Below are 72,089 nucleotides of genomic sequence, written 5' to 3'. Positions count from 1 at the left end.
GACTTTCTGGTGGAGCGTAGAAGGAATAGCTTTTGCATCATGAATCCAAGGTCGGCCAAGGAGACAGCTGTATGTTGGAGTAATGTCCATTATTTGAAATTCGACATTAAAGATAGTGGGTCCGATTTGGATTGGAAGACTGACTCCTCCCACCACTTCTCTTTTAGAGCCGTCGAAAGCTCGAACGATCATTTTGCTTGGGCGCATTTGGACTCCCTTGATTGCCACTTGCTTGAGCGTTCTTTTTGGCATCACATTCAAGGAAGATCCATTATCTACCAAGACTTTAGCGATGTGATACTCCTTGCACTTTATAGAGATGTGCAAGGGCTTGTTGTGGTTTGATCCCTCGGTGGGGATTTCTTCATCGATGAAGGTGAGGTGATCATTAGCCGTGATATGACTAACAATCCCCTCAAACTTGTCTTGGGAGATAGTGTGCGACACGTATGCCTCGTTCAAGACTTTCAACAGAGCTTGCCGATGCGGTTCGGAGCATAGGATCAACGACAACAGAGTAATCTTTGCTGGCGTCTTATGAAGTTGATCCATGATGGAATACTCGCTCTGTCGGATATATTTTAACAGCTTGTCTGTCTCCTCCTCGGATTCCTTATTTTCCTCGGTTTTTTCCTCTTTTTCTTTCCCTTTATTCTTGGGAGTTTTGTCATGAAGATCTTCGGGAGTGTAGATCCTGCCACTCCTAGTCATGCCCCCAAGTCCAGCGATGTTGGAGATATCGCTGTCGGCAGAAGAGTGGATGTCGTATATCCACGGCACAGCCTTATTTGATTCGTAAGGGAAAGGTCTTGGAGCGGTGATCCTTAATGGTGTTGGACCTTCCCCTTTGTTTGTCTTGATTACCAACAACGGAGTTGATGTGCGCTCGATTGGCACGGTTGTTGGCTTACACTTGATAACGAACGGCGTGCGATCCATTCTTTGAACATACGCATCGACTAATCCTTTCTTTTTATTAGTGTTTATTACTGGAATACTAGGAGAGATGTATGAAATGAATAACTCCTAGATCCCTCCATGATCTATATGCATGATATGAGATGATGGTGGTGGATATGCATGCATAGTGTTTATTCAACTAAACATTATCATGTTTTTAGGATGTTCCTAAGATGATGCATGATATTGCTTGGTTTGGATAAATAACCCTTTTTTCTTTTTTTCTTTTTTTTTTTTTTTTTTTTTTTTTTTTTTAGGTATTTTTATTTATTATATTTTTTTTGTATTTTTGGGTGAAAAGGGAAACTACCTATATGAATGTGATGAAGGTAGATGTTAACACCATGCAATGGAAGATCCTTATTCCTATTTATTTTTATTTTAAAAGAATAGGAATGTTGTATGTTTAAAGAAATGCAATGTATGCTCAAACAATTTCACATAAACAATGCACAAACAATTCACTCATCCACGAACAGTCACGAGCGAATCACGAGGTGGGGGTATCCTGCAGAAAAGTGCATATTCAAGGTGGATCTAACTGTTCTCACCGGTCTGAGGCCCCCAAGGTGCCCCCATTATAGGGACCCAATTCCTCTCGTCGTAAGTCGATGGAAAGTTCCAACGCACTGTCGGACTCAAGTTCATGGTTATCACCTTGAGTGATGTTTTTCCGACAACGGTCTCGTAGGCTCCTATAGACCCATTCAACCGGCCGTACTAACATCCACTCCCTATGGATTACCACTCATGCCCCCGGGTATAGAGGGAACTGTTGTGTGCAAAGGTTTGTGTGCAATTTATTTCAAACAATTGCGGAAATTTAAACAAACAACAGTTATTTAAAGCCAAATATATAAAGCATGTTATCATACAAGCAAGGGGTAATGAAGTAATTTTTACTATTATTTGTTAAAAACAATCTGTCACTAAATGGGACTGACTCTCAAAGCTTCCCCAGTGGAGTCGCCATCTGTCGCCACCGGCCCGAAACGGGCTTTCGGCATTCGCGAAGGATGGTTGGACTCGTTTATTTGTTTAAAAATAGTGGATTGCTAGAATGACTTATTCTCAAACTGAGACCTCGTCAAACGAGCAATTTTATTAAAAGGCTCACTAATCCATATTAATCCCAAGCGGGACCCTCCATGGATTAGAGGTTTTCATAAAAGGAGGGTTCGTGGAGTCGCCACCAATGTTTTACTCAAAACATTGGAAAAAGGGATAAGGCAATTGATTTAAAAATCAACTTTGGCCACTACAACCAGAGTTGGGTAAGGGAGTCGGTTACGCGTGGGGAAGGTGTTAGCACCCCACAGCGCCCCTTTCGGGTTCCCTATGACAGATTATTTTCTAAAATAACAGCGTAAAATTACTAAATTACCCCTATTTATTCTAAACAATTATGAATTGACTATCTACATGATGACAGTTTAAATATGCACACAGAAAGCAGTAAAAGGAAGGATTTAAGAAGAAACCTCTTGAAGCGTGCTTTTATATATTGAGTAAAACTGGGAAGCTTTTTGGCGTTCCCTCGCTCTACAAGCTCGCTCGCTCCTTCCTAAAAACTTTTGACTATGGAAATCCGGAGGATTTCCCTTCGACTAGGTTCGAATCTCCAAGCTAAGTGCTCGGAATTCCAGAACTTCGTCGGATCGACTCCCAGAGAGATTTCTAGGGCAGAACACTGCTCAAAAACCCCAGAATACTCAAGGAGGGAGTCAAAACTCTGTTAAAAAGTGTCCAATGACGTCCAATTGACGTCATATTTATAGGGAATAGGCGCAATACGGCCTACAGGGGCAATACGGCCGTATTGAAATTTTTGAACTTCAATACGGTCGTATTGAAGTTCAATACGGTCGTATTGAAGTTCAGAAATTTCAATACGCCCGTATTGAGTTCGCTGCGGTCGTATTGAAGTGTCAATACGGTCGTACTGACTTCAGTATGGCCGTATTGAAGCTTCAATACGGCCGTATTGAGTTCAGTACGGCCGTATTGGGCTTTTTCCCTCCACTTCTTTATTTTGAGCTATTCTAAGACCTCTGGACCTACAGAGAACCCTCCTAGGGCCTTCGAGGAGTCCTTCTGGCTGATTATCCTTCAGTCTTCGAGAGTCTTCAAGCTTTATTTCCGACCCGGACAATTTTAGGGGTCTACAGCGTCCACCATAAGAACTACAACAGACGTTGGTTCCTAAGTCTTCTAAGTTTCATCCTGATGTTTCTCCTCACCAAGGTTTTCTCTCAAGGTGATGCCAAACGCATCCTTCTAATGTTGTTAGCCCAAAATCTATTTGACAGAGGTTTTGGTTATCGTCTTTGTCATTTATTATCTTATTCTCTGAGGGGTTTAAAGTCTAAAAGGCTTGATAGACCTTCTAATCCAATAGAATCTTATTCAGAAGATCCACATAGGGGATGAAATTTCTTTAAGACTTCATGTTATGGTGCCAATACTACATTAAAATATTTGGCAGTTTAAAAGGCTTATTGGTCAGCAAGTGGAACAACAAAAACTTAAGGAAGTTAAGAGATGTTAACCATTGACCCAATTTTTTGTAGTATATGTCTTTGTCGAGAATTTGCTTAAATATCTTTGCTTCCTTGGTGAGCTTGTTATAGATGAGATCTCCTTCACTATCTACAACCATCAAGGTAGAGAAGACAATCTCCTAGCCACTAACATCTTCTTCCCACCTTTTTTAACACATGTGCTCCAAGTGTTCACACCCAATGGCCATTGCAATATGTGGAAGAAAATATGCACAAATATTTTGATGATGCCAAAGTGATTATAAAGCATTGAAGAAGAATCAAGGTTGAGCTAAAGCAAGTTGATGCAAGAACAAGATCTCAATTGGTACATAGATAAGTCTTGTCAACTTAGCTAAGTATGTAAAAGAATCTTTTGAAATTGCAAGTATGCTTGGCCTTGAGAATAAGTTTTCAAAAATCTCAAATTAATCTCTTTAAATTTAAACAAGTTTTAAATCTTTTAAAAGTAAGTAAAAATGTTTTCAAAAGACTTAACAAAAGCTTTAAAGAATAGTTCAAATCATTTCTTAAAAGAGATTTGTGAAAGAAATTTTTTAGATGAAGTTTTCTACATAAAAGTTTTTGAAACAATAAAAATATGTTCTGGTAATCCATTACCAGACCATGTAATCCATTACCAGAACAGGAAATTTCAAAGTTCAAATTCTGAATACAAAATGTGTTCTGGTAATCGATTACCCGACCCTTGTAATCGATTACCAGAAGATAAAACTTCAAAATTTGAATTTAAATTATACAACGTTTCAATCATTTTGAACTTTAACCGTTGTAATCGATTACCAAGTCTTGTAATCGATTACCAGAGCCTATTTTCTGAAAAATTATAGAAAGTTACAACTCTTCATGAAAAGACATAACCTAAGAAACAATTGTCTATAAATACCTATAATTTTTCAGAGAAAGGTGACGAACTCTATTGTGAAAATCATTTACAAAAACTACTTGGCCAAAAATCATTTGCAAACAATTATCTAAAGAGTTCATCAAGTTCTTAGAAAGTGTAATATCTACTCTTTAAAGAGAGTCATTCTGTAATACCCTGTTGATCTGTTGATCTGTAGGAGAAAGGGTTTTTATCCTTGTTAGTGTTTGAATCTCAACACAAGGAAAGGGAGTTCTGAGGTGTTGGAGGATTCAATTCTTGTAAGGTTTACAAGAGTAGTGGAAATCTCAAGTGGGAGACTTGAGGACTGGATGTAGGCAGGATTGGCCGAACCAATATAAAATCAAGTTTGCAATTCTTCTTTCCCTACACTTTTAATTTTTTGTTATTAATTATAATTGTGTAGTTCGCATCATCATTCATTCCTTCAAATTTGTCTAAGGAAATAAATTGATAAAGAAGTAATTGGAAAAAAAATTTATAAGAGGAAATTTAGTAAACTTAAATCACCCCCCTCCTCTTAAGTTAATTGAGACTAAGGGACTAACACAATAGTTGAAACATCAATGAGAACTTCAATGCCTAGAACTTTCCCTAAAATCCATGTTTAGTGGAAGGTGGCCACCCTATAAAACTTGTGGATGAATTCTAGGTATATTACCTTTTTTAAGTTGAAGTAAACCATAATCCAACGAACCTTGATGCTCTTGAGTACAAGGACTTTGGTGTCGTTCAGGTATGAAACATTGAAATAGTACTTGATATGCAAACTTGCTTTGTCCTTCATCTCTAGGGTATGATGTTGCTTTGCCAAGAGAAACTCTTGCCGAGACACTGCTGGAGATCTTAAGGTTGAGAGGTTGAAGATAAATGTTTTAGAAAGAAGATTTGGGGTTCCAGTGTTTGGAGAATGCGAATAGTTTAGGTTTGGATAAGTTAAGAAACAGTTAAGTTTTCTCAAGGCCAAAAATGTTCATTTTGGTTTTGCTGACATAGAGGAGAGAGAATTAGGGAATCTTGTAGGGTTTTAAATGTGATTCAAGAGAACTTAATGTAGGTTTTACTATTCTACAAGATTTGAGGCTTTTGATTGGACTCGTCAATCATCAAAGCATTCAAATCATTAGAAATAAATATGTGAAAAAATGTAGTGCATTCTTAAATGTTCATGTATTGGATGAACATGGTATAACTTCATGGTGAATGGATGTTACTATTCATCTTACTAGATGATGAGTCCTTGGGTGCATATTAAATTTAACCATTCCTTTTTAAAGTCCAGACTAAGCATTTTTCTTAGTTGGACTTGTAACACCCCAGTTTTTATACCATTTATTGAGGGTAATGTGGTAATTTTTAGGGTAATTTAGTAGCCTAGAACGTGTCATTCCCAAATTGGAACAGGTCGTTCCCAAATTGGAACGGGTCGTTCCAAACTACTAAAAAGACCCATTTTTGGTAGCCTAGAACGGGTCGTTCCAAAACTGGAACGGTCCGTTCCAGATCACCAAAATGGCCTATAACCCTAAATTGGAATGTGGTGTTCCAAATATAGACGTTATGGGTTAAATGCAACCCTAGAACGGGCCGTTCTGGTTTGAGAACGGGTCGTTCTGGTGGTGAATTATACACATGCCGTCAGAGTCCAGAACGGACCGTTCTGGATTTGAAACGGGTCGTTCCAGCGATGCTTGATGCCTATAAATAGAGTGCTCTGGCACTCCCAAAAAACACACCTTTCATTTCTGACTCTTTTTCTTCTTTCCTCTCTTCTCTTCTTTTGCACTCTTCGAAGACCGAGGGGAACCCAGCGGAGGAGATCAACCAGATCCTTAGTTTCAGCTATTGTTTATCCAGGTACGGGAGAAAAGGGGATTATTTATATGTAGAGTTACATGAGGGAATTGGGTAGAGGAAGAACCCTTAGGATTATGAGTAATTTTATAATTATTTCTGTTTGGAGAATTATTGGTCTTATGTGATTCTGTATGTATTTAGGACTATGAATATATGATTAATTTGTAAAAATGATGCTCTGGGAGAGAGAATGAAATTATAAAAAAGTGTCTGTAAGTTAGGTTTTGGAAAAATTGGATTATTTCTGTTTGAGGAATTGATGATCCCATTAGATTCTGAATGTGTTGAGGATTAGAAATATATATTTAATTTGTAAGAATGATAATCTGAGAGAGAGAACGAAACTATAGAAAAGTGCCTGTGAGTTAAGTTTTGGAATAATTGGGGGTTTTACCGTTTATGTTAAGATTATATTAAATTGGTAATTCCATTGATTATTATATTAATTTATGAATTTTATTGTTATATTACTTGATAAGAATTGATGATCTAGATGTGAATTGCTTGAGGGGTGTGTAAACCCTTATTTTGTTGGACTTATCTGTTGTGTATGTGATATGGAATTGAGTTATGAGATGAGATGCTGTATGGATGTAAATATGATTGTGATTGTGGTTCCTGAGATGTGAAGATGCATGATTGATAGAGTTATGATATATAGAAATGCTTGTAAATATTTCATTATGTAATAAGATTACATTGTTGTGTGTTTGTATGTGTTTTACATATAGATGTTTTCTTTTCTCACCGTACAAATTGTGGATGTTTTAGGTGAGGAAGATTTGGCTACGAGTGGCATCTAGAATGTCAATAGTTGAATTGTGGGTATGCTCTGATATTGTGACATTGGGGCAGAGGATTTTTAGGACATAGATTTTTATATGGATTTGGAATTGTAAATATTATTTTGAAAACAATTTGTAAACTCTTAAATTTTACCTTCCAAGTTTTATTTCCAGTTATTTTGGTTATTGAAGAAAGAACAATTATGAAGTTTTATGTGAACCCTTTTACCAACTTTGAAAGTTTATTTTTCTTAATTTAATTACATTATTACGATGTATGTGTTGGGGTAGTAAGGGTGTCACAAGACTAACCTATCCTCAACAAGGGGTTTTGTGAACAGATCAACAAATTAGTCCTCGGAGTTTATAAACTTAATGTTTATTACACCCTTCTAAACATAATCTTTTATGAAGTGATGTTTAATTTCAATACTTTTTCCCTAGAGTGCATTATGGGATAATTGGAAAAACTTATGGTTGAAATATTATCACAAAAGATAGGAATGTCACTCTCAAATATTGTAGTCCTTAAGTTGATGTTTAATCCATAACAACTATGAGCAACAAGACAATGCTTAGATGTATTCAATTTCACACATTGATAGTGCAATCATCCCTTGTTTTTTGCTTATGCAAAAGACTAAGTTGCGTCCAATGAAGTGACAACCTCTACTAGTGTTTTTTCTTGCAATGTAATCTGCAGCATAATCATTATCCTAATAACCTACTCAATAATAATCCTTACTTTTCTCAAAATCAAAGACTAAGATTAGTAATGCCTCTCAAATATCTAAAAATATGCTTAACATTTGTTAAATGTACCTCATTTGGATCATATTGAAATCAGGCACATTAAACAACATTATACATGATATCTAGTTTGGATGAAGTAAGGTAGAAAAGGGATCCTATCATTCCTATATGTGGTTTGATCCATATTTTTTGTGTCTTTGTCCATTCTAAGAGAAAATGGATGCATTGATTTGCTCATTAGCTAAGCATGATCCATTTTGAACTTCTTTAAAAGCTTCTTCTATACTTCAACTATGGATGTTTATGCATTTTTCATCTAGTTGTATCTGAAGTCTAAGGAAGAACATAAGCTCACCCATCATACTCATCTCAAACTCGTCTTGCATGATATTAGAAAACTCCTTGCATAGTTCTTTGTTAGTATCACTGAATATGATGTTATCCATATAAATTTAAACAATAATAAATTGTGATTTAAAGTCCATGCAAAACAAAGTCATATTGACTCTCCCTCTTACAAAGCCATTTTCTAAAAGAAATGAGCTTAATTTTTCATACAAAGCACAAGGTGCTTGCTTAAGCCCATATAAAGAGCCTTATTAAGTTTTAAAATAAATAAGGGGAAATTTTTCATTTTCAAAACCTAGAGGTTGTTCTACAGAAACTTCCTCACTTAGGACATCATTTCAAAAGGCACTCTTAACATCCATTTGATACAACTTCATATTACTAAAGGTAGCAAAGAACAATAAGATCTTTATGGCTTCTAAATGAGCAAAAGAACAAAGATTTTAGTGAAATCAATACCTTCTTATTGTGAGTAATAACCTTTGGTTACAGGCCTAGCCTTACTTCTCACAACTTTACCCAATTCATCCAACTTATTCCTATTGACCCACTTAGTTCCTATAACCAACTTGTCTTGTGAGAGAGGCGCAAGCTTCCAGATGATGCTCTCTTAAAATTGATCTAGCTTTTCTTGATGTCTTGGACCCATCCTTCATCCAGCAAAGCTTTGTCCATAGTTTTTGGTTCTACTTGAAAGATTAGGGCTATTTGAGCTTGCTCTTTGAAGGAACTTCTAGTCCTTGCTTTGTCCTTCACATCACCAATCACTTGATTGTGTGGGTGATGCATCTTCATCTACTAGTTTCGTCAACATAACTCAAGCTTTTCTTCGTCCACCAAAGTTTTTGTTGGCTTGTTGGATGATGATGTTTTCTTTGAATCATCAATCTACAAAACATCAAAAGATTCCTCTAACTTTGATAATTCCTTACTAGGCTTATTGTCATTGAACCTTACATAGATGGCTTCTTCTATGACTAGGGTCCTAGAGTTATAAAATTTATATGCCTTGGATGTTTCTGAATAGCCTAATAATATTTTAATGTCACACTTAGAATCAAACTTTTCCAAGTTATCCATAATGTTCAAAATGAAACATTAACATTCAAAAGGGTGGAAATAAGATTTCAGTTTGCATCCTTTCCACAATTTATGAGGAGTCTTGTTTAATATTAGTCTTATATAAATTGAGTAAATTATACTCCACTTCCTTGAGAGATTTGAATATTATACTGTCTTCCCCTCTTATGTTAAAAATTACAATTCTTTCCCTCGACAAATTTCAATAAATGACACTTTACCCATTTTTTAAATTTTCTATTAAAGTTTCATTAATTGTTGTTGAAATTATTATTTTTTATTACCAAAACACCCTCTACACTAACATTCTTTAGAGATGTAAATATCACACCACCCTCTTTTAACAAATTCAAATATGTTACACTTTCACAATTTATCTCTTGATTTACATATTTAATTATTATTTTAAAAATTATTATGAATTTGCTAAAATTAATTATTCTTACAAAATATTTTCTATTATCATCTTTAAAAAATATTTTTAAAGTTATGTATCAAAATAAAAATAATATATTTATATAAGTAAAATAAAACTGATATTATTAAATTGATGTAGTTAATGTATTTTTTTATAAATATTTAAATAGAATAGTATTTTCATTATATAGTATTAATTATATGTATTAAAGATTATATCTAAGTATTAAAAAATTATTTAATTGATGTTATTAATACAATATTTTAATAATATTTAAATAAATTATTATTTTATGATAATGAATTATTTCATATATTTAATTAATTTAATGCTAAAATATGGATATTAAATAATTTTTAAATAAATATATTTATATTAAAAAGTATATTATTAAATAAAATATAATTATTACAAAATTTAATACTTATACATATAAGTTAATTAATATTATATATATTGATATATCTATAAAAGTGTATATATAATTTATTTTATAGTCTATATTATATTTATTATTTTAATAATTAATTTAGATTTAATTATATATTTTATTTTTTTAATCAAGTGAATGATTGATGATGAACTAAAAGTATTTTAAAATATATTTTAATTAAAATTATATTTTTATTATGCATATTTAAATTAAAAGTATAATATTATGAATAATTAAATTAAAAGTATTTCTTAAAATTTTATAGTGATTATTTTTTAGCGATGTTAAGTTAATATGATGAGAGAGTGATAATATGGTATGTATATTTATAATGGATAAAAGTGTAATTCATTTTATATTTTAACATATAGGAGATGAATAGTGTAATACTCACATCTCTTAAGAGAAGAGAGTGTAATTTATATTAATGACTTTAAGTTAAATAGACTAAATTATATATTATAACATAAGAGAGAAGGACAATGTAATACTCTTATAGGACAATGTAATTTACTCATAAATTCTATATTACAAATAATAGGCCATATTCAATGCTTCTTCCATGACGGTTGAATTATTGCTCAACATGGTTCTAATCATTTCTTGCTATGACCCTATCCTTTCTCTCAACCACACCATTTTTTTGTGGCATTCATGGTGTAGAGAAGTTGTAGAAAATTTCATTCTCCTCACAAAACCTCTGTAAACTTTTGTTTTTGAATTCACTCCCATTGTCACTTCTAATAAATGTAATGGATATGCCTTTTTTCTCATTTTCTTTCTTTTATAGAAAACATAAAAGACCTTCAAAGACTCATCCTTGTAGTTTAAGAACAAAACCCATCTCCATATAGTATAATAGTCCATTATGACTAGTTTGTATCTCTTACCACTGAATAGACATAGTTTTGGTCAGACCAAATAAGGTAATGTGCAAGAGCTCTAAAGGTATTGAAGTAAAAACAATGTTTTTATGTTCAAAAGAGGTTTTCACTTGTTTAATATTTTGGAATGCTTTGCATAGCTCACTAGAGTGGTATGCAAGATTTGGAAGTCATCTTACGAGGTTATGCTTTTTTAGCTTTGAGATTAATCTCAAGCTTGCATGTCTAAGTTTATGGTGCCACATCTAGTGGTTTTCAATTGAATCTAGAAATTTTATATTTTGACTTGTCAGTTCATCCAAGTAAATCTTATAAAAATTATTTTCTTTGCTCGAAGTGAAGAGATGTGTTTTGTGATTGTTTTTGACTATACACATATCCTTATTAAATGACACATCATATCTAGTATCACATTGATAGTGCATAATTGATACATATTTTAGTGTGTTACGTTAGACTTATTTTGTATTTATAAGTGTCTTAAATTAATAAATTGATTGACATTTGTTTTAGTAGACTATTTTGAATTTAATGATAAATTGTAGTTAATTTTCATAATTTTTGTCCATTTTAACATGTTGTCTTGCACAGATTAGATCTTGAACTTTCAAAATTGGAATCAAATGTTCTTAGTGTCCTTGGAAAGCTAAAACAAAGCTTTACAACTTCTTTGCTAGCGTGTTTCACCCAATTTGAGCATCTTAGGGTCCCAAAATGCACCAGAATGTTACGTCTCTGCAATTTATATTGGATTTTCTTTAAGAACTTATTGTAGAAATAACTTGGCCTTATTATTCGGTGTTTAGTGGGTCGGGCCTTGTAATTAATTTGATTAGTGTCACTAATTTGATCTATTAGTAAGTTTTAAGAGGCTTGCTTCACACACTTTCTTTCATTTTTTTAGATATAGAGTTTCTTCGCTTGCAAATTTCTTATCTTGCAAATTTTTCTAAATTTTCTCTCTCTTTCTCTTTCTCTCTCTCCCTTTTACAATTTTATCTTTTATATTCTTGGTTGATTTTTCTGGTTAATTCGCTTATCAATTCAAGGTTTTGTAAATTATGGTAAAACTTGAGTTCTAGTCTAATTTTTTTCGTACGAATTTTTCATCTTCTATTTTTTTTTCTAGATCTAATTTCATGATTTGTGATTATAAATTGTGTTTTTAAATCTATATTTGAATTACATTAGGATTGATTAATCCAATCTAGACGAGAATTAAGTAATTGATTAATTGTCTAAATTAACACGTTCAATGTTCTTGAATTTCTAGAAATTAAGATATGCAATTACTAATTTTGTTCTTGTGAAATTCTTATGTCTAGATTTAGATCTACAATCAAATGATATTCATGTTGATGAGAAGATGTTTGGATTATTATTTTATGTTTGAATTATTAAATTTTTTCTGTAAAGATTGAAATCTTGAATTTGTGTCATTTCTAATTAAAATTCTTTCAATTTCCTATCACTTTTATCATATGTATTTTTTTCTCCCAAATTTAAAACCTACATCTTTAGTCCCAAAATATCAAATTATTATTTGTCTCTAAACAAAAATGGAGTTACAAACGATGCTTACATGGATAACGGACGACAAATCAGTAAATCAAATTGAGACCTAATAGTAAAATTTGAGTTAACTTGAATTACATGCGACATTTATTGACATGTAATATATTATATCTAGCAGACAAAAAAGCCTATAATTCATTATCCATATAAGCAACTTTTGTAACATCATTTGAGTTCAATTCAAGGGAAAACAATAATTTTTTATATTTTAAAACTAAAATTACAAGTTTTAAATTTGAAAAAAAAAAAATATATATATATATATATATTCCAAATTTGGAGGACTAAATTCATAATTAAGCCACTGTAAAAATATTGAACTATAATTGTATTATAAATCATATGATAAAAGTTAATAAAGTTTGATCTAAAGAGTAAAATTTAGTTAGGAGTTAAAATTTGTTTGGATAAACTTCTCCAAAAATATTTTTAGGAGAGATAATTATTAAGAAAAAAATGAAATAAACTTTTTCATAAGTTAAAAGTAACTTATGCACAAACTAATTTATACAATATTTCTTTTATTAGCTTTTATAAAATCTTAATTCTAACTTACATATAAATCAATTTTAACATATAGAAAAACTTATTTCAATTTTTTCCCTACTTATTTTTCAATGTTTTCAAAGAAGTTTAAAATAAAAAATAAAAACAACCTTTAGTTATAAAAAAAGTAGAAATAGAAATTTTAAAGTGTAGCATTAAGGAACAATATAGCTAAGAAATTTCAACATAAAATATTTCGTTTCCATACTAAACAATTCAACCACTTGGTAGGCAAAAGGAAAAGAAAAACTAACCTCTTAATAGTGATTGATTAAAGTGAGTAAAATGTGAAGCTGATGAGTCTAAAATTGATAAGTAACATTTATGTTTAAAACTTAAACACGATGTTTGTATTACAATTCTTGAAAGCTGGATGGAGAACTAAGGCCGAACAGGATGTACTGCAATGATTGATTACCTAACCTTAGTATTAAGAATAATGAAAAGGTAAAGATGAAGAAACTATAAAATATTTTGTAAAAGTAAGCTAGTTTGTCTTTATAGATAAAATTAATTTACTAAGATATATCAAGTTCCTTATTTCTAGTTTCCTTAGGTAATGGACTTTAATTTAAAAATCTTGTAGCATCTCGACTTATATAAATAAAATAAAATTAAGTTTTTAATTAAATAAAAGAATTTGGGAAATTAATGGGTGTTGAAATTGGATTTTTATAATAAAATGTAGAGAAAAAATAGACACTAGAAGAGAGGGTTAAATAATGTATATTAAAAATCTGCACATTTGCAATTCAGTGAAATAGTATCTACAACAGATGAAGTGTTAGCAAGAATAATCAATAAACACAATCAGCTTTTATATTGGTTCACCTCAACCACCGAGGCTACACCCAACTCTCAATCCAACCAGATTGAGTTCCACTAATTTTCAACAAAGTCATAAATATTCTTTTACCAAACCACTTATGGCTTAACATGAGTGTTCTTTGACTGACCTCTTTAACTAACTATCCAAGTATTCTTTTTACAAATAAGTCTCTCCAGACTTAATCTCAAGTATTCTTTTACAAATAAATTTTTCCAGGTTCTGCCCTATAACAATGGTTATAAAGGTATTATAAGGTTGTTATTGTCATATTCTTTAGACATGATTGCAACCAAAGTTTAAGCACAAGGGATCTTTTGAAGAAGATTTTCTATGTGCGTGGTTTTCTTTTGAGTTGTAAGTGTTCTCTGTCTTCTCTATTTTTCTCGAATTATAGAGCTTCTTATATAGTAGTTTCAAAAGAGATAACTATTGTAACTTTTTAAGTATGACTCACAAAGTTGCTTTATCTTACTCCTTCGTTTGATTTAGAGAGAGAGAGGAAGTATTCATTGGTATATTAAATGCTACAATAAATTCCTTTCACCCAAATGTACTCCTTATCTTTGATAGATCAAGTTACTTATCAAAATAGAGCGGCAAAGTGGGAACAACAAGAAGCAGGGACAGTGTGCAACTAGGATACAATGCTTTTAGTACGTTTTTTTCGTGAGATCTGAGATCTTTGTCCTTTGTTCTTATTTTTTACATGCTTTTATACACTTTTAACAGAATGTGAGTTCCAAGACAATGACTTTTGATTTGTTAAGATATAAATATAAAGCATTTATTTTGAAAAATTAAACGTGTCAGTTACAATACATAATAGTTTTTAAGAACATAACGAACATTTGTATGCTTCTTTTGATTTATTTCATTTTACATACGTTACTTCATCTTACTTAATCTGAAATAGTAACTTTTTGAAAACATTTTCTTGCTGAAAAGAGTAGTATTTGTTATTATTAAAACTAACAAAAAATGAAGAATCTAATGATTGTCTTTTGACTTCGCATAAAAGGATTTTTATAAAATAATATTTTAATGGAATAAAATCTATTTTCTAAAAGTTGCTGAACTTTCATCCTCGTAACTATAATATGCTTTTTTATTTTTATGTAAAGAGTCTATTAGGTTAAACCTAATTACTCTTGTTAGTTGTGCCATCTTAAAACCCTGTTAGAAAATTATGAACCTTGAGAGGAATCTTGAAGGGATCATACTACTAAGCTTAGTTTGGATATAAAAAGGATTATGGTTGAAGGGTTGGCTCTAGACCACCTAGTATAATCATCGATTATTACTAGACCATATCTCCTTTTCTAACACGCATCACATAAAAGATCTGACTAGAATACAAGTTATAAGATGATGCTCATATAGCTTTGAGATACGTCTCAAGCTTTCATGTCCAAGCTTCTTATGTCATATCTAGTGACCATATGTCATAGATACTAGGTAGCTTACATTTTGATTTGTAAAATCACTTGTATTATTGGTGCTCCAAGTAGAACATAAGATTGATCAAACAATATTCTTAACTAAACATTTACCCATGTTTCATCATATTTTCTATCACACATTTGACTAATGCTAAGCAAATTGTGTTTTAGACCTTCAACAAACAACACATTATCAACAGAAGGGAAATGATGTTTACCAATAATACCAATCTTAACTATTTTGCCACTCTGGTTACCTCCAAAGGTAACTCATTTGTCATTCTTGGGTCTAAGGTCTTTGAGCATAGACCTTTCACTTGTCATGTAATGTAAGCAACCATCCATTGTCCAAGTACCATATAGAGATGCTTTTCATGCAGTCAGACACATGCAACAATTAGGGACCCAAATGGACTTGGATCCATTCTTATCGATTATGAAGGCTTTAGGTTCTTTTAGTATTTTTGGTCATATTTGTCCTTAGATCGTCCAGTAGGATGTCGATGCTTAAAAGAAGCTTTGTTAACCTTCTATTCCAAATAACTAAGTCCAAGTTTGCTATGAGAATCTTTATTGTATTCAAGGATCTCTTTTGTATTTAAGAATTTTGTTTATATGGTTAAATCTCATAACAGACATTGAGATCTTTTCTCTCAAGGTTTGCCCTTTCACTTCGTCAATAGGTCTATCTTTAAGACTCTTCTTAGGCTTTGCAGCTTTCAACTTCTTGTTCTCATCTAAAAGGTTTTCTTATTCTTGTTGTAAAAGTTCATAATCTTTTGTGAATTTGAAAATCTCTTTTCCAAGTGACGAGTTCTATTGGTAGTAGTTAACGACGGTATAAGTAATCGTAGAGTGGAGACAAGAAAAACTTCAAAGTTTAAAAATATGATTCAAGTCAATTATGACAATCATCCATGACAACAAGTTGAAGGTAAAATTTGAAAATTTTAATTGATGCAAACATCATTGGAATAATGACTCAAATTTCTAATTTTAATTCTCTTAGATATTGTTTAGATATAAAAGATATTATCTTTTCTTCAAGATATTGTTTAGAATTGAAAATATGATATTTATTTTAGAGATTTGTTTCCTCTTATAATATTAGGATGCAAAGTTGATAAATAGACTCTTAAGATGTGAAAACTCACCTAACTTATAGAAGGAATCACCACCTTAAATGAGAGAGAGGAGTCATGTGAGATGTTATCCTAAATGTAAGCATGAGAGTTTGAATCACATTAAATAAATTTGAGATAATGGATATTCATTTAATATTTTTGTGGATAAAGGCATGAGAAACTAAATCACATTAAATAAATGTGTAGTATTTCTTTATTTTTATGATTTTTTTTTTGTGTTATTTCATCATTGTGTATAAAGAGGAATTTTTGTTCCCCAAATTCCGTTCCTTGCTTATCATAGTCTTAGCCTAACACAAAGGATTTGAGTATAATTGTCATCTCTACTGATTCAACTAACCCAAAAAAAAATATCTTAATTTTCAGGATTTTGAGAGAGATCATATAACAGTAGAGACCTCAAATGCAAAAATAAAAAAAATAAAAAATAAATTGTTTTTACCAAGAAAAACTACATGACAAGGAGGATAGATAAGAATTGTTTGCCCCGCAAAACTTCCTCAGTAGTCCTACTTTTCTCTTTTCTTAGGGCATTGAATTTATAAAAATCAAAATTATCCACTCAATACATACTCGGGGAGGGGAGGAGAGAGGATATGTAAAAGATGGAAGCAAATCAAAAGAGCTCAAAGATATGACAAGGTTATCCAATCTCCATGATGTTTACAACACATGTAAAATGATTTTAAAATTACTTCTAAAATACCGCATGGGTAGAAATATATCGTAAATATTTTTGTGTTCCAATTATGCGCCTCTCAAAGATGTTGAAGGAACTGTAATTATTGTAATCAAAAACAATTTTAATATATGTAATTTAAAACTATAACTAGAAGATTTGCTCAAATCTAAAGAAGAAAAAAAATACCATCTGCTTGCTTTTATGCTTTTAATGTCTGTAGCAGTGTCCATAATCAAAAGCAATTCTTGGCGCCTTAAACATCTGCCCTGTAGTTCTCCGGTTTATACCACAATGAGAAATCAATTCCATTGCTTTTTAATTTCTCTGTTGCAGGTCCAATTCTCTCCAAAAGCTGTGAAGAAGGCATATAAACCACCGAAACAAATTACATTTTCATTAACTGCATTCTAGTTATTTATATTCTATACTTAAAGAAATCAGAAAATAAGTCTCAATAATTTTAAGCCATATGAAATTTAAAGTTAGCACATGATGAGTTACTTAAATCTCATAACAAAATGCAATTAGTCTTAGGCAAAGTTTAATCTTGGAAAACTTGTAACATAAAAAAAATAGTTTGAGAGCGGGTATAGACATGGTGTGAATAGCAAGCTCGGCCTTAAGAGGGTTAAAAGAGGTGGACCCAGCAAGGGTCAATGAAGGGGAGAGAGAAACAGTTCCAGGCAGACATAAAATAATATGAATGCAGGCCTGAGACTCAACCGACAAAACTAAGAATAGATAGGGGCGAGCTAGGAGGCATGATTCAAGTGCTGTTGAGAGGCTGGAAACTTGCAGAGATGATGGGAGAAAGTGATAAAAGCACAATCAGCACAATGATAGATAAGAGCCAGCTAGGTTGGGCCATATTACGAGGAAGCTTTAGCAGAACTAAGCCCTGTCCCTTTAAGCCAACATTTGATAAACAATGGATAACTCACGGGCAGTTAAAGGCACGTCAGTTCAATGTAGAAGCTTGCTATAGGTATGGATAAGAGCTACTAGAAAAGAACAAAGAACAGAGGAAATTGCACAACTGGGGAGTGAGGAGTGCTGTTAATGTGCTAAATATGCTAAGAAAAATTGAAGGCTTGTGGACCTAAAATGAAATTAAAAATAGATTACTTGCAAACAATTGTCTCTAAATGGTGATGAAACTAGTTAGAGCTCTTAACATGAAAGGACCACTGATGTATCGTTATCCAAAGGGTGCAATGCAACATACGTTTCCAAAAAGCAAAATCAGAAAAGACTAACCTTTACATGGAGCAGACCATTTGAAACCAAAACAGATCTATCAAAAACACAAAATTTTCCGCCATCCATCCGAGAAACTGTGCCACCAGCTTCCTCAACCATCTACAAGTAGATGGAACAAAAATATGTAAACAATGTACTCATAATTAAATGATTGCTAGAATGATAAAACTGAATATCGAAAATTTATAATATGATACAGGGAGTGTTAGGAATCTCTTCTTGAGATAGGAAAAGAACAAAATCCTAACCAAGATCAGCACACACTCACAACAAGAAAGAAAACTGAATTGCCTCTATTAATTATGAACATAACTCACAAGAACCAAGGTATACAAGTATACCCCCAAAAGGAGCACTCTCCTTTTCACACTAAAAATGTCCGGTTTGTACAATAGAGGACTTATTTATAGGATTTACATCAAACTAATAACAAACTATCAACACTGATTTAACTAACTCAGCTTCCCAAACCAAAGTTACAATTTGACCCTGTCAACTATCAGTTTGGCCCTTTCCTTTTCTATAATAATAAACCTGTAGAGGTTTTCCCCCTTTTTGATGCTCCTTGAAATCATTCCAAAAAGGGAGATAAAGGAAATAATTGCCTAACTATCTCCCCTCATTTAAGGGATTGTGAATAAACCATCCTAATAATTATATATACAGAAAATATTCTAATAATTATATGTACAGAAAATATTTACATATTTATGGCTCAACATATTCAATAAATGTTGAAAGCTCAAAACATCCCCCCTGACATCATCTAATAATTTGAGATTTTAGGATAGTTGGTAATTGATATTATAAAAAAAAAGCTTTATGAACACTTAATTAAGTGTTCGATTTTGCTTCCTCCATTATTGAACTCATAATTAAGTTCAATTTCAATACAAGGAAAAAATGGTTTGTGCGTTGTCCACCCTTGCTATTATTTGTCTTTAAACAATAAAATATTAACAATTGATGTTTCATGAAAGTAACCATTAACATAAGCTTATATACACATGTTGGACCTGATCTTACTGAAGTTTGCGTAAAATTTATTCTTTAATCAGCATTTGATTGCCTATCATGATCATTAGACAAATAAGATCTTGCATGTCTTTTGTTCATGACAAATTACTCTTCCCATGTTAAATCCAAACATCATTCAATCCCAAAGATGTTAAGCTTACTAACTTGTCAGAATAATTATCAATGATGTGAAACTCATAAACCATACCAAAACACCAGCAGCCATATCCCATGGCTTTAGACGATATTCCCAATAAGCTTCTACAATTCCCAATGCTACATGACACATGTCCACAGCAGCTGCACCAAGCCGTCTTACACCCTAAACATCAAAGTCAAGAAAATGAAGTGAAAGGAAGAGATATGAGGTTCATTCAAATAGATTTCAGATGAATACCCTGCTGACATCCGTAAATTCTTTGAATAAGTCTATGTTAGTAGCCCACGCATCATCGTGATCATACCCAAAGCCTGTAACTAGAAGAGATCGTTCCACCTAAAACAAAGGAAGATTACTTAAAACATTAAACAATCATGAAACACCAGATAAATAGTATTTTAGGTTGTTCTATAAAAGCCTCAAATCACGATGAACAATATTGCTGTTCACTTTCTGTACTCAAGGTATCAATTTTTCGCTAATCACCTGATTCGTTGCACTCACTTGGATCCTTTGGCCATTGCAGAATGCTCCACCACCTACAAGTGAACTGTATTAGCATAGAAATTTGAAATTATTGATAAATTTTGCAGAAAATAAACTATCATACATAAGGTTAAATTATAATTTTAGTCTTTTATCTTTTAAATTTGGGAAAATTAGATCAAAATTTTGAATATTCTTTTAATTGATTCAAGATGGGAGACTTATATTAGATTTATCTACATGAAAACTGTGAAACCCAATTGATGCTCAAACTTAAAATGGCTATAAAAAAAGTAAAAATCATGCAAAAAAATCCCATGAGCAACCAGAAAAGAATATAATATTAGATTTTTTATTTTCTGACGGCTCAATGAACTCATTTTAATGCAATTTTCATCATGTTTATGTCTTTTTGGTTTGAACATCAATAGAGTTCAACAGTTCTCATGTAGGTGAAATTAATGAGACAAATTTCACATCTTGAATCCATAAAAAATAATCCAAAGTTGTCACAAACTCGAAAAAGATCATTGTTTTGGAAGGATCAAATTGAGTCAAATTTAAAAGATAAAAGACTGCAATGAATATTTTGAAAGAAAAACATCAAAAGTATAATGTAGCCTATACTTCATTTTTATTTTCTTTAAGGGATTGATGGAAGTTAGGAAAATTTCTTTCACCTGCAGTTGCAGAGAAAAGGCGGGTATTCCAACACATTGGACCACCAACAAACTCAACCTGAAAAAAATAAAAATTCATATTAACATATCCTCTCTTGCCACAATTATATTTCTTCTAGCATCATATAATAGAAAGTGTTAGAAAAGTTGTTTTTATATATGTCGTTCAACTTTTATAAAGTTGTTTTTTGATTGTATAGAGACTCTAGGATATAGATTTCTCAAATGTAGAAGAAATCATATGTTTCGTATATTATTTTAATCATGAGATACATCAGACTTATACATGAGCCTGTTGGCTATTTTAGAAAATGGGAACAACCTATTCTAAAGGACAAATCCCTATGATTGTGGGATTGTTATTCTAGGGAACAAATCCCGGTGATTGTGGGATTGTTTCTAAATATACAAACCTAGTATTAATAGCAAGATACAACAAATATAAAAAATTAAAATACAATAAGAATAATATCTAAAGCTTCCTAAAATATATTTTGACACTCCCCTTGAAGCTGGTGAATAAATGTTCTCCATTCCCAGCTTGGATATAATTCTTTCAAGGTTACAATTGTTCAGCTTGGTGAGTATGTCTGCAAGTTGACCTTGAGTGGACGCATATGGGATGCAAATCAAGCCACTGTCAAGCTTTTCTTTGATAAAATGTCTATCCATTCAATATGTTTAGTTTTATCATGTTTACCGGATTGTGGGCTATACTAATTGCAATTTATTGTCACAACATAACCTCATAAGTTCATCCCACTTTATCCTTAAGTCTTCCAATATAATCTTCGGCCATAACAATTCACAAATTCCTTGGGCCTTTGCTCAAAATTCTACTTTAGCACTAAATCTAGCTACCACACTTTGTTTTTTGCTCTTCCAAGTTACTAGGTTTCCACCAAGGAAGGTGCAATATCCAGTAGTTGACTTCCTATCCACAACTAAATCCACATAATCAGCATTCGTATATGCCTCAAGACTAACATTCTTGTTTTGTTTGAACAAAATTCCTCTTCCTGACGTCCCTTTTAAATATTGACAATTCTAAGGGCAACTCGTAAATGTGCTTCCTTTAGTTGGTGCATAAATTGGCTGAGTAGACTCATAGCAAAGGTAATATCTAGCCTAGTGTGAGATAGGTAAATGAGTTTGCCCACAAGTCTTTGGTACATTTCCTTATCCACAACAACATCCTCCTCCACACTTCCCAACTTTATATTTGGGTCAACTGGTGTACTTGTTGGTTTTGGAGGCTTTCTTACCTGTTTCTTCAAGTAAGTCAGTAATGTATTTTTGTTGAGATATGAAGACCCCTTTCTTGGAATTGGCCACTTCAATCCCCAAAAGATATTTTAGCTTCCCTAAGATCTTCATTTCAAATTCCATGGCAAGGCAATGACTCAACCTTTGTTGTTCCTTTTTATCATTCCCAATGATAATCATATCATCCACATAGACCAATAATATTGTTACTCCCCCTGAATCAAAATGTTTGACAAATAAAGTGTGGTCCCCTTGGCTCTATTTGTATCTAAGGTTTGTCATGACTTTGATGAATCTCCCAAATCACGCTCTAGGTGATTGTTTCAACCCATAAGTGCCTTTTTTAAGTTATGGTCCACTTGTGCAGCTAGTTTTTCTAAAGGAAATTCATCACAATTAGCAGAATTAGAATTTATAGGATCAAAAGGATTTATTGCATGTAATGATGTAGGGTTGGATTCTTGGACATGAGTAGATCTTGGAATGGCCTTTCCTCTTCGTGTGTACACCAAAATTTTTCAAAATTTTGTATCATAGTCCTGCACCAGCTACTGTTCCTACTGGTGCATGGATTTGATTCTCCTCTACTTGTTCCTCTTCAGCCTTGGCTCCACAAATAGTAGTAGTATTTTTTCCAATTTCTAGTTCAATAGTAGTTTTTCTAATTTTTGGTCCAAAGGACAAATTTGGTAATATGAGGGGCTTATCTTCCTCTCTTAAATTCTCCCCCTAAAGATTTGCTTATCTCTTATAATTTTAAAAGAGCATGGCAGCCAAGATAATATTTATTTAAGTTGGCTTTTGTTTTGATATTTCAGCTATTTGGGGGGAAAATTATGGTGGGGAATGTCCAGAGTTACAAAAACTAGCAATGAGAGTTTTGAGTCTCACTTGTAGTACTAAAGGATGTGAAAGAAATTGAAGCATATTTGATCAAATTCATACTAAGAGAAGAAACCGCTTAGAACAACAAAAATGCTCTTGTCTTTGTTAAGTATAACCTTCAACTTGAGATGAGGCACAAGGTTAAAGAGGAGAAAGGAGATACTTATGATCCTATATGTTTATCTGATATTGAATCAGATGATGAATGGATTACTGAAAAAGAGAATCCATGCCTACTAATAGATGCTTCATGGATGGATATACATAAGTCTTTTACTTTAGAAGAAGGAGCTCCAAGAAAAAAAAGGAAGAGAGGTATTTGTTTAAGTTTCAAGTTTAGATTTAGAACATGTACTTTAAATATAAAACTATAAAATTATGTTAAGATACTCATTAAGTTTTTTTTTTAATAGGTCCAAGAAACTTAAATGCTAAGGATGATAGGAAGGGAAAATCTACCATCACAAGAGAGGAAAATGAAACATAAGAGACAATTGGAGATGTAGAGGAAGAGGAAGAAGAGGAGCATTTGATTTTAGAGGAAGAGGATGAACTAAGTGACATTGATCTTGGAGATGATGGATGAAAGCATAAGACTAAGGTGTAGAAGTAGGAAATAGTAATTTGCATTTTTCCATCACATTTTGTATTTAGGGGTTGAACTTAAAGACTTCAACTTAGTGCAATCACTACTTTTTGTTTTTTTGATATATGACTATGATCTTGAATTATTTTGTGATTCATACTTCATAGCTCAATAGATGATATATTAGTGTGTATTTTTATTCTTTTTGTATCTTACCATTTGTAATACGATACGATTCACGATTCATAAAATAACTTTTTCGATTCACGATTTGAATCTTGATTCGATAACCATGATTTGGATATCTCCTTGGCCAACTAGTCAACTACAGTTATAAGGCTTTCATCAGCTATGGAAATTTTTTTATTGTTGGGGCATGGAGAATATGTGGAGAAATGTTTAGGGATTCGTGTCATATGGTCTGTGACTCTAGATTCTAGAATCCAATAATGGGTAAAAGGTGTATTTGAGACATTAAATCCAAAAAAATGGGAACTTAACAGAGTATGTTAATGAACACGTACCTGTGGGTTTCTCCAATTTACTAAGAAAGGATCTTACTCTCTCTAACTCCTCATGGTTGAGTTAGACGAATCCTTCTTGAGTTTTAGGACCAACACCAACATTAACTTGACAGTTGACCCCTTTCCTTGGGGGTGTCCTTTGTGTCCCCAATCTTTGCTTTAAGGTTTTCCATGCAACTTCCAACATTTGTCCCTCATGTGGCGTGGCTTGTTGCAATAGGTGCACCATTTGGAAGAATGCCTGCTTTCTTTTGTTCCACAACCATGGTTGTTGCTCCTTCAACAATCAGAGCTGAACTATCAGCAGTTGGGGTCTCTAACAATAGGCTCCTTCTACTCTCTTCACTTTGAATAATTGCCACCATGGTTGTCAATCTCTAGTGATAACTCGTAAACTCGTACAAGTTTACGAGATTAGGACAGCTTACCTGTATAACTCGGAAGTAAATTCGTTTTTGAGTAATCTCGCGTGATCTCGTGTAATATCGCGAGATCAGTCTGATTTTAAGAGATCACAATTTTTTTTTGTTCTCCAAATAAACTAAACGCTAGAGTTTCATTTCACTCTCTTCATGTTATGAACGATCTCCTCCATTGTCTTCTCCACATCAAAGGCGTGAACCACTCTTATCCTTCGTGAAGGTGACCACTCTTCTCCTCCTCTATCTTCTCCTCCACAAAGGCGCAAATCACTCCTCTCCGTGCGCGAACCAGTGTTCTCCTCCACGAACCACTCTTCTCCTTTATGCGCGATCCTCTGTCTTCTCCTCCACGAGTTGTGCAGCTTCTTGAGGCTATTCTCCGATAGCTTCGCAATGCCTCCTCGAGGCTTTTCCGCAAGCAACGCAACATTGCGACTCCAGTTAGGGTTTTTTTTTAATTTTTTTTTTGTAATTCATTGTTAACTTTGGCATTTTTTATTAATGTAATTTGTTATTTTACATTTTAATATGGAGTTAAAATGTTTAATTATTATGTTATTTCTAATTTTTTTTATTGAGTAATCTCTTATGAGTTTACGATATGAGTTTATGGAGTCTCCATGAGATTACGTAAACTCTCGAGATTGACAACCTTGATTGCCACTACTTCAATGAGTCCAAGAACCTTCTCCTTTCCCAATATTTGGATCATGACTTGATCATATTCTTGGTTTAGACCTACCAAGAAGTCATACACCCGGTCTTGTTCAATGTATTCCCTTAGAATTGCTGAATCATCATAACACTTGGCCTTTATGACCCGATAATGGTCCAGTTCCATCCATAATGATTTGAGTTGATTAGCATATTCCATAACAGTTTTAGTACCATGTTTGTCCTTCATAGTTTTTACCTTTATACCTCATAAATTTGGGCAGCATCCTTTGCCTCAGAGTAGGTTTCCTCTTCTACAATCCATATTGCCTTTGCAAAATTGAGGAACATGCATGTATCTCTGATTTCCGGAACCATTGAGTTCCATAGCCATGCCATGATCAAGGAGTCTTCTTCATCCCATGAATTGAATTTGGTATCTCCTTCAGTAGGGGCATCATCAATTAGATGGCTGACCTTCCCTTTCCCTTTCAGGATGGTCTTAATGAGTTGAGATCATTTGAGATAATTTTTTTCCATTCAATCAATAGGCAAAGTGGACATTCTACAGTTCACCCACATTCTAGAACTTGTTATCTCCATTTTCTATGACTGAATTTATAATTTCAGCCGTTACAAATATGTGCAATTAAGGTATAGAGAAGCAGACCAATTTAGGGCCTGAAACAATAGGGAAGCGCATAGTAATGAAGGCTGTGATGAGTGTTCGGGATCACACAGCAATGAAGGTGGCAATGAAATTCTAGGGTTGCACAACAATGAAGGTTGCAATCCGATCACACAATCAGAGGCTCCCAAGGATCAGGAGCTCTGATACCATCTCAATTTAAAAGAAATCATATGTTTCATATATTATTTTAATCATGAGATACATTAGATTTATACATAAGCCTATTGGCTATTTTAGGAAATAGGAACAACCTATTCTAGGGGACAAATCCCTATGATTGTGGGATTGTTATTCTAGGGAACAAATCTCTATGATTTTGGGGTTGTTATTCTAGGGAACAAATCCCTATAATTGTGGGATTGTTTCTAAATATACAAACCTAGTATTAATAACAAGATACAACAAATACAAAGAATTAAAATATAGTAGGAATAATATCTAAAACTTCCTAAAATATATTTTGACAAGATTTTCTCTACCTATGTAATCTAGTAATGTTTCTTATGTATATATATGCACGTGTGTGTATGTATGTATGTATATATAATGGTTTGCTAAGTGGGGTTTGGCATCACTCAAAAACTATTAAGAAATTTCTTAAACTTAAGTTGGTATTAGAGCCGGTACAATCCTGCTCTGCTTGTCTATCTCTTGGGATAGTCACGGTTAACTTTATACGTTAAGTATGGGGGTTTAGCATTAGTTTTCATTTTTATGCTTTTATAGGCTCTTCTCCTTGTACCTAAAGAACCTAGAGAACTAAAAGCTACTGGAGATCATCCCAAAATTTTTCACCCTTCATTTAGCATTCATCGAAGTAAGGGGGAGCAAGTATTATTGCTCTAAAGTGTGGGTTATCTACTAGGTAGAGAGATTCTCAATCTCTTGTCTGTTCATGTGTGCTTTGAGGGAGAAAGCACAATTTTGGATTGCACGTTGTGACTCTGTGTTCCGTACGTTTCGTATGTGCCTCATGGATGATAATTATGTTATATTCCTAACAAATTTTGTGTGAATTGAAGTAATTATGAATCTATGAGTGTCAGTAGTTTCTGTAGGTAACCTTTAATTTATAGAGCAAGTGAAGATTTGATGGAGTCTCGGATTGTGCAAACTCCATGAATTCTCCATGCAACTCCTTGAAATCCTTGAGAACAATTCAAGGAGATGAACCGAAGAAGAAGAAGGAGCAATGTTGACCAAGCTTGAAATAAGCTCCTTGGATAGAAGGAACCTAAGCCTAGAGCTACAAAGAGGAAGGCTCAAGGCAAATTGAAGAAGAACTCTCACTCAATGACTTTCGGTTAGAGAGAAAAAATGCAAAAGAATCTCTCATATAATGCTCAAAAATGCCATAAGCTACATGGACCTAATCTATATATAGGCCAAGGAAGAGTACCAAGGAAGCTAGGTTAACTTGAGTTTAAACTAACCATGATATGGTTAAGTTTAAACTCTAGGTGCCAAAATTTGAATTTGAAAATTCAAATTTGGACGTTCTCCCTAGATTCTCAGATCCTCCCATGTGCCACATGTGGAGCTTGCATTTTAATGTGATTTGATTCACATTTGAGGTGAATTTGAGTCACACCATGTACACAACCCACATGGCTGGTCACATGACTCTAAATACACCTTAAATGTGTTTCAAATTACACTAAATGCAATCTCTCATGTAAATGTATTTTCTAGACACTAGGTGGCCGAAATACAAGGCCAAAAATGAACCTAAGCTACTTCACCAAAATACAAGGCCCACAAACAAATATACAAGCCCAAGTGGGCCAACCCTAATCTACATGGGCTTCAATGTACAGCCCAACTAAAGAGCACTATGGACTTTTCCTTGGAGTTAGCCTAATCCTCTTCTAATTTTCTGACCAAAGCCCTGGTGACTGGGCCCTTGGCCCATGGGCCTCCATCAAGATTGACAAAATTGATGATGTATTGGTATATAGAGGTTTGTTGGATGTAATTGATGATTTAATTTTGTAGAATTAGTCTTTAATTGTTATTTTTACCCATTGGGATGCAAGGTTTGGGTTTTGGGGCTTGCTACAACTTCTCTCAAAACTGGTTTGATGTCGGGCGCCATGAAGAGCCATCGGATGTCAGAGCAATGTGTGAGTGTACGATGGGATGGTCCATGTTGAGCATGGGAGCTCCAAGGGCTTCCTGGTGCAAATTTGTTGGGTGTGAGTGCAATCACATTGAGCAAGAGACCTCCACAGAGCAACGTGTGCTCTTTGTATGACATGCACCAAGCATAGGGGACCCTTCACTGAGGGTCACCCTGCATGTGAACAAGTACTAATGTTATAAAATGTGACGGTGTTCTTGGAGATATCTAACTAGGGGAATGAATTATATAATAGGATGACGATTAAGTGATGAATTATATAAGTAGTTTAAGGATAAATCTTGATTATTTGTGCTTATCTCTTGAGGTTGGTAAACAATGATGTATAATGTGTACACATGTGTGGACCATGTGATGGTCGTGTGACGTGAAGTCTAAGCTAAGGCTTAGCTAGGATAAAGTATAAGCATGATTTCTTAGCAATGATGTGAATGAGATATGTGATGTGAACTTGTAATGATGATATACCATGATATACACAATTGCTATGGTCACGAACTTTACTTGTCTACATGCATTGTGAGCAAGGTTGTCAATCTCGAGAGTTTACGTAATCTCGTGGAGGCTCCGTAAACTCGTATCGTAAACTCGTCTCGTAAACTCGTAAGAGATTACTCAATAATAAATAAATAAATAAATAAATAAAAATAACATAATAATTGAATATTTTAACTCCCAAATAGCAAATTACATTAATAATAAATGTTCTTAACACAAATTTAAGATCAAAAGTTCACACAAATGACAAAACACAAGTTCTTAAAAATAGACAAATAAAAAACTAAGACATCACATGAGTAACGGAGGTGAGGAGCAGTGGTGCGGCGCGGAGGAGGTGTTGAGCTCGCGGTGGCGAGGCGCGCGAAGGAACGGAGGTGAGGAGCGGTGGTGTCGCGCGGAGGAGGTGGTGTCGCGCGGAGGAGGTGTTGCGCGCGGAGGTGGTGCGCGCGGAGGAGGTGTGTCGCACGCAGAGGAGGTGTGTCGCGCGTGGAGGTGTGTCGCGTGCGGAGGTGTGTCGCGCAGAGGAGGTGTCGCGCGCGGAGGTGGTGTCGCGCAGAGGAGGTGGTTGAGGCGCGAAGGTGAGGAACGGAGGTCAGGAGCTGAGGTGAGGCGTGGAGAAGAGAAAAGAGTCGTGGAAGAGGCGCTGCGGAGGTTAGAGGAGAAAAGGAGACAAAGTGCCCTAACCCACAACACAAAAAGTGCGTTTTGTGTAAGTGAAAAAAAAAATGGTGAACTCTTAATATCGGAGGTAGTCTCGCGAGTTTACACGAGTTTACCCGAGTTTACCGAGATTGCTCCGAGTTCACTAAAAAACGAGTTTACCTCCGAGTTGTACAGGTAAGCTCTTGTAAACTCGTAAACTCTTACGAGTTTACGAGTTGTCACTAGAGATTGACAACCATGATTGTGAGCATAATGTTTTTATGTGAAAGGTACAATACGAAATACAATGCCAGAGAAGGTCCCCCTTGTGTAAGCTTGGAGATTCATGACCTTGGAAATAGTCAAGTTTGGGAGTCCAGTTCTGTCCGTTTGCATGCATGGGGTGTAACTTGTGTGACACCATTGTCCTGACACTATTGTATCTCCTCCTAGCATAGAGTGTTGTGATGACTTGACCCGACATATTTTCTTAGGCTACTCCATGTGTGACTTCGAGCAGGGACTTGAAAAAAAGTATCAAATACTATATTTGAATGAATATTTTTTGATAATTTCTCAATATACAAGGTTCCTATTTATACACCTATGATAATTAATTCTACGCTAGAATCATGGGTGTCAATCATACCCAATTATGCTTAATTAAAGGGAAAATTAGAAACATATCTAACAAATAAAAATATAATATTTTACAACGCTCACCCTCAAGCTGGTGAATGGATATCTATCATTCCCAGCTTGTCAATAAGATCTTGAAATTACTTTGTAGGTAGTCCCTTAGTAAGAACATCTACCAGCTGACTTCTCAACAGAACATATGTTATTTCTCTATGTCTGCTCTCTAACTTCTCCTTAAGGAAATTCCGATCCACCTCTGTGTTTCGTTCTATCATGTTGGACTAGATTATAAGCAATGCTTATAACAGATTTATTGTCACAAAACAATTTTATAGGAGTTTTGTATTGTATTTTGAGATCATTAAGTACTTTCTTCATCCACAACAACTCACATATCCCATGGGCCATAGATTGGTATTTAGCTTCAACACTTGAACTTGTCACTACATATTGTTTTTTGCTCCTCCATGTCACCAAGTTTCCTCCTAAGAACATACAATATCATGACGTGGATCTCTTATCAACAATTGATCCAGCATAATCTGCATCTATGTATGCTTCTAGTAATAGTTCACCCTCCTTTTTAAATAGCAATCCTCTTCCTAGGCTACCTTTCAAATATTGAAGAATTCTATCGACAGCTTGTAGGTGTCTCTTTCGAGGATCATGCATGAATTGGCTGACAATGCTAGCAGCATAGGCTATGTCAAGTTGGGTACGAGATAGATAAATAAGTTTCCCAACAAGTCTCTAATATTGGGCTTTATCAATTGACAAGCTCACTTCTTTGCTTCCAATTCGGTGATTTTGTTCAATAGAGGTTCCAACAACTTTGCATCCCAACTTGCCAGTTTCTTTGAGGAGGTCAAGGACATATTTCCTTTAAGATATGAAGATGCCTAATTTTGAATAAGCAACCTAAATTCCTAGGAAATATTTCAATCTTCTGAGATCTTTTAACTCAAATTGAGCTGTCAATTTCTCCCTTGACATCTATTTTTCATCATCATCATTCCCTATAATAATCATATCATCTACATATACCAACAGTAGTGTCAGTTTACCATCTTGTGAATGTTTTAAGAAAAGTATGACCACCATGACTTTGTATATACCCCATGGATACCATGGCCTGGGAGAACCTTCCAAACCAAGCACAAGGGGATTGCTTGAGTCCATAGTAGTCAATAGCGGCCGGAGCGGCCGCTATCGCGGCGCTCCGGAGCGGAGCGGCCTCACCCCGCAATGTGGCTGCTGTCGCGTGGCGGATTTCTGTAGCGGCTGGAGCGGCCGCGTCGGAGGCGTAGCGGAGCGGCCCAAATCGCGGATTCGCGGGCGCGATTTCAGACTTACCCTTCATTAAGGGTAAGTCAGTCTTTTCAATGGGCTTTTTTTGCCCTAATCATCCCTTCCCTCTCGCGATTTCAGACTCATCCAAAACAAACACCTCGGCTCGTCTCTCCCTCTCTGTTTCTTCTTCTCTGGCGATCGCGTGCAGCTCCGACGAACTCCGGCTCCGACGCACCTCCATCGGCGACGCGCCTCCAGCTCCGACGCACCTCCGACTCCGACGAGACTCCAGGTCCGACGCAGCTCCGACGTGGCCGCAAGCTCCGACGCGCGTTTGTCTTCTATTCTTCTTCCTCCGACTCGCGTTTGTCTTCTTCTATTCCCCTATTCTCCTTGGTTCTGTCTTTTATGCAACATGCAACATATTTTTTTTTAATTATTTATTAAATTATTTCAACTGATTTTTTTTTTTACTTTTTGATTAAATTTAATTGAACAAATTTTATTTTTAAATTCTGATTAAATTTAATTCAACAAATTTTATTTTTAAATTCTGATTAAATTTAATTCAGCAAATTTAATTTTTAATTTCTAATTAAATTTAATTCAGAAAAATTTATTTTTAATTTCTGATTAAATTTAATTCAGTTAATTTTATTTTTAATTTCTGATTAAATTTAATTCAAAAAATTTTATTTTTAATTTCTGATTAAATTTAATTCAGCTAATTTTATTTTTAATTTCTGATTAAATTTAATTCAACAAATTTTGTTTTTAATTTCTGATTAAATTTAATTTAGCAAATTTTATTTTTAATTTCTGATTATAATGTTTAATTTTTTACTTACTTAGAGCTTTAACACTTTGTTTTGGAGACATTTTATATTATGTATTGTTTGAGTACTATGAACTTTTAATTATTAAAAATGTTTAATGCATGAATTTAGAGTTATTTTTTTGTTTTTTTAGCTTTTATATATATATTATTAATTATTTAATATATATAAATTAATATTTAAATAGCGGTTATCCCGCTCCGCGTCATCCCGCTATCCCAGTTTTAGGGTCGGCCGCTCCGCGCCGCTATCCGGGATTGACTACTATGCTTGAGTCCATACAATGCCTTTCTCAATCTACATACACTGTCTCCATTGGAATCATATCCAAGTGGTATCTCCATGTATACTTCCTCTTCCAATTCTCCATGTAAAAAGGCATTCTTTACATCAAATTGAGGTAACTCCCATCCAAAGTGAGCTGCTAAAGAAAGAATAACTTTGACCGTGTTCATCTTCGCCACCAGAGCGAAAGTCTCCTCATAATCAACTCCATCTGTCTGAGTATATCCTTTTGCAATAAGCCTTGTCTTGTATCTTTCAATAGTGTTGTCATATTTATATTTTACAGTATAAACCCACTTGCATCCTACTGCCTTTTTATTTTTTTGGCCTATCAACAATCTGTCAAGTCTCATTTTTCTCTAGAGCATCCATTTCTTCATTCATGGCTTGAACCCAATTCTCATCTTTTAACGCTTCATGTACTGATGTGGGAATCTAGATAGAGTCAATAGCTACAAGAAAACTCGAGTACTACATGGAGAGGTGTTTAGAAGAGACAAAGTGGGAGATAGGGTACTTGGCACATGACCTTTTTTCTTTTCTCAAGGCAATGGGTAAATCATTAGAATTTCTTATACTTACCACCAGTTTGGACGATTGAACTTGCTGCAAGACTAGGTCGAGTTTCCTTCGTCTTTGGTAAACCAATATTGGCTTCTCAACTTTCTCAACTTGAGCGTTATCTGGTATCTCAACAACATTGTTTGGTGTAGGTGTCAAATCCTACACAGATAAGGAGATAAAAGGACAACTAAGTTCAAACGACTCAAGATTCTCAAACTCAAGCTTAGACTCGGCTTCTAATACATTCTCCCCCTAAAGTTGAGGACTAGAATAAAAAAGTCCCCACTCATCAGAATGAATAAGATCAAATGGCTCAACACTTTTATTATTACTAGGAAAGGTTGGTCGATGATGCTTTGCAAATTGACAAATATCACATTGAAAAGCCTTAACAAACTCTTTTAAAAATAAAGAGGGAAACATAGCCCTAATAATATTAAATGGGGGGTGACCTAGACGCTTGTGTTGAAGCCAAATTTGAGATGTAGAATCTGAGCTTGCTTGAAGGCAAGATTGTGGCACCATTTGTGCTTCTTGCTCCTTTATGCCCATTTGTTGTATATAGTATAACCCTCCCTGTTCCTTAGTAGTTCCAATCCTCTGCCCTCTAGTAAGATCCTGAAAGACACAATGGGAAGGGAAAAAGGTTACCTTACATTTTAAATCATGGGTAAGTTTTTTAATATAAACTAGGTTATTAGATAGTTGAGGAACATGTAACACATTACGAAGAGACAAATGAGAATTTAGGAAAATGGTACCACTCCCAACAACAAGGGTACGGGACCCATTGGCAACAATAATATGTTGGATAATGTATGGACTGGAGTAGGTGAGGAAACAAAAGGAGTGGGGTCATATGATCAATCGCACCCGAGTCAATTATCTAGAGATCCTTAGGCATAGTACTAGAAACGTTAAAAGAAAGAATATTAAAATTCTTACCAGTCATTGCAAGAGAGCAATTACTAGAGCGTTTACTAAAAGATTCCATGAGATTTCTTAGGTTCTCTACCTCAGCTTTTAGTGTCGGTATCTCCTCCTCAATGGGTTGAGTTAAGCGTTCTTTACCTACATTTTCTCCGTCATATACTGCTTGGTTAGCCTGTCGTTGTCCTAGGCCTTTAAATCCGCCTATGCGATTAAGCACCTTCTCCTTCCCATGAAGTTTGAAACAAGTGTCCTTTGCATGGTTGTCAATCTCTAGTGATAACTCGTAAACTCGTACGAGTTTTTACGAGTTTACGAGATTAGGACAGCTTACCTGTATAACTCGGGAGTAAAAACTCATTTCTGAGTAATCTCGAAGTAATCTCGGTGATCTCGTGTAATATCGCGAGATCAGTCCCAAGTTTAACAGATCATATTTTTTTTTGTTCTCCACAAAACGTTTGGTTTGGGTTAGGGCTGAAATGAGACTTTCATTTCACTCTCCCCTATTAGCAAAGATCTCCCCCGCGACTCCTTTGTCTTCTCCCCAATAAAGGCAAACTGTCGTGCAACCCGTGCGTTCTCCTCCAGTGAAGGCGCAAACAACTTCGCCTCCGTCGTTCTCCTCCACAAACAACCACTCTCCTCCAGTGAAGGCGAACCACTTCGCCTCTGTCGTTCTCCTCCGTGAAGGACCACTCTCCCCCGATAAAGGCAAACTGTCGTGCAACCCGTGCATTCTCCTCCGATGAAGGCGCAAACCACTTCGCCTCCGCCGTTCTCCTCCACAAACAACCACTCTCCTCTAGTTAAGGCGAACCACTTCGCCTCCGTCGTTCTCCTCCGTGAACGACCACTCTCCTCCGCGTGAATCATCTTCTGCTTTGTGCACGAGCCACCATTCTCCTCTGCGAGCCTGTTTTCTCCTCCGTGAGTCACGTGGCTTTGCGAGTCTGCTTCTCCTCGACTCTGCCTGATGTCTTAGTTTTTTATTTGTCTATTTTTAAGAACTTGTATTTTGTCATTTGAGTGAACTTTTGTTAAGAACTTTAGCATTTTATTATTAATGTAATTTTCTATTTTACTCTTTAATATGGAGTTAAAATGTTCAATTATTATGTTATTTTTAATTATTTTTATAATTTTTTTTATTGAGTAATCTCTTACGAATTTATGATACGAGTTTACAATACAAGTTTATGGAGCCTCTATGAGATTATGTAAACTCTTAAGATTGACAACCTTGGTCCTTTGTATGGCCATTCCTTTTGCAATAAGAGCACCAACAATCCTCCCTTTTGGTGGGCAATTTTTCAATCTGAGGAATCTTGCTTGATGCAAAGGCGAAGCTTTCAGAAAGTTTTTCATTCATCATAACCATCCTTCGATTCTCCTCACCTCAAACAATGAAGAATGCCTCAAAGAGGGAGGGGAGTTTTTCCTTCTCAAGAATTTGAGCCCAAATGATCATATTCAGGATTGAGTCCGGACAAAAATTTGAAAATTTGAGACCTCTAAGTAGCCTGTGAAAAAGCATTTGCATCATTACTGTTCTCCAATTTTAGGTTTTGATGTTGATCAAGTTCTATCCACAGGCCATTTAGGTGCTCATAGTAATTAGTTACGGAGAGAGAATCTTGTTTGGCACTAAAGATTCTACTCCCCAACTCATAACAGGTGGAAATATCATGCGTCATAAAGTATGTCTGATGAAGACTCTCCCATATCTCTTGAGTGGTAGAAAAGAACAAAAAATTTGGCTGATTTTTGGCATCATAGTACCCCACAACCATGTCATAATGAGGGAATCCTCATCATCCCTATCTCAAACTAGGGGTCCTGCACGGTGGGAGCAATCCCTTTAATAAGATTCAATCTCTTTCATCCTTTTAACTTTTGTCGAATATATTGTGCCCACACAATATAGTTCTTACCATTAAGTCGATTGTAGATGGTAATGTTGGAAAGTCATTAGAGGTTAATGGCACCAAAGGAATAGATTTGGGTTGTGGGGTGCCCGTTGAAGCACCTGGTTCTGCCATCAGAACTTAGTACAACAACACAAAACTCATGAGGTAGGTGCGGACGGAAGGGGCAACCGACAGATAAGAAATGCCGCTGGAGACGATGGCAAACATACCGAAGGAAGCGACAATGTGTAAGAGCATGTGGATTACCGACGGGGTTCGTGGTGGTCGGATCTATGTAGATTGGCTTCCAGTGAGTCTGGGGGTTGGTGCTTGTGGTCGAAATTGAGTTGGCAACGACGGTGGCTGCAAACACCAGTGACACATTACAAAGGAAAATAAAATAATGACCACAATTAAGGCGGTTAAGATAAAACGCGGAAGCAGAGCCCCTAAGATCGGGAGCTCTAATTCCAACTTGAAAATATCAAATACTATATTTGAATGAATACTTTTTGATAATTTCTCAATATACAAGGTTCCTATTTATACACCTATGATAATTAATTTTATGCTAGAATCATGGGTGTCAATCATACATGATTATGCTAATTAAAGGAAAAATCAAGAACAAATCTAACAAATATAAACAGAGTATTTTACAACACAAGGTTAAAGTATTTTACTAGCGCCACATGCATGTAGACAAGTAAAGTTCTTGTCCATAGCAATTGTGTGAATCCTACATTTGTTAATATTATGAGTTATGTTAAGTTATATCTATTGTAAATATTGTTTAGTGATATGTGTTATGCTGATGTGGTGTGGCTATCTGACTATATCTCGCACCAATAGCCAAAGTGAGATGTTTCTCACTCCCCTTTCTTCTTTTATTGTGTTATTGTGTATGTTTTGCTAGCGAGGATCATCTTGATGATGATGTTAGAGATGGGCTTAGGCTTTATGCTTTGATGATGGGCTGAGCTCTGTTAGGATATAACATCGGCGCTTTATTTTAGGATTTCATGTTTTCTTTTGTCTTTATCAGGTTTAAGACTTACATTAGTTTCTTGATTTCTAATGACGTTGTTAGGTACTTGTTAGTATTTCCAATAGTTATGATTTATGTTTTACAAAAGTGATTTCCTCTATCCTAGAGGTTTTGCGAACTATTTTATATTTATCAAAGTTATTTCCAAACTCCTTTATTATCTCTTCCATGGTTTATGAGTATGTTAGTATGCGAGGTAGAGGGTGTACAAGCAATGCCCAACCCAAGTGGTTGCTGAGGCAGAAACCTCCGCACACTCCTCCATGCACCTCCTCTTCATGCAGCCAAGTTAGCAGGCACTCTGATGACCAGAACAACACTGTGTCTTCTCCAGGGTGTTTGTCAGCCCTTCTAGTCTGCCTTGTATTCCCACCTCTGTTTGGATAGGGGGATTGAATAGCTTCCTTTTTGGGTTTTCTTTTCTTCTCTCCTCATTGCAGAATGGTCTGGACCAATTTCTTATTTATCTAGAACTCCAACAACTTCAGAGAAACTAAATGGCAAAAATTATCTCTCCTGGTCAGCCTCAGTTGAACTTTAGATTCTTGGCCAAGGTAACCATGATCATCTTGAAAAAGACAGCAGCAAAGTGTCTTCAGATAATATTGAACAATGGAAAAGATATTGCAGATTTCTTTATTAGAGGAAACAAGGATTTGATTTATTTTGTTGTAAAAATAATAAGATCCCCAATACAATTTGTTTTTTATTTTTTTTCTTTTTATTATTCCTTGAATCAAGGAATATAGTTTTATGTAATAATATTACTTCTACAAACACTATTAAACCAAGTGAATGACTGAATTTTCCAATAATCGTCTTATTTTCCTCTTCAAATGAATTTGGAAATATTCTTCTGGGGACAATGCCATGTTTAAATTCAAGAAATGGGTATTATAAGCATCAAATTTCATTCAATCATCAGTTGAACTGCCTTTCAATTCGTTAGCTAAAAATAAATCTTTTTAAGATCACAAAAATTAATTAAAAAAAGGAACATAGGCTACATGATTATTCTTCTACCAAATACACTGAACGGCTATATCTTAAACTGCATTTATTTATAATTAGAAATATATTTACGATAGGCATAGGCACATATCACTATATAGAGTAATGAAGCACTTCTTGTTTATTTTTCCTTTGTGCACCATAAACAGCTATGCATATAACATTAAATAGAAGTAAATGTATGGTTACATTACCACTGCAGCGGCAGCAGGATTCCCTCGATATAGAACTCCAACAGAAACAGCAAAGCTGGGATAACCATGTGCAAAGTTAGTTGTTCCATCTGCAAAAATATCCTAGATTTGTAACTAAACTATCCAATAATATACAGAATACGAAACGGATGAGACACAAACACACAGAGAAAATCATACAAAGAGTAAAAAATATATTCAAGACTTGAATATATTTTTGTCCTAACAAAATGACACATTTTGGTTTTAATCCCTATAAAAAATTTTCATTTTTAGTCTCTAAAAACTACAAAAACCATGCATATTTAATCTCTAGGAAGGAACTAAAACCACATTGATTTTGTTAAATGTAGGAACTTGAAACAAATAAAATCTTTATAAGAACTAAAACCAAAAAACATCATATTTTGTTGGATGAGAAGCATACTGAAGCCTATATTGAAATACACATCCTTCATAGACTATATGCCACATGTAATGATTTCCAAATACACCACAGTCCAAATTAAAGATATGGTTTTGATTGGGGCCTTACCAAAAAGAAATTTCTCATGAACACAAATAAGGAACTAGGAATGGATCTTTAATTTTATTTAATAAAAAAGAATATACCTCTAGCAAAAAAAAAACGAGAAAGGAAATCAAGAGAAGAATTACCAATTTAAATAAGGCCCATACTTCAATTGAAAGGTGAAACATAGTTTAAAGAAGATAAATCAATGTCTTTCTTTAAATGAAGCTACACAATTTGAACAAAGTCCGCCATAAAATTGAAAAAATAGATTTGAATGCCTGGTTCTAATTTCTGAGATCTAATTAAACTAGTATGCTTTAAATTACAGTCGTTCCTTGAAAAATTGGTGTAAAAGGAAGCATCAACAGAAATCCCAAACCTAAAGGATCAATGCACCAAAGATAATCAGATGTTGCATCTCCTATAACTCCTCCTTCTTCCCCAAGAACAAGATGATCTTCAAAATTATTTTTCACCACTTCTAATATGGCAGCTTCACTCATTTTATCTGTCCTGCAAATTATTTACAAAAGTGAAAATAAGGTTAAGAAAATGAATCCTATTTGGTCATAGAAAGAGAAACAAACAAAACACGCTAACAAGTTATTGAGAGTTATTTTCTAACTTGAGATTATGAGCTTGAATAAAAAGCTTGAGAGTTATTGTTTAGTGGGTTGATGCAAATGATGGATCTTCCAGAGTGGAAGTGGGATAACATTACAATGAACTTTGTGAGTTTTCCTAGATCAGCTATGCTATCTAGGTGGTTGTTGATAAGTTGATTTGTGAGTTTTCCTAGATCAGCTATGCTATCTAGGTGGTTGTTGATAAGTTGATGAAGTGTGTTCACTTTCTCCCAATCAACATCAGGTTTTCCTTGGAGAAGTTGACCTAGTTGTATATTCGAGAGAGAGTGTGGCTATGCAGTATATCTTCTAACATTATCTCAAATAGAGATCCAAGGTTTACCTCTAAGTTCTGGTAAAGTTCCACTAGACCTAGACATTCAGTGGTGTTAGATGTTGTGCGTGTAAGAAAGAATTTGAATTATGAGATGAAGCCTGCAAGGGTGGTGAATTAGAAGGTGAAAAAGCTAAAGGGCAAGTCCATCAGTTTGTCAAGGTGGTGTGGTATGACATCAAGGGTGAGGCCACGTGGAAGTTAAAGGAAAGGATAAGAAATCAATACCTAGACCTCTTCCTATGTAAGTGAATTTTCGGAAATGAAAATTTTTGTAGTTGAGCAGAAGTGTAACACCATGTTTTTATTTAATTTATATGAAATTAAGTGTGATGTTTGTTATTGTTTTAAGTTGTTTTGTATTCTTCTTTTCTGTGATGCCTGTGTTGGGGCAAGGAGGGCTCATGTAAATAGGAAACCTCATAAGTTTCATATTTCAAGATTCTAGAGAGAAGTTAGAGAGAATAACTTTGAGACTTCATGTTCCTGTCTGAGCTTTTGATTGTCCAATGCTGTGGATATTCCCTAAAGCTAGAGATTGGAGCATCTTGAAGCCAAAGAAAGATTTTGGAACTGAAATCTTGAGAATCAAAGTCGCAGAAGCTCTTTTATGAGTTGTAGAGGGAGTTTCTCTTCTACTTTGATTCTTCTCAATAGGAAGCTCAATTGAGGTAACAAAAGCTTGATTATAGCTTACATAGATTGTATATGCATAGTTGTTGTAGTTTTGAGTTGGATTTTTGGTGAATTTGAGAATGGAGGAATTGCATGTTCTTTTGTTTTTTAAGTTTTTGGGAGATGAAGTTGAGATGATGATCTTAAGCCCAAGTTTTGTGGCATGTGTTGTTCTTGAGTGGATTTGTGAGTCAGATGATGTGTTGATATGTTTTGATGCATTGCATGGGAGGCTTGAGTCTTAAAGTGGGCTAGGAAAAAAAAAACACCATGCAGGTGTTACATATTCTCACTCAGCGAGATGATTCTCATTGAGTGGGCTTTGAGGGATGAAGGCCAAAAATCCCAAAATAGGGAGTTTTCGCTCAAGGAGCCTAGTCTTGCCTAGCGATCTAGGTTCAAAGTTGGAGCTCCACCCGATGAGCCATAGCTCGCATAGCGAGAGTAGCCACAATGAGCTTTGGCCGATAATGATATTGGACCTTCCAAGTTTAAGTTGATGATACCTAACGGTTGATTTGAATAGACCACTCATTTAGGAGATCTCCGTTGTTGGTCATGCGTGACAATGCATGGTGCAAGTAGGCATGGTGTTGTGATGTATGCATGTTGTAGCAAATAGTGTTGTATGATACGATTCTGCATGAATCTCAGTTGTGAGATTGTTGTTGATGTTGTGAGAATTGAAGCTCATTGATGTTATTTGTGAGGTATGCTAGTTTTGCAAACAGTGTTGTGTTGTACTGGGGTTGTGTATGGATCCGATTAACAATTCAAAAAATAAATCTTCATGTTCATGATACGAATCTCAATTAGATAGCATTGATCGAGATAATAAAGAATAAATGATAAAGATCCAACTTGCCAAGGAAAATATCCTTTGTGAGACATTGGGCTGAATAATTACTTAAGTCCATTTTCTTAATTTTAATGTAATTTTCATATTTTATTTTAATTAAATAAGTTCAAATGACTTTTCATATAACCTAGGTCAATTTTAAATGATTTTAAAATTCCTAGTGAAAAATAAATGCTAGTGGGGATTTATGTCCTGGTGGAGACCTAGTGGAAAGTTACTACTTGTAAGTGAAAGGTTGCTTATCTTAGTTGATGAATAGGAGCCTCTTGTAAGCATCCAAGGCAAACTTGAAGATTAATCAAATTGTGAGTTTTTCATTGTGAGTTTTTTCCTTTGTTCTTGGATAAAAACTTTATAGTGTAAGTTATACCGACAAGTCACAATTAGAGTCACACTTCTTTTTGATAACTTTGGTTCTACCGGCGGATCGTAGTTAGGATCATGTTCCTCTTTGTTCCTTTACCTATTTTCAAGACAATGTTATCTTTAAAAATTGTATAAAAAAGAGACTTCCAATAATAATATCTGAGTATTATAATGTGTTACAATGATATGGTAAGTTCTTAAAACCTAGAACATTTACCTTTATGTTGTAAATAAGAGTATTTTAAGGGATCTCAAAGATTACGTTTTAAAGTTGTATTTTACCTTATTTCCTTATTTTTACAATTTCCTTATTTAGGAACAATTGTTTCCCCATAATAGGGAGATGAGAGAACGTAATTTGTGTGACACAAATTAATAAAGTCAATCCCTTTTTCAACTTGGTATCAGAGCTCCCAAGCTCCCAATATTGGGAGCTATGTTTCTGCTGCCTTGCCCAAACAACTTTGTTGCAATCCTTCCTACAGCCGCCATTGAGGCTGGTGGTGGGCTAGGAAGGAGCGCCCACGCCATCAATCACAATGCTAGAGTTTCAGAGTAGAACCAGGTCCCACAGTCCCTTTTTTCCTATTTATAGTAATAATAATTCTAACTAATTAGGAAGAAAAATCATCATATAAGGAAATATTCTAACCAGTCTTAAAGAGATAATGGGAAAAAGGGAAACTAGTCCTAAAGGATAATCTAAGATATGATTAGTTTTTATTTTTATATATATATTTTAATAGTTACCAAACATAGCTAGAGTTCAAAGATTAATATTTAATAAATATCAAGGGCATAATATCTGAAGCATATAACAGAGCTTGAACAGAAAAACACTGGGCAACTCAAAGATTGCCCAAATTATTTGTATCATTCAACTATATGAGAACAAGAAGGAAGATAATAAGGAGAGAGCACATTGTTTAAAAATTGATTTGAAAATCAAATAAGATAAACAGCAATTAGAGTTGCAAGGAAACCTTACTCAGTCACCAAGTCAGTTAATCCTTTATATGTAATATTCCGAGGCTTATTAACAGCTTCCATCACAACCTGTAAATAACGGAGGTGTAATGTGGGTAAATTAGGAGTGCTCAGATTTAATTATTCTGAATAAATTAGGGAGATAAATTAGGAATGTTAAAGATTTTATTAGTATAAATAAATCAGGAATATAAAATCCTAAAATTAGGGAAAGGATTATTCAAATCCTGAATTATGGGATTAACCATCCTTTTTATCTCTTTCCCTTTTTAAGGGATTCTATTTCCCTTTGTTTAAGGGATCTGTCTCCCTTTGTTTTTCTTAATTTAAGTTGTTCTACTCTACTGTTATTATTAGAATAAATAAAGAAAATATTTCTACAATATCCATATGATGATAGTGGCGTGCCAATTCCTAATTTAACCATAAAACCAAATTTAAAAATTCTGCAATTAGCGATATACAGCGAAAGTTATAACTGAAACACTTCAAATGTGTAGGGGCGGGGTTAGACTAAGCTACCTGATAACTTAGTATTACCTCTACAAAAATGATATGCCCATAATGCAACTCTATAAAAAAGGAGGAAAAGAAAGGGCATGGGAAGTGAGGAAGAGTCTGACGGGCTTGTTAGGCCTAGCCCGATGGTAAATGATGGAACAAGGGAACAATTGGCATCAGTTGAGGAAGGGAAAGAAAGTATGAGAGAGAATAACAAAATGGAAACCTGGCAGGCTAAGATTGGAAGGGAAGATGCATGAATCATGGACAAGGAGGAGAGAGAGAAGGGGAATATGGAGGGGAGAACCGAAGAAGAGAGGGGTTGTTGAGTGGGTCTTCTTCAGGAAAGGTTTTCTTTAGTTTCTGGTTTACCACCATCACGTTGTAAGGAGCAGTGCTCCATATCATCCCCAACCATTTGTTGTTTTTCGTCACTGTCCTATGCCTCTTTTATTTTCCTCATTATGCAGTGATTAACGGGGAGACTCACTGTTATCCGAGTAAAAGAAAAAACATTTTATTTAGTTATGTATCTTTTCATTTTTCTGAGTCCTATCAAAAGATAACTTAAATACCTCAATGTGTACTTCTCCATGAGTCTCTACTAATGTATCTGCTAGATACATTATCTACAAAATTCTAGATACAGTACCTAGTTTATTACCTTCGGAGGAGTGAAGTAGCCATCGCATACCAATATTAACAAGTTTACTAATTATTTGAAGTTAGCTATTCCAAGTTCATAGCAATGAAAATGCATCTCAAATCATTCAGCATTTTCTACTGTGCGCTTACTTTCTCATGTTGTGTTCAATTCAAACTCATGGTCCTGTCACCATACATGCATAGATTTATGGAAACATGTCAAACATGTGCGAAATTCTGTCAGAAAATCCACCATGTAAATGGCTGGCACGTTCCAATTAGTCATAGTCCAGTGTCTATGGTTATTCAATGACAAGCTGCCAGTTTCAAATATATGAAGAAGAAAAAAATGACAGTCCAAATTTAAGAGTTGTCAAGACTCAAGGGCAAAAGTTTAAACATGAAGTACAAGTCCAGCAGCCACATTAGGGACTATTACATGTTTGAAACAGCTTTTACATCCTTGTCTTATACCAATATTTACATTGAAGGAAGTTAGTTGGGTATGCTACTTTACATTCCACCTAGAGGTAAACATGGAAACCCAAAATGGTTGGGCATTGTTATTATTTCAAAAGAAAAAAGAGATTGGCAGATTAATCTACCGCCTCCCTCTCCTAGAGCACCAGCTCTGATTACAATTCAATAAAAATTCACCAAAACTGTCTCTCTCTATCTCAATCTACTCTATATTTATTATCTTCTCCATCAACTAACTACCTAAAATTGATAAAAACAGATAAATCCTAAAGATAAGCTATGATAACAAAATTCAAATAACATACTCCTAAACTAAATCCTAAAGATAAGTTATGATAACAAAATTCAAATAACATAATCCTAAACTATATCCTACGGATAAACTGAGTAGGGTTCTATCATAAACATATTTCAGAAACTCCCCCTACCAGATACAACTTTACAAGCCTCTCAAAACATGCTCCCTAATAAAAAATATTTACATAAGAAGCTTAAGTAATTAAGAAACTGGACCCTTATAACCTGAATCACCCTAACTTATCTGCCTCCTTCCTTTTTCTTATTCAAATGCAGTAACATTTTTCATATAAATCTGAATTCATTATGGAAGAGCGTTATGTGGAAATAGAAGGAGACCAAGTACAATTATATGATTAATGAGTTCGAGGCATCAAACCTTATGTGTTTTGAGTATAAATCATGTGACAAGTCCCCATATCAAAACAGTAGAAAAAAATTGTACAAATCCAGAACTCTATTTTGAATAAAGGAAACATGAGTTTGCCTCAGAACCAATCAGAAGCATTAGGTTTCATCTACAGGAGCAAGAAAATAAACCTTTTCTCCACCAAAATGTATGTTCAGACATCAAATAACCAAATCTCTTGAAATAAATATGACAAATATGTAAACCAAGGCATGAAATCTACAACTTTCAGTTTAAAATCCAAATTTCCATTTAAAAGTACCAAGGAAATCTGAGACATGCTTAGGATTATAGCTCTTTAATTCAGGTCATAATAGTAAATACCATAACTCAATATAAGGTCAGAATCAAAATTTCTTCAAACTCAAATCAGAGTAAATCTGGCAAGGAAACTTGTAGCATTACTACCATACAAAACCAAGCAACCCGACCAGGGTTTTTTAACTGTAAAAGAAAAGAAACGGTATTAGATTTCCTACACAAATAGCAAGCTTAGTGACCCTTAGTTCCCTTCCTTACTTGAGAACCTCTTGCTCTTTTTCGCTCTCTGTTCCTCTCTTTCTGTCTGAGGCAAACAAGTGTGTTGTTAGCAATGGTTTCCGAGGAGCAACAAAATATTGCCTTGAGTTAGTTATGAAAAAGTTAATTATTAATGTCAGATTCAGAATGCATCTGCACACACGTGTTAGTGCACGACAAAATGCACAAAGCATGGAAGGCATGCCTGACAATGTATTCTGGGCTGGAGGAGGTGGGCTGTCAGTAGTTGCACTGGTTTGGGTTCTTCTACTGACATGTAGATGCTGCCAGATGATGGTTTTGCCAGAAAAGTCATAGCTGTTTGCATGGGAAAAGAACACCAAAAAACCACTGGTAAAGCATAGTGATGCAAAGGATCGATGAACCACTAATATCATATAGAATTAGAAGAGGGTTTAAGAGAAACTGTGATTAATCGGTCTATACAAGTATATACTTGCATATTATGTACAGTATTGGTTACAAGAGGAATCATCTCCTAAATTAAGGCTTATTAGCATTAATATATGAGTCGGCTATACTACTCATTATACATATGCTGAATTCTAATGCTTAACTCAAATGCTTGGAAAAGCTAAAGACAAAGTGCAAAACCTTTTCTAAGTCCATGTCACTTTCTAGTTTCTACCCTTCCCTTCTACTCACATTTTCACTTTCATCATCCACGGAGACTCTTCATTTTCTCCGCAAAGGCGACGTCATGTCTACGGCTTTCAACTTAACGAAAAGTTTCCGCACTTACCAATCTCGAAAACAAGATGGAATGTTCATCACGAAATTCGTACAAGTTAGAAACAACACAATATCAGCACAGCGGCAACTAGAAATCATCCAGAGCCAAAACATGCCTGTATGATTGTATAGAGTTTCGTCCAAGTCGCAAAGAAATATAACAGCACTTCGAAGTTCAAACTTAGAGTCCGAAAAGAAATATTAATGCTTAACTTCCTTTCCTTTCCTTTCCTCTTCATAATAGGAAGAAGGGTATTAAGGAAGTGAAATTGTAGCCTAACTCAATCTTATAAAATTAATTTGTAAGATGAGAATTATTCTTCACTTATATACATTAGTTTGACCATATTTCTGGTCAATGTGGATCTTCAACAAAGGGAAATAAATAGTAGCACTTCAAAGGTTGAACTTAGAGTCCAAAAAGAAATATTAATACTTAACTTCCGATCATCTTCATAATAGGAAGAAGGGTATTAAGAAAGTGAACTTGTGGCCAAATTCAACCTTACAAAATCAGTTTATAAGATGAGAATTATTCTTCACTTATATACATTATTATGTTCGTATCTGGTCAACATGGATCTTTAAACAAAGGGAAATAAATAATTTAAAAAAAAAAAAAAACAGAACTATAGTGAAATCATAAACTTAATGCATAAGTATAACCAAACCGCAGAAAATAACAAATGAGTTACATTAAAAATCGAATGCAGAAGGGAAAATGGTAAAACCTGAGCGCCAGTCTGTGCAGCAGTTTTAACCACTTCAATGAGGTGAGAGGGTGGAATGGGTCCCGTTGATGGCGCAGCCACCGTTGGAAACTTATCAGATAGCAAAGAGCTTGTAATAAGGGGCTGCGTCCTCGATTTGGAGCGAATCGGATGGAACCCATTTTGATGAAATTTGGTAGGGTAAGTGTGAGAAAACTGAAGTGGAGGGAATAACGAACGAGATGAAGTAGAAAAGAGAGGGGAAAGTTTTGCAGCTGCAGAGAACACAATTGACATGTTTAGTTGTCGATTAACAAAATGTTCGGTTGTTCTGTTTTTTTGACTCTACTACTTTCTGTCTGGAAAGGAACACCGTATGTGTCGAAAATCCTCCACTAATTTCTGTAAAACAATGGATAGTTGGACACACAAATGCAGGACAGAAAAAACAAAATCCAAATTCAACGAATCTTTTAATTTTGATGATTTGCTGATGTTCTATATGACACACAGTAGGTAGGTAGATAGAGGTTACGGACAGCCGTAAGATATATTAATTTTAAAAATAATGAATACGAGTGATAAATCATTATGAGTATTATATTTTATTAAAGGCACTTATACCTTCATAAACTTTTAAAGATAATCTAAAAAGATAATTGTAATTATTAGTAATCTAAAAATTAAAGTAATTTATTAAAAATATGCATAATTTTTATTGTAGTTATAATTTTAAGTAGTTGCAGTTATATTGAAAAGTAGAAAAAGAAAAAATAAAAACTGTGAAAAAAAAATAGCTTAAAAGATAGTTATAATAATGTGAATGCGAGACAATTTCTTTTATTATTATATAAATTACTTAAAAATAAATTTTAAATTTAAAAAAGTATTAATAAGAAATTAAAGAAAATATAAATATTAGCAATAATAGTAGTTGATTTTAGTTTTATCATTCTCAAACAAACTCTAATATGTGAAATTAAGAATTTATTGAGATCATTAATTTAATATAAAATAAAAATAATAGATCAAAATGAAAAACAGTTTTTTAATGTTAATTTTTTTCTTATTTATTGTCGTAACCCGAAAATTTTCGATCTCGCGACTAATGGTTTAGATATCCTTTTAAAAGTCTCATCAATTAAGAAATGTCCGGACACCAGACTAATACTTAATTAATGGTTTTGAAAAATGAGTTCATGGAGTCGCCACCAATGTTTTACTCAAAACATTAGAAAAAGAAAAGGTTTTTAAAAGTCCAATAATGGTCTTGATAACCAGAATTGGGTTCGGGGGTCGGTTACGTGTAGGGAAGGTATTAAGCACCCCTACAGCGCCCTAAATCGGTACCCTATGATGAAGTTAACGTAATAAGAAATAATAAATTAAATATTAGATCCCTTTTATTAATAATTATTTACATGCTTAAAAATTAAATTATACAATTAATCCTAAAATATCTACATGATTACTTTTATTATAAACAATATTTATTAAAGATAAGAAATAAAATAAAGAGAAGAAAATTGACTGAAATATCTCTTGAATGAGCTCTATTGAATCTTCAAAAAAGGTGCTTTGTGGCAACCCTTCACACTACAATGCCTCACAAAATCTCAAGAAATACAAAAGAGAGGGGAAGAGAGAAAAAGAGAGAAATTTCGAGCTATAGGAAGTCTGGACGAAATTTCGGAGTCCGGAGAAATGAGCCCCAGCCGTCTATTTATAGACTTCAGAAGGGGGGTCCAGAACGGCCCGTTCCAAAATCAGAACGGTCGTTCTGGATATGGCCATTGTGCCTTAATTTGGACCCTGGAACGGCCCGTTCTAAAATCGGAACAGCCCGTTCCGGGGAACCAGAACGGCCCGTTCTGATTTCAGAACGGCCCGTTCTGGGGCCAAATTAAGCCCACATGATTTGGTCTGGAACGGCCTTGGAACGGCCCGTTCCAGATTTAGGAACGGCCCGTTCCAGCCCCGTTCCAGTTAACCTTTTAACCCTTTTTGGATGAGCTTGGAACGGTCCGTTCCGATTTTGGAACGGTCCGTTCCAATTTTGGAACGGCCCGTTCCAATTTGGGTTTTTTTTGCCCCTTTAAATGACTTGGACGGCCCGTTCCAAATCTAGAACGGCCCGTTCTGGACCTTGGAACGGTCCATTCCGATTTTGGAATGGTCCGTTCCGGGCCAATAAAAAACTCAACTTGTGCTTTTGGGCCCTTTAAGGTCCTGTCTTCTTGTTGGCATGCTTCGGGAGCTCCTTCCCTTCATAACAGAGGTCCATGTCCTTGTTTGTATGCCCCCGGACGAAATTGGGTGTCTACAGCTGCCCCTCTTTACTTGTCCTTTGGAATAGTAATGTGTTGCTTTTCCAAAGGCAAGGAAAGACGTAGACATTTCGTTCGGGTCTTCTCTTCGTCACTTTGCGTGATGCTCCTACGTTGTTTCCCTTGTGATAATGTGTAGCTCCTTCCATTATGAGGTTAGGTAACCCTCTTCGATCTTGTACTAGTTTTGGGGATCTAGCAACCCTTTCACTAAGGTCAAGTAAGCCACTTTGTACTAGTTTTGGGGATCTAGTAACCCTTTCGCTAAGGTCAAGTAACCCACTTTGTACTAGTTTTGGGGATCTAGTAACCCTTTCGCTAAGGTCAGGTAACCCACTTTGTACTAGTTTTGGGGATCTAGCAACCCTTTCACTAAGGTCAGGTAACCCACTTTGTACTAGTTTTGGGGATCTAGCAACCCTTTCACTAAGGTCAGGTAACCCACTTTGTACTAGTTTTGGGGATCTACTAGTTTTGGGGATCTAGCAACCCTTTCACTAAGGTCAGGTAACCCAATTTGTACTTGTACTTGATGTCTTCTTGTTGGTGTTGTGAGATGAAAAACTGCCCCCAGGTTGATGGGCAGGAGATGTTTGATGTGCCCCTGTGTTGGTGGGCGGAGAAGTAGATGAATGACACGGATTCCGATGTTGCCCCCTGCCATGTGAGTATTGTGATACCTCTCCAGGTGTCTTTTTGTGGTAGGTTGGTAAGAGTTTGGTATTGTTTTTGTCAATGTGAGTATTGTAATGCCTCTCTAGGCGTCTGCTTATGGTAGATTTTTTCTGATTTTTATATTTGTTTAGCTTCGGCTTTTTTCATGTTTGAAACTTTCCTTTTTCTGCTATTTTTCTAAATGCTTCGGCTTTTTAACATGTACGAAGCTTGCCTTTTTCCGCTATTTTCTTAAATGCTTCGGCTTTTTCAACATGTACGAAGCTTGCCTTTTTCTCATGTTGTTGCTTTTGCTCTTTATTGTCATCATTGGTGGAGGGCTCCATTCCCATGATGTTATTTGCTCTATCTTTATTGGTGAGTATTATTTTGGAAGCCACTCCTGGCTTTGGTTAGGAAGTCATTCCTGGTCTTGGCATTCTCTTAGATCATCCTTCATTCGGTTGAGGAGTAAGGCGTGATGGCCTCTTCATGCTTATAGACTTGCTTGCTTGGTCGATTCCATTCAATTCCACTGTTGATATGTCTTTGCTTAGTGGACACAGAATCACTTGGGGTTGTTGTTTGTCACCGCTTCGACTCATGCTTGACTTTTGAGCTTTTACAAGTGCTTTGTCCTGATGACCCCTTCTGACCCATAACAAGTAGAATGCATGGATGCATGGATGCAATGAAAATGCAAGGCAAGAATGGTTTTTATTTTTATTTTTGTGTAACGCCCTTCCATATGCCCCTAACTCATATGCATGCGATGCAGTTTATGCTCATGTGTTTGTTCCTAAAGATGCAATTCATTTTTTTTATGTCGTGAAATTAACTTGTACGTGTTAAGGTTAATGTTGACGATTCCTTTTCATTCATGTCGTTTATGATCATTGTTGGGATATGTTCTTTTGAGCACGAGGTTCCAATGGCTCCTCAATTATCAATGTGTAGTCAAGCGTCTCCCAACTCCGTTCGAGGACGTCTCGATCTTTCCTCTGTGAGTATTCACTGTGCATTCTCCGTGTATATTTTTGGTACCATTTTAATGCCATAAGGGTCAAGAGAAAAGAAAGAAGAGATGTTTGTATTTTTTTCAAAAGATTGTTAGAAGGGATTTTTTTTTTCAAAAGGGGTTTTTAGAAGAATGGCTGGCCAAGGTGGGCTTTAGTGTTTATGGCTATTAAACAAGGCATATTTGTTGCAAAGAAGCTATCATTGTGTTTTAGCCTTTTTGGAAAGTGGAGTGATGACTCGGGGTTGCGTTTTGTTTAGATGATCCCCCTGAGCTGCCTTTCGGTTTTCAACTCAGGTTGCTGCTTTAACGTCCTAACTTTTGCCTAGGTCACTTGAGATGTGTTTCCTAGCGAACATTTTTCTTTTGATCTTTTCTTTTGCCTAGGTTACCCAATTTTGCTTGTGGGTTGCCTAGTAGATCTTGCCCTAACTTTTGCGCAGCCCCCTTAGTGGGTTTCCTGCCGGGCCTTCTTTTTTCGCAGCATTTGTGTGGGACGACTTTATTTTTATTGAACCCTAATCATGTTTGGATTTTTTATTGTTCTTTTGTTATCCTTTCCATGCTATTATCGAGAAACATCTTTGTCGCAAATATATTTTGTTTATTAAGGGTTGATGGATGAGGCCTAGAGTGAATATTTTAAAGGGAGAAGAGAAATGAAAGAATGTTATGGCATTTAAAACAATACTTCCAATTTACACGTGCCCCTTTAGCAAAGCTCGGAGACCCGGGCATGCCCCGAGTTCGTGATTCATACACAGAGAGATTAACAGAGGTTGCCCCCTAGCATGGTTGACGATTGGTTGAACTACATTATGAATGCATTCCCACTTGCTTGAATGTGGGTGTTTCGACTTCGGAGTGAAACCTTTATGAATTCTTGCTTTCTAAAGGGAATACTCAAGCCTCCTTTCGGTTTTCAACTCAAGCAGGCATTACTATTTTTTATGTATCCCTAACTTTTGCATAGGACGTATCCTATCGAGATTTTGATTCTTTTTTCTTTACCCTAATTTTTTCCTAGGACGCCCTTTACGGGTTTTCATCCTAGCGGGTTTTCGCCCTGCAATGTCTTTATTCTTCAATTGAGTTTTGTTGTGATTCCCTAAAAGCAAGGATTCATCCATTCTTGATCATTCTTCCTATCCCAACAGTTGTCATTTCTGCATGGGGAACTCTCGGTGTGTGAATCCTCAATTTGGGCGTGTTATGCCCCCCAGTCTTCTTGCACAATTACTGGTTTTTAAGTGCTTTCACTTTGATGTATCGAGTTTGCACTTGATTACCAGTGATCTCATTATTTGATTAACATGCACAGGTTCGGTTTCCCTTTTTATTCTTATTTATTATTTACAAGGAAGACATATTATGTATTTGAGGTGCAAAATAGGATGCAAAGATGATTGAGAAATTCAACAAATATCATTCTCATTGATGTGTTTGTTTAGAGAACATTCTTTGTACAAGATCTTTTGGTGCACTTTGATGATATTGTTGCAGGCTATAGAAGCTCATGCTTGAATGATATCCCTATAGACATGTTTGCTTGTTCATTGATTTGCAATTAATCTTCGTTTCTTCTCAAATTCTCTTCTTGTTATTCCCATCAGAAGTAACCGTCAATAGGATCTTCGAGTTCCCCACTATTTTTGTGATTGCCAAAATTTTCATCTTTATTGACTGTCGCCACCAGCCCAAACGGGCTTTCGGCATTCGCGAAGGATGGTTGGACTCTTTTATTTGTTTAAAAATATGGATTGCTAGAATGACTTATTCTCAAACTGAGACCTTGTCAAACGAGCAATTTTATTAAAAGGCTCACCAATCCATGTTAATCCCAAGCGGGACCCTCCATTGATTAGCGGTTTTCATAAAAAGGAAGGGTTCATGGAGTCGCCACCAATGTTTTACTCAAAACATTGGAAAAAGAAGTTTAAGGCAATCGATTCAAAAATCGACCTCGGCCATTACAACCAGAGTCGGGTAAGGGAGTCGGTTACGCGTGGGGAAGGTGTTAGCACCCCACAGCGCCCCTTTCGGGTTCCCTATGACAGATTATTTCTAAAAATAATAGTGCGAAATTACTAAATTACCCCTTATTTATTTATTCTAAACAATTATAACTTAACTATCTACATGATGACAGTTAAATATACACACAGAAAGCAGTAAAAGGAAGGACTTAAGAAGAAACCTTTGAAGCGTGCTTTTATATTCAAGTAAAACTGGGAAGCTTTTTGGCGTTCCCTCGCTCTACAAGCCCGCTCGCTCCCTCCTAGAAAATTTTAACTATGGAAATCCGGAGGATTTCCCTTCGACTCAGTTCGAGACTCAAGCAAAAAGCTCAGAACTCGAGAACTTTGTCGGATCAACTCTCCGAGTGATTTCTAGGCAGAGCACTGCTCAAAAAAACCCAGAATACTCAAGAAGAGGGTTAAAACTCAGTGTAAAAGTGTCCAATGACGTCAAATTGACGTCATATTTATAGGAATGAGGCGCAGTACGGCCCCTGGGGTCAATACGGGCGTATTGAAGTTTTTGAACTTCAATACGGCCGTATTGAATTCAGTACGGCCGTATTGAAGTTCAAAGACTTCAATACGGGCGTACTGAGTTCGCCGCGGCCGTATTGCAGTTCAAAATACTCAATACGGCCGTAGTGAACCTCTGGGAGGCCGTATTGAGCTTCATTCCTCCCACTTTTCTTATTTTTGCTATCCTAAGACCTCTAAACCTACAGATTGTCATCCTAGGGTCTTCCAGGGTCTTCCAGGAGTCCTTCCGGCTGACTTTCCTTTGGTCTTCGAGAGTCTTCAAGCTTTATTTCCGCCCCGGACAATTTTAGGGGTCTACAGCTGCCCCCCCTTTACTTAGTCAAACGGCTTTTAGCGTACTGTTTGACAAGTAAAGGAGTTGACCCAATTGTCTGGGGAATAAGCCATTCTTCCGACTTGTAGTGTCTTCAGGTGGGAAAATTGTTGAGTAGCCTCTCCAGGTTGAGTTTGCCCTCTCCAGGGTGAGTATTAGTCGTCGCCTCTCCAGGCTCATTGCATACCTCGGTGCTCTCGACAACTGGGTAGCTGAGTACCGCCTCTCCAGGCTTGTGCATACCTCGGTGCTCTCGACAACTGGGTAGCTGAGTATTGCCTCTTAGGCTTGTGCATACCTCGGTGCTCTCGACAACTGGGTAGCTGAGTACCGCCTCTCCAGGCTTGTGCATACCTCGGTGCTCTCGACAACTGGGTAGCTAAGTATTGCCTCTTAGGCTTGTGCATACCTCGGTGCTCTCGACAACTGGGTAGCTGAGTATTGCCTCTTAGGCTTGTGCATACCTCGGTGCTCTCGACAACTGGGTAGCTGAGTACCGCCTCTCCAGGCTTGTGCATACCTCGGTGCTCTCGACAACTGGGTAGCTGAGTACCGCCTCTCCAGGCTTGTGCATACCTCGGTGCTCTCGACAACTGGGTAGCTGAGTACCGCCTCTCCAGGCTTGTGCATACCTCGGTGCTCTCGACAACTGGGTAGCTGAGTATTGCCTCTTAGGCTTGTGCATACCTCGGTGCTCTCGACAACTGGGTAGCTGAGTACCGCCTCTCCAGGCTTGTGCATACCTCGGTGCTCTCGACAACTGGGTAGCTGAGTACCGCCTCTCCAGGCTTGTGCATACCTCGGTGCTCTCGACAACTGGGTAGCTGAGTACCGCCTCTCCAGGCTTGTGCATACCTCGGTGCTCTTAACAACTGGGTAGCTGAGTAGCGCCTCTTAGGCTTTGAGATGATTTTGTCTCCACAGTCCACGATGCTGCTTCGACGATTGTTTTTGATTTTTGTGCCACTGAGGGCTGGATAACGCAGGGATCCGTCTAGGGGATGTGCAGTTACTCATAGGTTCTTGTGTCCCAACTTTCCATTGGGTAGTTGGTGCCCATTGAGGAATTTCTGTTTCCCTGGGGTGTAGACACGAAGATGCTCTTTCTGAGATGAGCGGTGCCTTATGATTGGCTGACGTCCTTTCGACGTTGGTGGAGTATCCCGGTTATCCTTATTCGGGTGACTCTTTTGATTTTCTGATTTTGTTGCCTCTGTGTAGGCTATTATCCGCTGGGGATTCTGGATGTTGATTTTGATTAGCCTCTTCTGTTAGGCATATCATCTTGATGTTCAATGATTGGCTGAAAAGCCAAATTCCGCTTGGGGAATGGTTATTGATCTTTTGGATTTTTTTCTTTTTTGAAAGAGTGCCTCTGAGTAGGCGAATTATCTTGATGTTTGGTGTTCGGCTGAGTGCCGGATTCCGCTTGGGGAATGATTATTTGTCTTTTGTGATTTTTCTTGAGGGGGTGCCTCTGAGTAGGCGAGTGGGGATTTAAAGTTTATTTATCCCAGAGTATTATTTAGAAAGCCTCTTCAGGCTTAGCTTCACTCATCGCTTGAGTTGGAAAGCTACCTTCCACTGAGGAAGTTTAAGTCCTTTCGACTTGGATATTCTGTTTAGATGATCAAGCCTCCCTTGGGGAATTTTGCTGATCTTGGTTTGATAGCTTTCACTGGGGAATTTGGCCCGTGAGTGGAAGCTGAGGTTTCTCTAGGGAGTATTATTTCTGCGAGCCTCTCCAGGCTCAGTTATTCTGAGAGAGTATTATTTCGGCGAGCCTCTCCAGGCTCAATTATTCTAAGAGGGAGTATTGTTTCGGCAAGCCTCTCCAGGCTCAATTATTCTGAGAGAGTATTATTTCAGCAAGCCTCTCTAGGCTCAATTATTCTGCATGAGTATTGTTTCGGCAAGCCTCTCCAGGCTCAATTATTCTGAGAGAGTATTATTTCGGCAAGCCTCTCCAGGCTCAGTTATTCTGTACGAGGCGATTGATTTTCTAAATCTTTTGCCTTTTTTGTCGTTTTTGGCTTTTTCTGTATTTTTTGCCTTTTTTGTCATTTTTTTGGCTTTTTCTGTATTTTTGCCTTTTCTGTTGATTTGCGGCTTTTTCTGTTGACCGCTGCCATACACAAGCAATTTTTCCTATTTTCTATTTTATGCAATTGCCTCATGATAAGGTCTTTGAATGTGCAACTAATGTGTGTGATGCACAAATGCAAGTTTTATTATTTAATGTTTTTAGAAAAATGAATGGCTCTCCCTATCCTCCTTTTCTTGGAAGAATTTCTGTCATCGACGTGAGGGAATATTTTTGTGAGCCTTTTATGCAGGAGATTATGGATTTTATAGGAACCCCTCCAATTTTCTTTATTGACCGATTATTAAGGAACTTCATACAATTTTTTAGAAATACCAATTTAGAGGCATAATCACATGGTCAAGAGAGAAAAGAAATGAATAGATATTTTATTAATATTCACAAGTGTTTTTACAGAAAGATATACAGAAGGAATTTCTGAAGAATGGCTGGCCAGGGTAGGCTATATACATTGGGCTTAACAATTATATCTGTAATTGTTGCTCTTTACATTCCCCTAGTTGCTTCGGGTGAGATGCCTGAGCCAGGAGTGTAGATGCTGCAAGGCGCTTGCTTCTAGAAGATAATCACTTGAACCGCCTTTCGGTTTTCGATTCAAGTGACCGTTGCTTGCTTTGCTTTTATATCTTATTCTTTTGCCCCTAACTTTTGCCTAGGACGTATCCTAGCGGGGATAATTTCGCCTTTGTTTTGCCTAGTACCCTTGTACTGGCGGGCTTTTTATTTTGCCCTAACTTTTGCCTAGGACGCCCTTTTTGGGTTTTCATCCTAGCGGGCCTATGCAAGCAACGTCTTCAAGCATAGTACTTCTTTACGACGTCAGCGTTGACTGGGTATCGAAGTTCTTTTCCATCCATGTCTGTGAGGATCAATGCTCCTCCTGAGAAGGCTCGTTTTACCACGTATGGTCCTCCGTGATTCGGGGCCCACTTTCCGGTTTTGTCCTTTCGAGTTGGTAGCAATTTCTTCATTACCAACTCTCCCTCATGGTAGACTCGAGGGTGGACTTTCTTGTCAAAAGCCTTTTTGATCTTCCTTTGATAGGCTTGACCATGGCATATGGCGTTCAGCCGTTTTTCTTCAATGAGGTTCAACTGGTCATACCGGCTTTGAACCCATTCTGCTTCGGAAAGTTTTGCTTCCATGATTACCCTTAGGGAAGGTATTTCGACTTCGATGGGTAGAACTGCCTCCATCCCATAAACGAGGGAGAATGGAGTAGCTCCTGTAGATGTATGTACTGAAGTCCTATAGCCATGAGGAGCGAAGGGTAACATCTCGTGCCAGTCTTTAAATGAGACAACCATCTTTTGCACTATTTTCTTGATGTTCTTATTGGTTGCCTCGACTGTCCCATTCATCTTCGGCCGATATGGGGAAGGGTATGGTGTTGGATCTTGAATTCTTGGCACAGTTCTTCCCCCATTTTATTATTCAGATTAGATCCATTTTCAGTGATGATTTATTTCTCCATGCTTCCACTAGATTATTCTAAAATCTTTCGGGACAAGAGAGAAAAGAAAGGAAAGATATTTTTGTTCTGAAGTTTGTGTTTTAGAGGGGATTTATTTTTCAAAAATGGTTTTTGTAAGAATGGATGGCCAATGGTAGGCTTAAGTGTTTAGGCTTGTTTGATTAAACACTTATGAAGTTAAGAAAATCTTTGTTTATTGACGTTGTGATTTTGACAACTTGGATAGCTTCCCTTGAACCTTTCTTTTTGAATTCGGTTCATGGTACCATCATGGATTTCTTTTGTTTTTTGATTGTCCTTATTTTTGCCTAAAACACCCTTTTGTGGCGTTTTAGCGGACCTTTGTTTTTGTTTATTTTTGTAACCCTAACTTTTGCCTAGGTCACCCTTTTGTGGGATTCCTAGCGGGTCTTTTGCTCTTATTTTTGCGCAGTCCCCTTTTTGAGTATCCTGCCGAGCTTCTTTTATTTTGAAAGATTTCTTTTTACCCATGATGGCACTTGTCAAGGCCAAGGGAAGGTGCTCCAAGTTGTCACACACACCTCCACATAAAAATGATGTGGGTTTATTATTATTAAGATGATTTTAACCTCATTCATGTTTATTCAAACAGGGTTAAAAATAATGTGGTTTAGAATTTTATTATAAGCAAGAAAAGAAGCAATGAAGAATGATTTTATTATAATCATAGCGGAAACATGTGTCCTTATTTCATCACTGATATGGGTCCCAATGTTGACCTCTTATATCTCTCGGCCATGCCCCAAATTCACAGTCTCCAATTTCTCTTGACGAGTTGGAGTAGGCGAGCTTCTCGTTCTAGCAGTCTTTGCAGATCTGGAGAGATGGTCTCCTCATCACTCTCCAACTCAACCCATTCACTTTTGGATCCCGGTCAGAGCGAACAATTACAGACATAATTATTTTATTGGTTCTGTTTAGGTTTAGAATTTTTAATGAGGAAAGAGAGAAAAGAACAAAAGAGAGAATGATATGTGAAAAATGCCTCTTTATTGATATGTATTAAAACTGTACAAAAACCCTTATTTACATGAAAAGGTTCTCATGATCTCGGGTACTGATCATGAGTCCCTAAAAGAAAAGAAAAATATGAAGGGGCCCTATCGTGGCTTGCCATTCTCTACTCCTGCTTTGGTAGAGGGTTCTTGCTCACGTCGGGTGCTGTCGAATCAAAGGTGACCCACCCAGCATCAATGAGGTCTTGGACCTTGTATTTGAGAACTTTACAATTCTCCGTTGAATGCCCCGATGCCCCCGAATGGTATAGACATTTGTCTTGTGGTTTGTACCAATCGGGGTATGGTGGATCAAATTTCCTCGGTGGAACATAAGCTAGAAGACGCGCTTCTACTAGCTTCGGCAGGAGGTCGCTATATGTGGTCGGAAGTTTATCAAACTTCCTCACAGGGTTGTATTGCGACTTTCCCGACTTCGAAGTGGAAGAAGATAAAGAAACATTTACGGCATTGACTCCTCCCTCCTTCTTCTTCCTGAAGGTCTTCTTAGCTTCGAATGATTGGGAGGGCTTAGCTAGCTTCCCACTTTTCAGCCCTTGTTCCACCCTTTCTCCAATGGTGATGATGTCCGAGAAGAGTGTGGTCGTGTTCCCTATCATTTTGTCATAATAGGGACCGGTCAACGAATTTATGAACAAGGACACCGTCTCCTTATCTGACAGCGGGGGCTCTATTTGTGCCGCCAACTCCCTCCATCGTTGGGCATACGCCTTGAAAGATTCATCATTTGTTTTACTCAAGGCTTGAAGATCAGACCTATCGGGTGTTAGGTCGATGTTATATTTATAGCGCTTGAGAAAGGCGTCGGCCAACTGCCTCCATGTGTGTACTAGATTTCCATCTAGCTGCATATACCAATTGAGCGCAGTATCGGCTAAGCTCTCTTGGAAGCAATGGATCAAGAGCTTTTCATTTGTGGCATATGCAGCCATTTTGCGACAGTACATGGTGAGATGACTCTTAGGGCAAGTCGATCCCACGTATTTTGGGAAATCTGGCACTTTAAATTTGGGAGGGAATTGGATGTCCCTCACCAAGCACATGTCGGCGGCATCTTTGATGTCAAAATCATGCCCCTCCATAGCCCTTAGCCGATCCTCAAGAGCATGGAATTGTTCCTTAGAAACTTCGGGCTCTTTAATCATGATTCCAGCCCCAATAGGTATGGCATGTGGAGGATCTTCTTCATGCTCTTCCTCCTCTCCCTCATGATGGGACCCATGGTCACTGTGATGAGATCCATGAATGTTATGGTGACGCATGAGTTCCAACATTTGCGCCATCTGCTCTTTGAGCTGTGAAAGCTCGGTCGTGAGCTTCTTGTTTTGTTCCTCTAGCGCTTCCATTTTCTTGATTTTCTGCGCGCGTGTGAGGACAGAGAGATGACCAGCCACTTTCTAACATGAATGTTTTAATCTAATTAGTTTAATTATGGTATGAATACACTCTTGACATGAGCTTGATAACCCTCCATCTTTAAGGCGCTGCCTTTTTAAGATGAAGGTTTATCACCCTCCCTAGCCTATGATCTCTCCCCAACGGAGGATCTCAATAGTCATGGGTCCCTTTTACTCACATCGAGAGGGTATTGGTGATCCTAAAATGAATAATTGATGAGGATGCATGAGGTCTTATTGGTAATGATGTACATGCTCCTCACTTTTATTATATTTCCACACATGGTCTTTCCTCTCATGTCATGGTATTTTCATGCATGGGGATTATTCTTTAGACCTTATTGTAGACCACTAAAATTGTCCGGGTCGGAAATAAAGCTTGAAGACTCTCGAAGACTGAAGGAAGATCAGCCAGAAGGACTCCTGGAAGGCCCTAGGAGGGTTCTCTGTAGGTCTAGAGGTCTTAGAATAGCTCAAAATAAGGAAGTGGAGGGAATGAAGCCCAATACGGCCGTACTGAACTTAATACGGCCGTATTGAAGCTTCAATACGGCCGCAGTGAACTCAATACGGCGTATTGAAGTTTCTGAAACTTCAATACGGCCGTACTGAAATCAATACGGCCGTATTGAAGCTTCAATACAGCCGTATTGAACTCAATACGGCCGTATTGAAATTTCTGAACTTCAATACGGCCGTATTGAACTCAATACGGCCGTATTGAAGTTCAAAAATTTCAATACGGCCGTATTGCTTCTGTAGGCCGTATTGCGCCTATTCCCTATAAATATGACGTCAATTGGACGTCATTCCACACTTTTTTACTCAGTTTTGACTCCCTCCTTGAGTATTCTGGGGTTTTTGAGCAGTGTTCTGCCCTAGAAATCTCTCTGGGAGTCAATCCGACGAAGTTCTGGAATTCCGAGCACTTAGCTTGGAGATTCGAACCTAGTCGAAGGGAAATCCTCCGGATTTCCATAGTCAAAAGTTTTTTAGGAAGGAGCGAGCGAGCTTGTAGAGCGAGGGAACGCCAAAAAGCTTCCCAGTTTTACTCAATATATAAAAGCACGCTTCAAGAGGTTTCTTCTTAAATCCTTCCTTTTACTGCTTTCTGTGTGCATATTTAAACTGTCATCATGTAGATAGTTAATTTATAATTGCTTAGAATAAATAGGGGTAATTTAGTAATTTTACACTGTTATTTTAGAAATAATCTGTCATAGGGAACCCGAAAGGGGCGTTGTGGGGTGCTAACACCTTCCCCACGCGTAACCGACTCCCTTACCCAACTCTGGTTGTAATGGCCAAAGTTGATTTATAAAATCAATTGCCTTATCCCTTTTTCCAATGTTTTGAGTAAAACATTGGTGGCGACTCCACGAACCCTCCTTTTACGAAAACCACTAATCCATGGAGGGTCCCGCTTGGGATTAATATGGATTGGTGAGACTTTTAATAAATAAATTGGATAAGATCGACAAGGTCTCAGTTTGAGAACAAGTCGTTCTAATAATCCAATACATTTTCAAAACTAAAATAAAAGTGAGCTCGACCGTCTTCGCGACCGCCGAGGCCCGTTTGGGCCGGTGGCGACAGATGGCGACTCCACTGGGGAAGCCTCGAGAGTCAGTCCCATTTAGTGACAGATTATTTTTAACAAACAATAGTTAAAATTACTTCATTACCCCTTGCTTGTACTATAATATGTTTTATTATATGGCTTTAATAACTGTTGTATTTTTAAATTTACGCAATTGTTTGAAATAAAAACTGCACACAAACCTTTGCACACAACAGTTCCCTCTATACCCGGGGGCATGAGTGATTAACCATAGGGAGTGGATGTTAGTACGGCCGGTTGTCGAATGGGTCTATAGGTGCCCGTAGACCGTTGTCGGAAAACATCACTCAAGGTGATAACCATGAACTTGAGTCTGACGGTGCGTTGGAGCTTTCCATCGACCTACGACGAGAGGAATTGGGTCCCTATAATGGGGGCACCTTGGGGGCCTTTGACCAAGTGAGAACAGTTAGATCCTCCTTGAATATGCACTTTTCTGCAGGAGACCCCCACCTCGTGATTCGCTCGTGACTGTTCGTGGATGAGTGAATTGTTTGTGCATTGACTATGTGACATTGTATGAGCATACATTTGCACCTTTTAAACATACAACATTCTTTTTTAAATAAAAAGAATAAATAGGAATAAGGATCTTCCATTGCATGGTGTTAACATCTACCTTCATCACATTCATATAGGTAGTTTCCCTTTTCACCCAAAAAATATAAAAAGATACAAAATATTCAAAAGAAAATATGTATTTACCCAAACCAAGCAATATCATGCATCATCTTAGGAAAATCCTAAAAACATGATAATGCTTAGTTCAATAAACACAATGCATGCATATTCAACATCATCATCTCATGCATATAGATCATGGAAGGATCTAGGAGTCATCCATACATCTCTCCTAGTAATTCATTAATAAACATTAATAAAAAGAAAGAAATAATCGATGCGTATGTTCAAGATGGATCGCACGCCATTCGTTATCAAGTGTAAGCCAACAACCGCGCCAAGCGAGCGCACATCAACTCCGTTGTTGGTAATCAAGACGAATAAAGGGGAAGGTCCGACACCATTAAGGATCACAGTTCCAAGGCCTTTCCCTTGCAAATCAAATAAGGCTGTGCCGTGGATATACGACATCCACTCTTCTGCCGACAGCGATATCTCCAACATCGCTGGACTTGGGGGCATAACTAGGAGTGGCAGGATCTACACTCCCAAAGATCTTCATGATAAAGCCCCCAAGAATAAAGAAAAAGAAGAAAAGAAAACCGAGGAAAAAGAATCTGAGGAGGAGACAGATAAGCTGTTAAAATATATCCGACAGAGCGAGTACTCCATCGTGGATCAACTTCATAGGACGCCAGCAAAGATTACGCTGTTGTCGTTGATCCTAAGTTCCGAACCGCATCGGCAAGCTCTGTCGAAGGTCTTGAACGAGGCATACGTGTCGCACACTATCTCCCAAGACAAGTTTGAGGGGATTGTTAGTCACATCACGGCTAGTGATCACCTCACCTTCACCGATGAAGAAATCCCCGCCGAGGGACCAAATCATAACAAGCCCTTGCACATCTCTGTAAAGTGCAAGGAGTATCACATCGCTAAAGTCTTGGTAGATAATGGATCTTCCTTGAATGTGATGCCAAAAAGAACGCTCAAGCAATTGGCAATCAAGGGAGTCCAAATGCGCCCAAGCAACATGATCGTTCGAGCTTTCGACGGCTCTAAAAGAGAAGTGGTGGGAGAAGTCAGTCTTCCAATCCAAATCGGACCCACTATCTTTAACGTCGAATTTCAAATAATGGACATTACTCCTGCATACAGCTGTCTCCTCGGCCGACCTTGGATTCATGATGCGAAAGCTGTACCCTCTACGCTCCACCAGAAAATCAAGTTCATCGTGGGTGACAAACTGGTGACCGTGCAAGCTGAAGATGACATACTCATCAGTAAGCCATCCAACATACCTTATGTGGATGCAGCAGAGGAAGCTTTGGAAACCGCCTTCCAAGCATTGGAAATCGCCAATGTTGAAACGTTTCCCCGAGGAAAGAAGAAGGTAGCTCATACGCTCACAAAGAACGGGTACTTGCCAAGACAAAGAATTAGGCAAGGACTCCCAAGGAATCCCGGAGCTACCCATTATCAAAGACAATCCGGGGAAACAAGGGTTAAGATACAACCCTAACAAAGATCAAAGGACGAAGAGGAACCAAGATCCTTCTCGACGTTCTTTAAGCCAGATCTTCAGGAAGGCCGGTTCACAATCGTCAAGGCCGGTCGTCGTCATCAAGTGTTCTTCTCCTTCTGATAGGGATATGTAAACCTGATGACTATTAGAGATTACTCCTCGGGGACAGCCCGACCCCCGAGCCTCGATAGGGCACATGTTTCCACTGTGATTATAATAAAATCATTCATTATTATTTCTTATTGCTTCTTTTCTTGCTTGCAATAAAATTCTAAACCACATTATTTAACCCTGTTTGAATGAACATAAGTGAGGTTAAAATCGTCTTAATAATCAATAAACCCGCATCATTTTTATGTGGAAGTGTGTGTGTCAACTTGGAGCACCTTTTCTTGGCCTCAATAAGTGCCGTCATGGATAAAAGAAATCCATTCAGGACAAAAATCCTAAAAAAACAAAAAGCTCGGCAGGAAACCCAAAAAGGGGGCTGCACAAAAATAAGAGCAAAAAGCCCGCTAAGACACCACAAATGGGTGTTTTAGGCAAAAGTAAGAGCCATCAAAAAAGAAAAAAACAGAATAAATCCATGATGGTACCATCAATTGAATTCAACAAAAGGGCTCAAGAAAAGCTATCCAAGTTGTCAAAACACAATCATTAATAACAAAGATGTGCTTAACCTCAAAAGTGTTTAATCGAACAAGCCTAAACACATAAGCCTACCTTGGCCATCCATGCTTACAAAAACAATTTTTCAAAAATAAAATAATCCCCTCTAAAACACAAACTTTTGAAAATATATATATCCTTTCCTTCTTTTCTCTCTTGTCCCAAACGATTTTTGAATAATCTTGTGGAAACATGGAGATATAGTGGTCAATAGGAGGGTTGACACATCTTCTAAAGAAAGGGAAGAATCATTTGGTTGATGACACCAAAATCAAATATGCATCATTCCTCGGTAACAGAAATCGGCAGAGCACAGTCCGTCTGGAGGAATGGCAAAATCCAAACACAAAAACGCATCGGTTAATTCTTTTGAAAAAAGAATCAAATAGAATTAGGTGCATCATACTGCATACATGCATACAGATGATAGGTGTACTGGAAGATCACTTATTCTCTGTTTATTGAAAAAACAAAAAATAATAAAAAATATAAATTTCAGAAAAAACAATGCGCCCGTACCATGTTCAGTACACCCATACTAAAATCAGGGTTATGAACAAAATTTCAACTCAACATGGGCGTACTGAAATGGATGCGGCCGTATTGGCCATAAAGAAATTTTCAAAGACCTCGTCATGAGGCAATTGCATAAAAATAGAAAAAAATAGAAAATTGCTTGTGTATGACAGCAGTCAACAAAAGCCGAAAATGAAAAAAGGCAAGGATATAGAAAATCCAACAAACAATATTGCACAGAATAACTGAGCCTGGAGAGGCTTGCCGAAAGAATACTCTCAGAATAACTGAGCCTGGAGAGGCTTGCCGAAACAATACTCTCAGAATAACTGAGCCTGGAGAGGCTTGTCGAAATAATACTCTCTCAAAATAACTGAGCCTGGAGAGGCTTGCCGAAATAATACTCTTTCAGAATAACTGAGCCTGGAGAGCATCGCCGAAATAATACTCTCTCAGAATAATTGAGCCTGGAGAGGCTCGCCGAAATAATACTCTCTCAGAATAACTGAGACATTTCTATACAGAAAAAGCCAAAACCAACAAAAAAGGCAAAAATACAGAAATCAACAAAAATACAGAAAAAGCCGAACTCAACAAAAAAGGCAAAAACACAGAAAGAGCCAAAATCAACAAAAAAGGCAAAAACACAGAAAAAGCCAAAATCGAAAAAAGGGCAAAACACAAAAAATCCAACAAATCATACAGAATAATTGAGCCTGGAGAGGCTCGCCGAAATAATACTCTTTCATCATAACTAAAGCCTGGAGAGGCTTGCCTAAATAATACTCCCGCAGAATAATTGAGCCTGGAGAGGCTTGCCGAAATAATACTCCTTCAGAATAATTGAGCCTGGAGAGGCTCGCCGAAATAATACTCTTTCATCATAACTAAAGCCTGGAGAGGCTTGCAGAAACAATACTCTCAGAATATTTGAGCCTGGAGAGGCTTGCAGAAATAATACTCTCAGAATATTTGAGCCTGGAGAGGCTTGCTGAAATAATACTCTTTCAGAATAATTGAGCCTGGAGAGGCTTGCAGAAATAATACTTCCTCAGAATAACTAAAGCCTGGAGAGGCTTGCAGAAATAATACTCCCCCAACTGTACAGAATAAATGAGCCTGGAGAGGCTCACAGAAATAATACTCCCCAGAGAAACCTCAACTCAAGCTCACGGAACGAATCCCCAGCGAGAGCTATCAAAGCAAAATCGACGCAATCCCCAATGGAAGTGCGATCATCCAAACAGTATATACAAGTCAAAGGACTTAACACTTCCTCAGTGGAAGATAGCTCTCCGACTCAAAGCGCTGAGTGAGGCTAAGCCTGCAGAGGCTTCCTAAATAATACTCTGGGATACATAAGATCCCTCATTCCCCAATCGCCTACTCAGAGGCATCCCTGCAAAAGGAGAAAAATCAAAAAATATCAATAAATATTCCCCAAGCGGAATCCGGCACTCAGCCGAACACTGAACTCCGATTCCTCAGTCGCCTACATAAGAGGCACTCCTTCAAAAGGAAAAATCATAAAAAGATCAATAATCATTCCCCAAGTGGAATCCGGCTCTCAGCCTATCATTGAACATCAAGATGATCTGCCTAACAGAAGAGGCCAATCACAACCAATGACAAAATCCCCTGGCGGATAAAAGCCTACACAGAGGCAACAAAATCCAGAAAATCAAAAAGAGATACCCAAATAAGGATAAACCGGGATACTCCACCAACGTCAAAGGACGTCAGCCAAACATAAGGCATCGCTCAAACTCAGAGAGAAAGAGCATCTGTGTCAATACCCCAAGGAGTCAGAAATTCCCCAAGGGTACCAACAATGCAATGCAAGTTGGGGCACAGGAACCTGTGAATGACTGCACATCCCCTAGACGGATCCCTGCGTTATCCAGCCCTCAGTGGCACAAAAATCAAAAACAATCGTCGAAACAGCATCGTGGACTGTGGAGACAAAATCAACATCCAGAATCCCCAGCGGATAACAGCCTACACAGAGGCAGCAAAAATCAAAAAATCAAAAAGAGATACCCGAATAAGGATGAACCGGGATACTCCACCAACGTCAAAGGACGTCAGCCAAACATAAGGCATCGCTCAACTCAGAGAGAAAGAGCATCTGTGTCTACACCTCAAGGAGTCAGAAATTCCCCATGGGTACCAACAATGCAATGCAAGTTGGGGCACAGGAACCTGTGAATGACTGCACATCCCCTAGACGGATCCCTGCGTTATCCAGCCCTTAGTGGCACAAAATCAAAAAACAACCGTCGAAGCAGCATCGTGGACTGTGGAGACAAAACCATCACAAATCCCTGGAAAGGAGATATTCACGCTACCCAGTTGTCGAGAGCACCGAGGTATGCACAAGTCTGGAGAGACGGAACTCAAACGAAGTCTGGAGAGACAGTACTCAAACAAGGTCTGGAGAGACAATACTCAAACAAGGTCTGGAGAGACGATACTCAAGCAAGGTCTGGAGAGACGGTACTCAAACAAGGTCTGGAGAGACAATACTCAAACGAGGTCTGGAGAGACAATACTCAAACAAGGTCTGGAGAGACGGTACTCAAACAAAGTCTGGAGAGACGGTACTCAAGGTCTGGAGAGACAATACTCAAGGTCTGGAGAGACAATACTCAAAGTCTGGAGAGACAGTACTCAAGGTCTGGAGAGACAATACTCAAGGTCTGGAGAGACAATACTCAGCCATCAGCGTCGTCAAAGGCACGTTGGTGTTAAACTTAGCTACCGAGGTTGTCAGAAGCGCCGAGGTATGCAATAACCTGGAGAGGCTACTCAACAATTTTCCCACCTGAAGACACTACAAGTCGGAAGGATGGCACATCACCCGGACAATTGGGTCAACTCCTTTACTTGTCAGCCGGTACACCAAAAGACCGTTTGACTAAGTAAAGGGGGGGCAGCTGTAGACCCCTAAAATTGTCCGGGTCGGAAATAAAGCTTGAAGACTCTCGAAGACTGAAGGAAGATCAGCCAGAAGGACTCCTGGAAGGCCCTAGGAGGGTTCTCTGTAGGTCTAGAGGTCTTAGAATAGCTCAAAATAAGGAAGTGGAGGGAATGAAGCCCAATACGGCCGTACTGAACTTAATACGGCCGTATTGAAGCTTCAATACGGCCGCAGTGAACTCAATACGGCGTATTGAAGTTTCTGAAACTTCAATACGGCCGTACTGAAATCAATACGGCCGTATTGAAGCTTCAATACAGCCGTATTGAACTCAATACGGCCGTATTGAAATTTCTGAACTTCAATACGGCCGTATTGAACTCAATACGGCCGTATTGAAGTTCAAAAATTTCAATACGGCCGTATTGCTTCTGTAGGCCGTATTGCGCCTATTCCCTATAAATATGACGTCAATTGGACGTCATTCCACACTTTTTTACTCAGTTTTGACTCCCTCCTTGAGTATTCTGGGGTTTTTGAGCAGTGTTCTGCCCTAGAAATCTCTCTGGGAGTTAATCCGACGAAGTTCTGGAATTCCGAGCACTTAGCTTGGAGATTCGAACCTAGTCGAAGGGAAATCCTCCGGATTTCCATAGTCAAAAGTTTTTTAGGAAGGAGCGAGCGAGCTTGTAGAGCGAGGGAACGCCAAAAAGCTTCCCAGTTTTACTCAATATATAAAAGCACGCTTCAAGAGGTTTCTTCTTAAATCCTTCCTTTTACTGCTTTCTGTGTGCATATTTAAACTGTCATCATGTAGATAGTTAATTTATAATTGCTTAGAATAAATAGGGGTAATTTAGTAATTTTACACTGTTATTTTAGAAATAATCTGTCATAGGGAACCCGAAAGGGGCGTTGTGGGGTGCTAACACCTTCCCCACGCGTAACCGACTCCCTTACCCAACTCTGGTTGTAATGGCCAAAGTTGATTTATAAAATCAATTGCCTTATCCCTTTTTCCAATGTTTTGAGTAAAACATTGGTGGCGACTCCACGAACCCTCCTTTTACGAAAACCACTAATCCATGGAGGGTCCCGCTTGGGATTAATATGGATTGGTGAGACTTTTAATAAATAAATTGGATAAGATCGACAAGGTCTCAGTTTGAGAACAAGTCGTTCTAATAATCCAATACATTTTCAAAACTAAAATAAAAGCGAGCTCGACCGTCTTCGCGACCGCCGAGGCCCGTTTGGGCCGGTGGCGACACTTATCACGAGGTCCAACGCACCGTCAGACTCAAGTTCATGGTTATCACCTTGAGTGATGTTTTCCGACAACGGTCTACGGGCACCTATAGACCCATTCGACAACCGGCCGTACTAACATCCACTCCCTATGGTTAATCACTCATGCCCCCGGGTATAGAGGGAACTGTTGTGTGCAAAGGTTTGTGTGCAGTTTTTATTTCAAACAATTGCGTAAATTTAAAAATACAACAGTTATTAAAGCCAAATAGATAAACATGTTATCATACAAGTGAGGGGTAATAAAGTAATTTTAACTATTATTTGTTAAAAATAATCTGTCACTAAATGGGACTGACTCTCGAGGCTTCCCCAGCGGAGTCGCCATCTGTCGCCACCAGCCCAAACGGGCTTTCGGCATTCGCGAAGGATGGTTGGACTCTTTTATTTGTTTAAAAATATGGATTGCTAGAATGACTTATTCTCAAACTGAGACCTTGTCAAACGAGCAATTTTATTAAAAGGCTCACCAATCCATGTTAATCCCAAGCGGGACCCTCCATTGATTAGCGGTTTTCATAAAAAGGAAGGGTTCATGGAGTCGCCACCAATGTTTTACTCAAAACATTGGAAAAAGAAGTTTAAGGCAATCGATTCAAAAATCGACCTCGGCCATTACAACCAGAGTCGGGTAAGGGAGTCGGTTACGCGTGGGGAAGGTGTTAGCACCCCACAGCGCCCCTTTCGGGTTCCCTATGACAGATTATTTCTAAAAATAATAGTGCGAAATTACTAAATTACCCCTTATTTATTTATTCTAAACAATTATAACTTAACTATCTACATGATGACAGTTAAATATACACACAGAAAGCAGTAAAAGGAAGGACTTAAGAAGAAACCTTTGAAGCGTGCTTTTATATTCAAGTAAAACTGGGAAGCTTTTTGGCGTTCCCTCGCTCTACAAGCCCGCTCGCTCCCTCCTAGAAAATTTTAACTATGGAAATCCGGAGGATTTCCCTTCGACTCAGTTCGAGACTCAAGCAAAAAGCTCAGAACTCGAGAACTTTGTCGGATCAACTCTCCGAGTGATTTCTAGGCAGAGCACTGCTCAAAAAAACCCAGAATACTCAAGAAGAGGGTTAAAACTCAGTGTAAAAGTGTCCAATGACGTCAAATTGACGTCATATTTATAGGAATGAGGCGCAGTACGGCCCCTGGGGTCAATACGGGCGTATTGAAGTTTTTGAACTTCAATACGGCCGTATTGAATTCAGTACGGCCGTATTGAAGTTCAAAGACTTCAATACGGGCGTACTGAGTTCGCCGCGGCCGTATTGCAGTTCAAAATACTCAATACGGCCGTAGTGAACCTCTGGGAGGCCGTATTGAGCTTCATTCCTCCCACTTTTCTTATTTTTGCTATCCTAAGACCTCTAAACCTACAGATTGTCATCCTAGGGTCTTCCAGGGTCTTCCAGGAGTCCTTCCGGCTGACTTTCCTTTGGTCTTCGAGAGTCTTCAAGCTTTATTTCCGACCCGGACAATTTTAGGGGTCTACATTGACGAGTTTGATGAGTTAGAGAAGAAAGATGCGGGTTGGAGTGATTTGATAATGAATTGGAGGTGTAAGGGTGCTTATTATCAAACTATGTTCTTTTGAAGCAAATTCTTTTTTTTTTTGTTTTTTTTTTTGCTTCAATTTCCTCTTTTTTTTTGCGTGCCTCCTTTTCGAAATTTCAAATAATCTCCTATTTGAATTGAGAAATGACATCTTTCTAGATTGGAAGAAGTCTGAGAAGATGTAGACTTTGCCTTCTTTTAAAAGGATGATGAGAGTTCAAAGTCTAGTAGGACTCCTTAGTATAAAGGCACACGATTCTTGTACTTTAGAATGTTCTCCTTTCTAAAAAATCTTTGCATACTATGTGTCTTCCATTTCTAATGAATGTATATGCTAAATTAAAAGATGCATGATATTTGTTTTCTACCTAAATTTTATCATGTTTTTTACTAAGGGTTATGATGCATGATTTTTTTGCTATATTTTTTTTGATTTTGTTTTTTTTGAAATAAACTATCCTATATGATGCTTTGAGGTTTGGGTATATAGAAGGGAGTTAAATTTTTTATCATATTTTTTTTTATTAATATCTATTCGTTTGTAATTCTTATCCATTTGAAATAAATAACCACAAACAAATGCAACACACATATGCTCAAACAAATGTACACCCGCGAACAACCACGTTTAAATCCTTGGTTTGTGGTCCCTGCAAGAAAAGTGCATTGTATAGGGCAGTTCTAATTATCCTCACTTTGGTCTTAAGGCCCCCAAGGTGCCCCCATTATAGGGACCTAGTATCTCTGTCGCCGTCACCTGGCAAACTCTAAGGTCTGTCGCAGTATTTTGGGCTAGAGTAACCGGTTATCACCTTGTGTGTGATTTCCGACAAGGCTCGCAGGCTCCAAGGCCAAACTTGGGCCGGTCGTACGTCAACCACTCCCTATGTTTATTACCCTCATGCCCCCGGGTGTAGGGGGAACTGTTGTGTGCAAAGGATTGTGTACAATTTTTATTTCAAACAAATGCTGAATTTAAATTGGCAAATAAATATCAAAGCCAAACAAATAAAGCAAACAAAGTAAAGGAGAAAAATATTTAAATTTTTATTTTTATTTTATTAACTTCATCAATTAAATGGGTCTGACCCTCTTAAAACGTCCCCAGTGGAGTCGCCATCTGTCGCAACCCGAAAATTTCCGATCTCGCGACTAATGATTTAGACATCCTTTTAAAAGTCTCATCAATTAAGAAATGCCCGGACACCAGACTAATCCTTAATTAATGATTTTGAAATATGAGTTCATGGAGTCGCCACCAATGTTTTACTCAAAACATTAGAAAAAGAAAAGGTTTTTAAAACTCCAATAATGGCCTTGATAACCAGAATTGGGTTCGGGGGTCGGTTACGTGTAGGGAAAGTATTAAGCACCCCTACAGCGCCCTAAATCGGTACCCTATGATGAAGTTAACGTAATAAGAAATAATAAATTAAATATTAGATCCCTTTTATTAATAATTATTTACATGCTTAAAAATTAAATTATACAATTAATCCTAAAATATCTACATGATTACTTTTATTATAAACAATATTTATTAAAGATAAGAAATAAAATAAAGAGAATAAAATTGACTAAAATACCTCTTGAATGAGCTCTATTGAATCTTCAAAAAAGGTGCTTTGTGACAACCCTTCACACTACAATGCCTCACAAAATCTCAAGAAATACAAAAGAAAGGGGAAGAGAGAAAAAGAGAGAAATTTTGAGCTATAGGAAGTCTGGACGAAATTTCGGAGTCTGGAGAAATGAGCCCCAACCGTCTATTTATAGACTTCAGAAGGGGGGTCCAGAATGGCCCGTTCCAAAATCGGAACGGCCGTTCTGGATATGGCCGTTGTGCCTTAATTTGGACCTTGAACGACCCGTTCTGAAACCGGAACGGCCCGTTCTGGGGGCCAAATTAAGCCCACATGATTTGGTCTGGAACAGCCTTGGAACGGCCCGTTCCAGATTTAGGAACGGCCCGTTCCAGCCCCGTTCC

The 72,089-nt window shown here is 37.0% G+C and overlaps 1 protein-coding gene across 2 annotated transcripts; it reads right to left on the bottom strand.

Moving 5' to 3' along the window:
• Positions 1-17,096: 17,096 nt before the first annotated feature.
• Positions 17,097-46,979, bottom strand: IMPL1 (myo-inositol monophosphatase like 1). 2 transcript variants are annotated; one of them, XR_002241112.3, is made up of 11 exons: positions 46,499-46,979; positions 42,165-42,232; positions 38,696-38,829; positions 37,803-37,891; positions 20,785-20,842; positions 20,105-20,157; positions 19,856-19,954; positions 19,667-19,780; positions 18,439-18,540; positions 17,368-17,533; positions 17,097-17,275 (listed from the first exon to the last, which is right to left on the bottom strand). XR_002241112.3 is itself a non-coding variant. In XM_020379490.3 (10 exons), the coding sequence occupies exons 1-10, from the start codon at positions 46,772-46,774 to the stop codon at positions 17,435-17,437; spliced, it is 1,092 nt and encodes a 363-aa protein (XP_020235079.1). In that variant the 5' UTR covers positions 46,775-46,979; the 3' UTR covers positions 17,097-17,434. The 2 variants fall into 2 exon arrangements, 1 of the variants encoding a protein (XP_020235079.1); XM_020379490.3 differs by having other exon boundaries at positions 17,097-17,533.
• Positions 46,980-72,089: the final 25,110 nt, after the last annotated feature.

This window comes from Cajanus cajan, chromosome 6 (genome assembly GCF_000230855.2).
Source record: "Cajanus cajan strain Asha chromosome 6, NIPB_CcT2T_4, whole genome shotgun sequence".
Taxonomy (NCBI): Eukaryota; Viridiplantae; Streptophyta; class Magnoliopsida; order Fabales; family Fabaceae; genus Cajanus; species Cajanus cajan.
The sequence above is the reverse complement of the archived record's forward strand: the minus strand, read 5'-3'. Positions and strand labels throughout refer to the sequence as shown.

Bases quoted from the DNA above. Each gene is read 5' to 3' on its own strand.
- IMPL1 (XM_020379490.3), bottom strand. From the start codon at position 46,774: ATGTCAATTGTGTTCTCTGCAGCTGCAAAACTTTCCCCTCTCTTTTCT. The intron at 42,233-46,498 runs GTTTTACCATTT...CGTTATTTACAG, and splicing joins CTGCACAGACTGGCGCTCAG to GTTGTGATGGAAGCTGTTAA. The intron at 18,541-19,666 runs GTATGGTTTATG...ATCTACTTGTAG, and splicing joins ATATGGCTGCTGGTGTTTTG to ATGGTTGAGGAAGCTGGTGG.